The following is a 72,089-nucleotide window of genomic DNA, read 5'->3' as shown; positions in this document are numbered from 1 at the left end:
GGAGCAGGTTGCATCCTCTTGGGCTTAGTCACCAATAGCTCCAGCGCATTCCTGCTCACTTTCTCCAATTTTTGTGAGCTTTGGTGAGTGTTCATAGGTTGAAAAACATTTTGGGTAAACCCGTAGAGCTTGGTCTGCTTAGATTTTTGATTCGGGCTCATTTTGGCCTTTGTTTCCACTACAAGCAGTATTGTGCAGACTATTAGAATTTTTGTCAGTGTTGTTTTTTGCATAACAAGTCCTTAAAGTCTTCTACAATTTTTGCTATACTGCACGTGTTGTTCCCACTCTGTTAGGCTTCTCTTTTCGAGCAGTTTTCACATGAGGTGCAGCATTCACCATGGCTGACAAAAACACACATGTGTTGAAGATGTTTGCTGCTGAGGATAGATTGGATCGGGACAATTACCCTACGTGGGCTTACATGATGCAACATGTCCTTGTGTCAAAGGGAGTTTGGAACATTGTGTAGGGCATTGATGTACATCGTGGTTCTGAGGATGTAGGCAATGTTGTGGATGTGGCAGGTTTTGGTGGCATGGATGCTGCTACCAGAGCTGGTTTGCCTATGGATGAGCAAGCTCATTGGGATGTAAAAGATGTGCAGGCTCATGCATTGATTGTGTTGTGTATGAAGCGCACTATTACTCCTCACATTCCTTTAGCAAAATCTGCAAAAAAGGCTTGGGATATTTTGATCTTTTTGCAAGTCGCAATGAGGCAAAAACTGCATTGCTGTTGCGTAAAGAGCTGGAGTCGAAGATTATGCATGAGGAAGATGGCATGGACACTTTCCTTGTTGGTGTGGATATCAATTAGAAACTTATTGCTGCAGGTAACGTCATTTCAAATAGTTTCCTTGTGCAGACTATTCTTGATGCCTTGCCAGATTCTTACCAGACTTTTGCTAGTACTTGGAGACTTATGACCCAAGGAAACCATGAAGTTGTCAAGTTTGATGCATTATGCACATTGTTGTTGCAAGAGTCACTTTCCAAAAAAAATAGGACTAGATGGCATGCAGTTGAATATGCCTTTATTGCTGCTAACAAAAAGGTGGTAACAGTAATGTAGCCACTTCTCATGGTTCTTCTATGAGTGGTAAATCACATGTTCCTAATGTTTCCGATTGGAGCAATTTGTCTGAAAATTTTGGTGATGAGGGAAAGAAGAAAATGCGTTGCCATTATTGTAAAGCTAATGATTACTTGATCAAACAATGTCCTAAGTTGAAGGCCAAAGAGACTGGTTCCACTACGAATGCTGGTTGCACTACAAATGCAACTATTGTTGAGTCTTTTGTGAAAGGAGAATGTGATGGCGATGCTGATGCAGAATGGGATTTTAGTGTAGAGTGTACTTATGATCCTCATGTCCATGATGCATGTTTGTCAGTTGCTGCAAAAGCTCATGTGTGGTACTTTGAAAGTGGTGCTACAAAGCACATTACCTCTCATCGTGACTTGTTTACCTCTCTCGAGGATGTCCCTCAGGTATGTCACTCATGACAACAATGCCTCATATCTTGTTAAGGGAGTTGGAAAGATTGTGCTTACTGCTGCAAATGGAAGTTCTTCCACACTTGTTGATGCACTTTATGTACTTGGGATCAAGTAAAATCTTTTGTCTGTATCTGCACTTGCTAGACATGGACTTGTAGTCAAATTTGTGGATGATAGATGTACAATACATGATCTCAATCTCGGTGATAAAATTGTTGCACCTATCAAACATGTTTGTGAAGGCTGTATTTTAGGTAAGATGCAGCGTTCGAAGTTTCCAAAGCATGGTTCAGTTAGGGGCCACATGGAGGTTGCAGCTTGTACATAGTGATGTTTGTGGGCCCATGTAAACTCCATCCTTAGGAAATTACCTTGACTTCATGACTTTCATTAATGATTACTCCAGGCATGGATGGGTGTATTCGCTTAAAGTGAAGTCCGAAACGTTTATGTGCTTTAAACAATCTTTGGCTATGGCTGAAAATGTCTCGAAATGTATTATGGGCACCCTCCGTTCATATGGAGGGGTGGAGTATATGTCTCATGAATTTAATGCATTTCTGGCTAGTCGTGGGATAAAACACCAATGTACAATGCCTTATACACCTCAACAAAATGGTGTGCCTCAGAGGAAAAACAGTGACTTACGGAAATGGCACGATGTATGGTCAAAAGTCAAGCTTTGCCGCATTCGTTTTGGTTTGAGGTCATCATGTGTCCCACTTATGTACTAAACAGGTGTCCTACAAAAGCTTCCTAGTCTATCACTCCATATGAAGCATGTCATGATAGAAAGCCTTCTATTGAGCACATGTGTGTTTTTGGCTGTTTGGCATATGCTTTGGTGCCACAAACATAGTGCAGAAAATTGGATGATAAGGCTATCAAATGTATTTTTGTTGGTTATAGTGTTGAAAGAAAAGGTTACACATTGTATCATCCACAAAAAAGTGTATCTTGGTCTCATGGGATGTTGTGTTTGTGGAAGATTGTGTTCATCCCTTGCTGTCATGTACTAGAGACAGTAATGTAAGCTCACAGGACATTTATGAAACTTTGCTGCCTCTTTTCAATGGTGGAAGTTCAAATGTAAATTCTAATGAGGCAAATGTACAGACTATGGGGGTTTCTGAAAATGTTACAGATCAACCTATTATTGATGCATATGTACATGATGTGCTTGATGAGGAAAGGGCTGAGAATGAGTAGACTAGAGGTATGCCAAAATGGCTGGTGCATACTTTGCGTGACAATAAATTGGATGCACCTTTGTCTAGTCGCACTTGTTCAGGTTCTCGCCATGCATCTTATGCACCCGATTGTTATGCTTTGGATGTGTCTAGCTTAGATGATGTTGATGAACCTTTGTCTTTTGATGAAGCAAAGAATTCAAGAAATTGAATGGCTGCCATACAATCTAAACTTTGATGTACTTCTAGAAAACGACACATGGACTTCATGTGATATGCCGCCTAACAAAAAGGCCATTGGTACTGAGTGGGTTTACAAGTTGAAACGCAAGCTGGATGGTAAGATTGATCGCTATAAGGCTCGACTTGTTGCAAGGGTTATGCAAAGAAAAATGGCATAGATTATGAAGAGACTTTTGCTCCCACTTGTTGTATGACTACTGTGCGTTTTCTATGTGCATTGGTAGCTCATTTTGGTTGGGATGTACATCAGTCAGACATTGTTACTTCTTTCTTGAATGATGACATATTCAACACCATGCCACCTAGACCCGCCCACAAAAAACTAACCTAGAGCGAAAGAATTTGAACCAGATGCCATTTAAAAAAAATTCATCATCAAACAGACATCATGTCCTATCCTGCATCTACTTGCAGCAATGCACCAAGCAGCAAAAACCATCAACCACATCTTGGGCTTGAACTCATGTGCATGAGAAGTGCTCTGCGCTAACCACCTCATCTGAGTGTCTGTCTTGCTGCTAACCATGCCCCTGGATTTAAAAAAAGTGTGTGCAACCCCCCTTCCCCCCAACTCCCAAGCCATCGTCTTGCTCTCGTTGTTGACAAACGGGGACCTTCGACCTGTTGCTCATCACACCCCCCACACCCCCCTCTTTCGTCTATAAAGACCACGAGAGGAGAGTGAAGGGATCGACAGCAGAGGCACGTGATCGACGGCGTGCATGTTTTGGGATGTCGGATCTCCGTAGTAGAGGGGCAGGTTTTTATACATGCACGGATGCATATTGTGCACCGACGCGTGTCAATGTAGGTGGTTAGAACACGGGATTATGGAGGGGGAGGTCATAGGTACAACGAGATTCCGCAACGCAAGGAACTGTATATAGATCAACGGTCGATTAATCTCCAACCATCAATCCCTCGACTTTTCCCGTGATGAGATTATGCTCAGCTTCTACAAAACTATACTAGTACTTATCTAACCTTTTCTATATGTTTCTTTGCAATGCACACCAGAACAAACATCCATCTTCCATTTCTACCCAATTACAACACTCATAGGATTGAGATCAAGCACCTGGTACATAGTTTTTTCCCGCTAGAATAGATCAACGGTCAATTAATCTTTAACCATCAATCCCTCGACTTTTCCCGTGATGATATTATGTTCAACTTCTACAAACTATACTAGTACTTATCTAACCTTTTCTATATGTTTCTTTGCAATGCACACCAAAACAAACATCCATCTTCCATTTCTACCAGTTACAACACTCTTAGGATTGAGATCAAGCACCTGGTACATAGTTGTCTCACATGCTTCCGCTATTTGCTGCTTGCACATGACTAGTATTTGAATGTCACAATATTCTGATCATAGTGAAGCTAGACATATACAGATTGAGTCTAAAACAAGAGTTCAATGGACAAACATAAAAAAATTCAAATATATCTTAATAGAGCAAAGGGGAGAGATTGCACTTCAATGAGGAATAAGCTCAAATGATTGTCGTTTGCACAATCATGGGTTGATATCTTCAACATAGCCTACCAATGGAGTTTAGATGTTGTAGGAATATTCATGCCTTTAAGCATATGCCATGTTTGTGGTATAGTTTTCATCCACAAAAGCACAACCATTAGTTGTACTCAAGCTCCAATTGAGACATTGATTGCAATGTTTTCTAGTAGTCTATTGCTATCTAGCTTAGAGAGTGCCCATATATAGGTGCAATGGGTGCAATGTTCCACTTGTGAGAGCTTCAATACACGTCAAATTTATTGTGTGCCCTTATTTCCAGGCTACACGAGAAGTATACTAAATGGAAACTAGCTTCATGTACAACTACTGAGCATGATTGATATATCTGCCAATGCGGTCTCAACAGTGACATCAACTTCCAGGCTACACGAGAAGAGTACTAAATGGAAACTAGCTTCATGTACAACTACTGAGCATGATTGATATATCTGCCAATGATGTCTCAACACTGACATCAACTACTCGGGGTATGCTAGACAAGCATTCAATATTGGATAGTCCTTCATGGAGTGCAGAGCATAGAACAAGCTTCACAGAGTAAGAACTAGCGGCATCATAACTGGCAAACATACTTGCATTTAATCTTGAGAACAACTTTGTATTGCAGAAGTACTTATTGATGGTTGAACAACTGAATAAGAAACTTGGAATTTTCATCTCGAGTCAGGACAGTGTGGAGAAGATTGTTAAACATCAGCGAGACAATGCATTGTTTGCACTAATGGCACAACTCAATACAAGTTTGATGTTTTGAGTTACTGAAAACATTGTCGAACCAGCTAGGCCAAGAGCATACAATGCTAACAATACTTATGAGTTTGCTTCTTTGCAACTCCATAACAGTAAACAATTTTTTGAGAGAACAACCACTTGCAAGCCTGGCAGCATGCCCCCCTCATCGACCTCCGCAAAGGACATCACAATAGAGACAACAACCTTTCCATTTTTGTTCCCTTTTGGGAAAGACCAAGATGATGACAAAATCAACATGTAAAAATGTGTGCATTGACTTTATTCTTTGTGTATACTCTATACAAGCCATACCTGCTCATCATGTACTGGTTAAAGCAGTCACTTACATTAGCAAACAATACACACACGAGCTTTTTGTAGAACAAATACAAGAGGACCAATCGTAGAGCAACCGATGAAGACACTATTGAGCATGTGCTTTGATAAAATACCCCTTCTATGATGTCACGCTCTTGATCGTGGCACCGTAAGAACCTAAAAGACTTGATAACAATGGTGGATGAATGGGGAATGCCTCATTCTTCTTGACTTTTTAAAAAAAAATTGTTGATGAGGTCACAGAAACAAGATGGCCTAAAATCAACAACATTGAGCTAATTGCACACCAATTAAATGCCTCCTTCACTTGGACAGACTGCCCGGTTGGGTGAGCTCTCACATTCCGCCTTAAGTTCCAAATGCTTCTATGGAAGTACATAGTCACAAAAGATGTAGTGGCCCGTGTGCAACACCACTTTGCTATATATGAGGTCCAAAATAGAGGATCGCTGCATGCTCACATGATACTATGGGTGCATGAAGAAGACAAAAAATCAATTATCTAGTGAAACACCAGCCTACATCCCCACAAGAACAGAATCCTTGAATTAAAAAAAAATTACATCGGCTTCAAGACCTTGTACTCAAGAAGCAACTGTATCAGTGCCATCCGAGCTGTTACCAAGGTCAAAGAGATGGAGTTTGCAAGCACAGGTTCACATTTCATGTACAACTCAACCCAAACCCAATCTTCAATGAGAACAACCACAAATGGCACTACTTTAGGCCAAGATATGAAGATAAAAATGTTGTACCTTACCACCCTACATAACTCTTGCTATGGATTGTACATATGAATATACAACAGGTAACCGAATCATCACTATCCTACTACCTCTTGAAGTACGCACTCAAAATAGAACCAATGGACCACCTCAATATTTGATCAGAAGATGCAAAGCGCTTAGGCGTGGATGGCCTTAACACTGTGAAGTTGAAGATGATTTCAACTTCTCTATTGTTAAAGACAATCTCAACAACATAGGTGGAATTAAATTGTTTGCAAATCCCAATCATTTCAAATGCGTTCACTATATTGACTCCTCACCCCTGGCACAAATACAACGAATCATCTCTCACAACAACAATGTTATACTGCACCCTGTTGATGTGTAGTATGTACGGCCACATTCTCTGGAGGAGCTTACATTCTATGGCTTCCACAAGAACTATATAGTTGAAAAAAAAAATGTAAATAAGGAAACGCTTTTAGAGGAGAGCATAGATGGTCAAACTCTAAAGAAGCAACATCGACTAGTTCGATTCACAGAGTATCACCCTGGCCACCACATAGAGATGTTCTTGTACAATCTGTTGCTAAAGAGCATCACATCCAAAAATGAATCCCAACTACTTTCACTTGAGAACACCTCAATGGCATACTATCTTGAGTGCCAACTAAGGCATTTGATATTGACAGACGAGGACCTTGAGATGTATATCACAGAGTACACGCAGTGAAATATGCTCACAACAAATCATACTCATCAATTCAAGAACATGATCATGTAGAAGACTTCTTCAAAAATTTCTACACCATTTCAATATCCAAATGTGAAAACAAACTATGAGCAACAAGACACGTCATCTCGTGTCCTTACACTCTTGAATGAACTTCAACATGTTAAAGAATATGATGTTAAAGAATATGTCCATTTTGCTATGGGCGGCTAGACACTGACTACACTATGTTGTAAATATACTTTGGATAATAGTTCAAAAGAGAAGAAGAAGAGAAGAGCAGCACGTTGAATGGCTGATGCAGGGTAACGATTGTGTGTGTGTGTCTCAATGTGTGTTGGTGTGTATGCGTAGTCTTCTTTTCTACCTTCTCCATCACTTGCACACTCTACAAAGTGGTATCAGAGCTCAGTTTGAGGAGCTACAGTCAATACACAGGTTTCCGTAGCTCTGGAAAACAGCAAAAAAAAGAGGTTTTTTGGTCATAACTCTCTCACCCGAACTCAGAATACAGTGATCCAGGAGTCTATCTTTATGTTTTTGGGCATTTCGGACGCATTGGCATACTCAGATTTGCCAAAATCTGCAATTTTCTGCAGCAAACAACCAGTTCACACAAGCATAGGAGATGTCCAGTTTTGCACTCGGCAGTAGATTTACAGGTCACATGTAAAGAATTCAGCATTTACACAGGTTTTGGAGAGCGACATAGAGCTTTTGCATAATGATATTGTGTTATCGAAGATTATGTTTGGTTATTGTGGGTCTGTTATGGACAACCGCCTATGTAAGAAAGGTTGTGGGAAGAAGTTGAGGCGGTTATATTGTCAGATTGAGTACTTTGTGGTTATGTATGGATATGCGGTCAATGCATCTTGGAAAACTGCAGCCTTTGTGAGGGTCGAGTGAGGTTTTTTGAAGCCTTGCCTTGGGAGCTTTGGTACCTTGGCAAGGTGGATTAGGTACTGGAGCGAACCCCCGACTGGCCCCGCAAAAGACCTCATATGTCGTTTACGACTATGGGAAGAAGGTGGATGTATGGATATGTGGTACAGGACAGTGTATGGATTGCATTTGCATACAGGTCCATGTGGACATTGTTTTAGAGTATTTATGCATAGTACTGAGTCAGTCTCTGGCAAAGTGAGTCAGTGGATTTTCCCTTGGTAGTGAGAGATTTTCTGTCAGTGTTTATGAGCACTTTGGTTGAGATTGTCACTTGAGATATTGTCCAAATACAAACAAAACTCTGCCGAAATTTTATCAAAATCCTTTGGAAGAAATTGAGAGAGGGAAGATGGTAGAAAGTTCAACTCAAGTCACACTGATTGTTGGAGAGAAGCTGACAAGAGAGAACTACAGTATATGGTCTTACAGGATGGAGAGCTTTATCATGGGCAAAGGTTTATGGGATTACATTACAGGTGAACAAGAGTGTCCCGAGGTTGGTTTGGAACCAAATAGAGAGAATGTTGAAGCACATAAAACATGGCAAGCAGGAGTAGAAGCTTACAAGAAGTGGATCGAGAATTCAAGGAAAGTGATGCATTGGATTTCACTATGCATTAGTGACTTCTTTATACCACATGTGAAGAAGGCTCAATCTCCAAAGGAAGCATGGGAGATACTAGCAAGAATGAACAACTCCAATACAGAACCACGAAAAGTTCACTTGAAGCAAAGGTTACATTGTGTATGGCGAGGAAATAGATCCATATCAGATTATGTGACAGAGATAAAGCAAATACAGGAAGATCTTGCGAGCATTAATGTTGAAGTTCCAGATGATGACTTAGTTTCAGTGACATTGAATGGTTTGGGATCGGAATACAAGTCATTGGATACATCTATATCTGTTCGAGGACACATGCCTGATTTTGAAGAGTTAGTAAACCTTTGTTTGCAAGAAGAGGTGAAGTTAGGCAAGTCAGGTCCTTCTACATCAAATAACAATTCCAGAGATCAGGTTTTTTACTATAGAGGTCGTGGAAACAATAGAGGTGGAAGAGGTAACTATGGTCGTGGAAACAATGTTGGAAGAGGTCAATGGCAAAACCAACAAAGTCAAAGTTACAATGATTATAGCCAAAGAGGCAGGGGGAGAGCCCGAACTCGTGGACGTGGAGGTGGAGGATTTGTACATCCTCAAAGAGATGGATATTGTAACAGATGTGGCATTTATGGTCACTTTGAAAGAGAATGTTACACAAGTATAAATCAAAATCGTGATCGTGGTAGAAGAGGCCGAGGTTATGGCAGACATGGAGGAAACTTTGTTGGATACAATCCTCATGATCAAAATATATATGACAATAGGTCGAGTGGACATTTATTTCCTATGGAGCATGTTGTTGGAAGCATGGTGGAGCCACATCATACAGATGATTGGTATTTAGATAGTGGTGCCACAAATCATATGACATATCATGGTGAATGGTTTGACAGAAAAGAGAAGTTAGAAGAGGATGAGTTTGTCGCTACAGGTGATGATACTATACATCGGATTACAGATGTTGGTTCAGTTCCATTGCTAGAAAAAGACGGGACATACAACACATTGGGAGATGTTCTATATGTGCCTTCAATCACAAAGAATTTAGCATCAGTTGGACAAATGACAGATCAAGGGTTGCAAGTCCGTTTTAATCGTTATGGCTGCTTCATAGAGGAGTTTCACAAAGGCAGACCAGGCAAGATATTGGCACGTGGAAGAAAGAAAGGTCGCCTGTTCTCATTAGAAGCTGGAGATCCATGTTTACACAGTGGTATGTATGCAAATAAATCAACCACTCAAGATAATTGGGCAGAGTTATGGCATAAGAGAATTGGTCATGTCAATTTTAGAATACTAAAGCATATGCAATCAAATCAAATTGTACGTAAATTACCAAAGTTTGGTAGATTAAATTTTGATCATGTTTGTGAAGCTTGTCAATTTGGAAAGCAATCTCGTTTACCATTTCCAAAGAGGGGGAGAATTAGCCAAAGTCCTTTGGAAATTGTTCATTCAGATATTTGGGGACCTTGTGATCATGCTACACCAAATGGTTGTCGATATTTTATCACATTCACGGATGATTATAGCAGAATGACATGGGTTTACTTTCTAAAGGCAAAGTCAGAGGCATTTGAAGTATTTTTGGAGTTCAAAGTTATGGTTGAGAAAGAGAATGGTTGTCAAATTAAATGCCTCCGTACAGATGGAGGGGGAGAGTACATGTCACACAGTTTTGTTGATTACTTACGTGAACAAGGCATAAGAAGACAGATTACTTGCAGATACACACCACAACAAAATTTAGTTGCTGAGAGAAAGAATAGAGTCATAGCAGAGATTGCAAGAGCCATGATGAATGAGATGAATATGCCATTAACATATTGGGCTGAAGAAGTTCATACAGCTATACACATTATGAATCGAACACCAACAGCTGCCATTCATGAAATTTCACCTTATGAGAGACTTTATGGGATCAAGCCAACAGTTTCCTACATGAAAGTTTTTGGATGTGTTTGCTATGTTCATGTGCCAAATGAAGCAAGAAAGAAGATGGAGCCAAAGGCAGTGAAGTGTATATTCTTGGGCCACCCAGTTGAAAAGAAAGGTTACAAGTGCTATGATCCTACGACAAGACAAGTTTATGTCAGTAGAGATGTCAGATTTTGTGAGCATGAACCATGTTATAAACCAAAGCCAGTGATGATAGAAGATGAGTATGAAGAGCAAGAGAATGTGCGTCATGTTGTTGATAAGCCAGGACCATCAACAAGAACTATTTCAGGACCACATATGGCAGAGGAGAGTACAGGAAGTGTCAACCCATGGAGTGGTCGTTTGCGAGATAAGAAGCAAGACGAGAAAGGCAAGAAGAAAGTGGTTGAAGAGAGTTCTGGAGATGAAAGCCTCGATGAAGAGCATGGTTTACCAATTTTGAGGACACCTGGCAGTAAGCATATTGAGAAATATGTACCCCCATATGCAAGAGTTGAAGAGAAGAGTGCACCACAGTTGAGAAGATCAGAGAGGGTGCGTTATCCAGTTGATAGATTGACATACAACGGTTACATGTGTACACATTATGCATACATGGTTTCACGTGTGCAACATAAAGAGCCTACATGTTTTCAAGAGGCAATTGGAAAATCAGAATGGGAGTCAGCTATGGATGATGAGATGGATGCTCTTGTGAAGAATGACACTTGGGATTTGGTTCGCTTGACAAGTGGAAAGAAAGCAATTGGTTCAAAATGGGTATACAAAGTCAAGTGCAAGTCAGATGGCAGTGTGGAAAGATACAAAGCGAGGCTTGTTGCTAAAGGTTATGCACAAACAAAAGGTCTTGATTATGATGAGACATTTAGTCCAGTTGCAAAGATGACAACAGTCAGATTGGTGATAGCAATGGCAAGTATGTTCGGTTGGAAGTTATGGAAAATGGATGTGGATACGGCATTCTTGAATGGTGACTTGGAAGAAGAATTTTATATGATACAGCCAGAGGGTTATCAACATCCAGAGTTTCCATATTATGTGTGTAAGTTGAAGAAAGCATTGTATGGTTTGAAGCAAGCATCTAGAGCTTGGTGTGAAAAGATAACCAGATTCTTGAAGAAGATTGGATTTAAACAATCTACTGCTGATCACTCATTATTTTTGAAGCATGTTGATGGAGAGATCGTCGTTATTGTTATCTATGTTGATGACTTGATTCTCACTGGAAGTCATGCTGAGCAAATTTTGCATGTCAAGAAGAGTTTGTTGAGAGAATTCAACATGAAGGACCTTGGTGAGTTGAGATATTTCTTGGGAATTGAAATTGTCAATACTTTATCAGGAATTTGGATGATACAAAGACAATACGCGTTGGATATGCTTGAGAAGTATGGAATGACAACGTGCAAACCGGTTGATACACCTCTTGATCAAAATGTGAAGTTGTTTGATGATGGACATTACATTGAGGATGTCACTATGTATCGCAAGATGGTTGGAAGCCTTATTTACTTGACAATAACAAGGCCAGATTTGAGTTATGCAGTGGGTGTTGTGAGTCAATTCATGCAAAATCCATGTAAAAGTCATCTTGATGCAGTGAGACGGATTATGAGATATGTGAAAGCCACTGTCAATTATGGAATGTTTTATGAAAAGAATGGGAAGCTTTGTCTTTATGGTTACACAGATGCAGATTGGGCAGGTAATTTTATGGATAGAAGATCTACAAGTGGTTATGCATTTTCCATTGGCAATGGTATGAAAAGTTGGAGTAGCAAGAAGCAATCAACTGTGGCATTATCAAGTACAGAAGCTGAATATCGTGGAGCAGCTTTGGCAGCATGTGAAGAGTCATGGTTGAGAGTACGTATGGTAGACTTTGGTTTTGACTATCTTGACAGTGTCATTATATATTGTGACAATATTAGCAGCATCATGTTGGCAAAGAATCCAGTCTACCATGCTCGCACTAAACACATTGAGGTACATTATCACTTCATTAGAGAAAAAGTTTTGGCAAATGAGATTGATTTGGTGTATGTGAAGACAAATGATCAAGTTGCGGATATATTCACAAAAGCTCTTGAAAAGGAGAAGTTTTGCTACTTTCATGAAGCATTGGGAATCCATCATATGCAAGCTCACTCTGAGCTTGAGGGGGAGTGTTAAAGAATATGATGTTAAAGAATATGTCCATTGTGCTATGGGGGGCTGGACACTGACTACACTATGTTGTAAATATACTTTGGATAATAGTTCAAAAGAGAAGAAGAAGAGAAGAGCAGCACGTTGAATGGCTGCTGCAGGGTAACGATTGTGTGTGTGTGTCTCGATGTGTGTTGGTGTGTGTGCGTAGTCTTCTTTTCTACCTTCTCCATCACCTGCGCACTCTACAGAACAAACATCCGAGCAAGCAGAGATCTATAACAAGGTCACAACATCAAATGGTGGCCTACATGTGATAAAAAATACTCTTGGGAGTGGAAAAAGGTTTCTCATAAGGTACATCACAAGCTAAATCAAAAAGAAAGGAAGGTTGTGATCCTCACAATTTTGACCGAAGTAGCACGTAATGGAATTTTCCTATTCAATTTGAGAGTAGCGGAATTTAATGAGAGTACTTTCAAGAAATGATTTTGTGAGCATAGCGGGTAGACATAATTGAAGATAGCAACATAATCATGGCAATTAGTTAACTTGGCATAGACAATACTTTTGCAAGAGAGAGAATTTAGAGAACATGACAACAGTTGAGGACCGGATTTATGTGGAGCCGGTCCCCCCTCCAATAGGCATTTGTATTATGATTTCTCCCATAAAGAGAGACTTGTGACAATACATTCTTTGTGTTCCTTGTGACCTAGGTGAAGCAATGAAGATGGAAAGCTTCATGCATCATCATCATAGCATAACCTAAACTTGAAGAAAGCTTTAACTATACCAAGCCTCAGTCCCAAGACCTCAAACACCTTCGAAGGTGGAGAGAGCTAGCTGGGAATGAGGGTAGGGAAGAGGAAGAAGAAACATTTCATACGAGAAAGAGCTAGTTCCTCACTTATCATAACTCTTGTGCTAGCATACATAATAGCATAGTAATGAAGAAGAAATAGATGGCAAGCTGAAGCATTGAAGCATGGCTCTTGGATGGATTTGCACTCCATAGCCAAGAGTGTTGGTGTAGGCTCTCAACCTCTACTTGCTTGGAGAAAGAGAGGGAGCTCTTGCACTTTGCATAGTACACAATGAGAGTGTTTGTGAGTGTGTGTGGGTGAGTATACCCCCTAAGCACCCCCCTAGCTTGCTTGGGTCGGCCCCCCCTTGTAGCTCATGCTTGAAGCTCATTGGACCCCTCTAGGCCTAGCCAATCACAAGCAGGATCCATTACAAGCAACAAGGATAGCCTTGGGACAAGTGTCCCCCTTTCCCCTTTGAGAGAGAGGACTTGATAAATGCAAAATCAATTAATTAAATATCCTTTATTATCATTGGACCCCTTGGGTGGCCAACCAATAGGTTTCAGGCACACCATGAGGGCAACATGAGGAGGAACTTGACAAGTGTCCTTGCTGCCTCTTCAAGCTGGGGCTTCCCTTGTGTGTGTGTGTGTGTGTGTGTTCTCTCTCATCCCCCCCCCTTGTAGGCTCGCCCCCCTCCTTGTAGGGATCTTTTTGACTTTGGATGAGCAAGCCCCTTAGTCATCAAGCATGACTAAGCACTTGAAGTAGGGGGTGTTCCCACAAGCATCTCAGGCAAGCTTCTCAAGGCACCTCAAGCACCTTAATCATGCACCAAGTCAAGCACCTCAAGCATGGAGCCAGTCAAGCACCTCAAGCATCTTAATCAAGCACCTCAAGCACGACAAGCACCTCGAGTTTGGTCCGGGTTCCCACCTCAAGCTCAGCCCTAGTTTACCTAAGGTCAAAGGACTTTTACACACATTATTGGAGGTCTTCAATGAAGCTAACCCTAAGGTCTTATGCTCCATTGGTTAGCCTTTCTCTTGATAGACCATCTCCCATTTGGGCCCCTTTACTATTGGCCCCGTGTTGAGATAGATCTATAAGCACATATCTATATCTTAACACTTGTTCCCGTTTATTCTCCCACATTAAGTGATCAATTTAATATGAGAAAATCATTTGGGTTGGTTAGATATTAGATTTTATGACATTACCTCTCTCTTGAAATCATAGTCGTCCTTGACTATGAGGTAGAAGAGATAAAGCCTTAGTCATTAGTCAATCGTACTTAGCGGGTAGAGGATCCCTTTTTTACCCTACGACATCTTTCCAAGATGGATGACTAATCCATTTGGTGCTTGGGAGACATAGCTGCCGCAAGCATGTCTGCTCTTTAGTCCATTTCATTCTCCCAAAGTAGAGTGACAAATTCTACTTGGTGTTTGAGAGACGTCGTCATCACAAACATGATTCTAAGCATGCATACTAGTTAAATTTGTGCACAATTAAAAAGAGGACTAGTCTTATAAGACAAAAACATGAGTCATTTAAAAGAAATTTGTACATTTGCTTACTCTTATTAGCATTGTAAGCATTGACAAGGTTCATACTATCCTTAAGTTGTACTCCTTGCATCCATCTAGCATCTTCAAAAGGATAATTTTTGAACTTAATAAGATACCGTCGGATTATCTTACCATGTCGTAGTACCTTGTCTTCATGCCGAAGGACAGCTTCGGGTTGTAGCACCTCTTCTTGGTCTTCAACTTCGGGAGGGTCTTCAATAATTGGTTCAGTTGGTGGCTCTCCTTTGTAGGGCTTAAGTAGGCTTACATGAAAGGCATTGTGTATAAGCCAATGGTTGGGAAACTTGAGTTGATAATCCGTCTCATTGATGGGCTTCAAGATTTGGAAAGGACCATAGTATCTTTTTGCTAGTTTAGCATAATACTTTTGATGGCCCGTAGGATTTTTTCCCGTCGTTTGCCTTAATCGAGCCTTAGGAAACTTGAGTAAGACCCAATCATTTTCTTTGAACATTAAGGCTCTTCTGTGCTTATCAGCAGCAGCTTTTTGCCTTTGTTGAGAGATGGCTATAGCCTCCCTAATCTTTTGAAAAGATTCTTGTAGGTCACGGCTATACTCATTGGCGGCGAAGATCTTCCCATGTACTTTGAGTAGCAAGGGACTTTTAGGTCTTCCCTCTATGATCTCGAAAGGTGCTTTCCCCGTAGAAGTATGGACAGTATTATTGTAGGCATACTCTACTAGAGGTAAATACTTTTCCCATTGTGAGCGTTGATCTACTTCGGTAACATAAGTCTTGAGTAGACCGAGTATCGTAAGATTGGCTACCTCACTTTGGCCATCCGTTTGTGGGTGATAGGCCGAAGAGAAATTCAATCTTGTTCCTAGATTTTCAAAGAGACCTTTCCAGAAATTACTGGTCATTCTAGGATCTCTATCTGACACGATGGATGTGGGTAATCCATGGTGCTTGAAAATCTGAGATATGAAGAGAGTTGCCATTTGATGTGCCTTAATAGTCTTTTTGACAGGAATAAAATGTGCTTGCTTGCTAAACCTGTCGACTATTGTCCATATTCCTGTATTCCCATGGATAGACTTGGGTAATCCAAAGATGAAATCCATGGATATACTCTCCCATGGTGAATTTGGAATAGGCAATGGCTGGAGTAATCCAGGTTGCTTCCCTCTATCATACTTGGTCTTTTGGCATACTACACATTTTGAAACATACTCTTGTATGTCCACTTTCATGGTAAACCAATAGAAATACGTCTCTACTCCTCGGAGAGTAGGTTGAATACCTCTATGCCCTGCATATGGAGGAGCATGGGATTCATACATAACCTTCTCACGAAGGGAATGGGTAACACATAGCCTATTTCCGTGGAGAAGATAACCATCCTGCAAGGTGAATGGTTCCTCTTTCTTCCCCAAAGCAAGGGCTGACATTATGTCTCTAAAGTCAGGGTCAGTAGCATACTCATCTATCATAGAGGATAGATCATTGTGAGTAGCTATAGACACCGCATTAACTTTTGGTCGTCGTGAAAGTGCATCGGCAACTTGATTGTGCTTACCAGCTATGTGAGCAATATGGAAATTAAATTGCGAAAGAAAATTTGCCCACCTCATTTGTTTGTCAGAAAGCTTGGTTTGCGTCATGAAATACTTGAGACTTTGGTGGTCGGTTCGTAGGATAAATGGAGTCCCCAATAGGTAGTGCTTCCATGTGTCTAGGGCATGTAGAATAGCTAAAAGCTCTTTCTCATAAATTCCCAAGACTCATTCATCACTATTGAGCCTTCGGCTCTCATATGCTATGGCATGCCCTTCTTGAAGCAAAACCGCTCCAAGGCAATCACCACACGCATCACATTGGACCTCAAATGGCTTTGAGAGATCCGGAAGCACGAGGACTGGTTGGGAAGTAAGCTTCTCTTTGAGTTTTTCAAAAGCATTTTGCTCCTTAGCAGTCCATACAAACTTAACGTTCTTCTTTGTTAAGTCGTGTAGTGGTCCTGCTACTTGAGAGAATTTTGCTATGAAGCGTCTATAGTATGCACACATACCAATAAAGCATCTTAGCTCATGTAGATTCCTTGGGTTAGGCCATGATTTTATTACCTCTAACTTTGATGGATCCATACGAATACCATCGTTAGAGATAATATGACCTAGATATTGAATCTCTTGAAGGAAGAATTCACTTTTCTTTTGGTTGAGAAAAAGTTTGTTTTCCCTCAAGGCTTGAAAAATCACTTGGAGATGTTGCTTATGTTCCTCCAAAGACTTGGAGTAGATGATGATATCATCAAAGAACACTCCAGTGAATTTACGATATGGTCTAAAAATTTTCTCCATGAGACGATTGAAAGTAGCTGGTGCATTAGTCAAGCCAAAAAGCATGACTAGATATTCATAAAGACCAAATGTTGTGCGAAACGCGGTCTTTAGGATATCTTCATCCACTATCCTTATTTGATGATACCCACTCTTAAGGTCAATCCTACTGAAGTAGGTAGAGCCTTGTAGCTTATCAAACAGATCTTCTACGCGAGGCACGGGAAATCTGTTTTTGATAGTGATATGGTTTAGTGCTCGATAGTCCACACACATACGGTATGTACCATCTTTCTTTTGCACTAAAAGGACTGGAGAACAAAAGGGAGAGGAACTAGGCCTCACCATCCCTTTGTCTACCAATTCCTGTACTTGCCTCATAATCTCCTCTTGTTGAGCTTGTGAGACTCGATAAGGAGGTTTGTTAGGCGGTGAGCTTCCTGGAAGGAGCTCAATAGGATGGTAATCATCCCCTCATTTTGGAGGTAGGTCCATAGGGATATCATCGATGAACACATCTTGGAATCCTTTTAAAAAGTAGTCAAGTCTAACTCTTCTTGATTCCTATCATTTTCATTTGATGAAACATTATTAGCTTTTAGAGACTCTTTGACATAAATCATGTACGCAGAAACTGAGCTCTTCATTGATTTATCAAAAGAAAGAGGATTTACAAGTGGAATAGTGCGACCACGCTCACTAGCATCTATATACATGTTCTTTCCCCTGTAGGTGAAGTAAATTCTCCTTTCAGGGAACTTCATGTTGGCAGCCATGCGATCAAACCATGGTGCCCCTAGGATAACATCCTGATGTTGGAGAGGAGAGATGAAGAAGTCTTCTTTGTCGACATAGCTTTGGACATGAAGCCTCAACTTCCCAATCAAGGGAGTAACGGAGGCTTGTTGTCCCTTGAAAGCTGCATCAGCTGTTACTATATCGCCCAGCTCAAAAGCTTGAATGCCCAACTTGGTGGCCAACTCTATTGATATGAAGTTGAGAGTAGAGCCTGGGTCAAACAAGATGAAGGCATCATGCTCTCTTACCTTTCCCCACGCATAGGAAAGTGATGATCCTTTGCAATGAGCATCCTCTTTTGGAGCTTCGATGGTGGAAGCCCTAGGAGTCTCATTGCGAGTATTCTTCTTGGGGCAAGAACGATAGCCATGTCCTTGCTCCCCACACTTGAAACACTTATGGTCCTTGCGAAAATCTTCAAGCTCTTCAGGAGAGAGTTTGTTTTTACCTTTGTAAACTCCCTTCTCCTTGGACCGATTGTTGTTGTTGTTATTGTTGTTGTTGGAAGTGCCTTGGGAATTATTTTGAGCATTGGATTTCCCCTTTGCATCATTTTTATCTTTGTTTTCCATGGGCTTGACATTACGTCTAGCCCCTTGATGGAAATTTATGCGTGAAGCAACCATGGTGTGGTGGATTACTTCGATAATAGTACCGGGCCGTTGAGAGTTGATGTATTCGGCCATCTCTTCAGGTAATCCCGCACAGAATTTCTTTCTTTGCTCGGCAAAGTCTATCTTTTGAAAGACAGTAGCTTTGAGATGTAAATCCCAAAACTTGTCTACATACCTGTTGATAGACTCATGAGAGAGAAGCTTCAAGCCGCGCCATTCGGTAAGAACTTTATCTTTAGTATCACTTGGAAGAAATTGCTTCATGATGGAAACTCATAGAGTTTTCCATGTCTTTGGGGCTTCTCCATTGCCACGAAGGCTAGCCCACCATTGACGAGCTGATTTTTGGAAGTGCATAGCTACATGGCGTAGCTTGGTGGACTCTGTGAAGCCCTCGTCTCCAAAGGCCGCATCAAATTGCTGGATGAAGGCCAACACTTTGTCGGTAGCACCAAAGGTGCCATCATAGGTGAGAAAAGAGATACTCTTTCCTCCCTCCTTGAACTTCTTTATCTTTTGTGACCTTCGCCATGCAGGAAATGATTTGCGATGTCCTCCCCTCTTGTATTCTCTAGGAGAATAGCCATAACTTTCATCGGAAGAGGAGGAAGGTGAAGAAGAAGGAGAAGAGGGTGACCTCTTCCTAGCCCTTTTCTTCCTTTGTTTGCTTTCTTGCCTTTCAAAGTGATGAGGAGAAGGACTATGGGTTGCCCTTTTCCTCTTGGGAGGAGTAGGCGATCGTCTAGACCGCCGTCTTCATGGAGCCACATCTTCAGAAGAACTTAGACTGTCATTGCTTTCTTTCTCTTTGGATTCCTCCTCTCGAATGGGAGAGAGTCTTCTTTTGGGGGTCGCTTCAAGAGGCCTCCTAAGCTCTCTCTCCTCTAGGAGAGGAAGGGAAATTCCATAAGCACGAAGTTGTTGAGTAACTTCGGCTTGCAAAACAGGGTTGTCCATAGCTTGTTGCAACCTAGTGACGAGATAATTCACAAACATTGGAGCATCATCATTAGCACCTTCATGTGCAAAATCAAAGCTATCAATGTTCATTCTACTCTCTTGATTATTGTCAGCCATGTTAACAAAATTTATGTTTATACTTAGTGTATGCTTTGGCAATACAAAACCTTAGTTGCCACTCCTCTTAGCCTTTGAAAATCGGCTCTTAAGTATCTACACCCACGGCTCAAAGTGGTTAATTATAGAGAGTAGAGGAGTAGGTCTAACATAGCAGAGTTGCCAAGGGCTAGCTCCTTTCGGACTTCTTATGGCTCAATAATGGTAAAGCCGTAGGCAAGTCTAAAATGACTCCATTATTAAGTCCAAAGCTCCCGAGGTGTGCACCATCCCCCACATAGTGGGCTTAACAAAACTGATATTAGATCCCAGTTCCAATTACTCTATTATAATTAACAACATCAACCATTTATAGGCTACTTAAGGACCTCTCTTCTTAAGCAAACTATTGTGCTGAATCAAGCTCCTTGCTTGAGTATCCCATACCCACGGCATCATAGACGTTCATCATCCCTACCTTGTTATGATGGAAACTTGGAGTTTGGGGCAACTTGAGCCGTTTCACTAACCCGTAAATAATGAATTGTGAGTAGCACCATCATCTACCAAGATGTGCACCTTGTGCCCTTGAATAGATCCCTGTATATGCACTAGCGCATGTGGATTGAAGGTCTACTGCCACATGGAATCTACTATACAACAATGATGCCCCACCTCAGTGTGTGTTACCTCCACCTTGGAGAAACGTAAGGAAGACTCAAGAGGCAACATCTACACTAAACATTGAAAACATAATTTTTCTTTTTTTGCCTTCTCAAATTCTTCTATGTAGAGAGAGGCCCTCGAGACCCGTTGGGTTTCTTGGCCTCCTCTAAGTTGGCTACTAAAAATTTTCTTTTATTTTGTCCATGTTGTGTGCATGTAGTACTATGTGTATTTTCAGGAATGTGAATATTGTGTAGTTTCTTATCATTTGGATCGTTGTGAATGTGAGCTTGCACTATGGCCTCCTCAAGTGTTTTGGGGTCTTGAGTCTTGGCGTGCTTCTTAAGCTCTGGCGTCAGACCACATATGAACCCACATACTTTTTAAAAGGTGTCTAACCCTTCCAACTTGAGGATAACATCTTGATAGTGCAAGATATATTCATGCAATGATTTATGTTGGCGTATGGAACACGTGTCCCAAGCCTTCCAATTTCTATCTACCTCATTCGTGGGTAGAAATTATTTTCTAAAGATAGCCTCAAAGTCTTTCCAAGTTTGAGGTATAATGTTCTTATCCTTGAGAGACATCCGCCATTTATAAGCCTTGCCTTCTAGAGTCAGACTTGTCTACAGTGCCCTGACTGCATCCGGAGTATGCCGTAAGTCGTGAATCCCTTCCTACTTGATGACAAAGATGTTCATTTCATGCTTATTGCGCTCTCACTCCTCTCCCTTAAAAGTTGGTGGCTTTGTGTTTATTAACAAATTATCCACCTCCTTTGGAATGAGAGAGTGTAGAAAATCTGGAGGGGGACCTTGTCCCTGACCAGGAGGACCGTGCCCCTGGTCGGCTATGTGCTCATGCACATGTGTGCCAACAGGGCCCTTGGCTTTGCTGTTGCATAAACTACACTAGTAAAGTGGATAATTTACTAACATTTTCATTTAGTGATGCAAAATTCTTTTTCATCACCGACATGCATGCTTGAAGTGCTCAAAAGTCTTGAATATCAAGCAATTTTTAAGCGTCATCTCCTCCTGTAGCTTCGTGGGTGCCCTCCGTGAGAGTATCCATCTGCGAGCCATCATTGGGAGGATCGGGCATATGGTGCTCAAAATCAAAAGTCATATCGATATCGGAATCCATGGCGACACTGTGCAATGCAAGTAAGAGAAAGAAGAATACCTTGATTCCAAAAAAGTTTGTAGTCGTAGTATGCGCTGTAGATATTGATAATTAGACATGCTAATTACACCTTCAAATTGTAAACATCTATTGAAAGAAACCTTCCCTTGATCTTCCATTGGTTGGATAGATCCAAAACATGTGGTGCTTGATGCCAAAGCTTGCAAAAAATAAGCTGACCGGTTTTCCCCGGGATGCCTTGAATCCATGTTTGTGATTTCTTGCACCCCGATCGGAGCTCAATTGAATACAATCAACTAATATAGAGTAGTTGGGGGGCTTGCTGTGGGCACCCTCCCTTGTTTTTTTTTTTTAAATTGATACCCTAAAGGGTCTTCTCCTCCCACAACTTCGGTGGTGGGACGAGGCCTTTATTGTAGAGAAAGCAAGCGAGGGAGATGCCATAGGGATGCTCCACGACCCTTGGCCATGTGACAAAGAGTTGGCCTCCACCGGAGTGAGATCTTAGTTGTGCCCTCAACACGCCCCAATTTTTTTCTTGACTCGCGCTCCTTCCTTGGCCTAGGGTATCTTGAATTGGCAGTGAACTGTTGTTCCAATGCTACTCAACCTTGTAGCTGCTATGTCATAAAATCTAATATCTAACCAACCCAAATGATTTTCTCATATTAAATTGATCACTTAATGTGGAAGAATAAACGGGAACAAGTATTAAGATATAGATATGTGCTTATAGATCTATCTCAACACGGGGCCAATAATAAAGGGGCCCAAATGGGAGATGGTCTATCAAGAGCAAGGCTAACCAATGGATCATAAGACCTTAGGGTTAGCTTCGTTGAAGACCTCCAATAATGTGTGTAAAAGTCCTTTGACCTTAGGTAAGCTAGGGCTGAGCTTGAGGTGGGAACCCGGCCCAAACTCGAGGTGCTTGTCGTGCTTGAGGTGCTTGTCCTGCTTGAGGTGCTTGATTAAGATGCTTGAGGTGCTTGACTGGCTCCATGCTTGAGGTGCTTGACTTGGTGCATGATTAAGGTGCTTGAGGTGCCTTGAGAAGCTTGCCTGAGATGCTTGTGGGAACACCCCCTACTTCAAGTGCTTAGTCATGCTTGATGACTAAGGGGCTTGCTCATCCAAAGTCAAAAAGATCCCTACAAGGAGGGGGGCGAGCCTACAAGGGGGGGGGGGGGGGGAGAGAGAGAACACACACACACACACACACACACACACACACACACACACACACACACACACACACACACACACACACACACCCCAACTTGAAGAGGCAGCAAGGACACTTGTCTAGTTCCTCCTCATGTTGCCCTCATGGTGTGCCTGAAACCTATTGGTTGGACACCCAAGGGGTCCAATGATAATAAAGGATATTTAATTAATTGATTTTTTATTTATCAAGTCCTCTCTCTCAAAGGGGAAAGGGGGACACTTGTCCCAAGGCTATCCCTGTTGCTTGTAATGGATCCTGCTTGTGATTGGCTAGGCCTAGAGGGGTCCAATGAGCTTCAAGCATGAGCTACAAGGGGGGGTCGACCCAAGCAAGCTAGGGGGGTGCTTAGGGGGTTCACCCACACACACTCACAAACACTCTCATTGTGTACTATGCAAAGTGCAAGAGCTCCCTCTCTTTCTCCAAGCAAGTAGAGGTTGAGAGCCTACACTAACACTCTTGGCTATGGAGTGCAAATCCATCCAAGAGCCATGCTTCAATGCTTCAGCTTGCCATCTATTTCTTCTTCATTACTATGCTATTATGTATGCTAGCACAAGAGTTATGATAAGTGAGGAACTAGCTCTTTCTCGTATGAAATGTTTCTTCTTCCTCTTCCCTACCCTCATTCCCTACTAGCTCTCTCCACCTTCGAAGGTGTTTGAGGTCTTGGGACTGAGGCTTGGTATAGTTAAAGCTTTCTTCAAGTTTGGGTTATGCTATGATGATGATGCATGAAGCTTTCCATCTTCATTGCTTCACCTAGGTCACAAGGAACACAAAGAATGTATTGTAACAAGTCTCTCTTTATGGGAGAAATCATAATACAAATTCCTATTGGAGGGGGGACCGGCTCCACATAAATCCGGTCCTCAACTGTTGTCATGTTCTCTAAATTCTCTCTCTTGCAAAAGTATTGTCTATGCCAAATTAACTAATTGCTATGATTATGTTGCTATCTTCAATTATGTCTACCCGCTATGCTCACAAAATCATTTCTTGAAAGTACTCTCATTAAATTCCGCTACTCTCAAATTGAATAGGCAAATTCCATTACATTGATATCAAAGCATTTGGTTTCTCTTTGTTCAAGATTATGTTTTGATTGCCAAAAATGTCAAGTTAACAAAGCAAAGCACCTGAAGGCAGGAGGGCTCTTACATCCTTTGGATATTCCTAATAATAAATGGAAAAGTATCTCTATGGATTTCATTGTAGTTTTACCCCAACTGTACGAGGTCATGACTCGGTATGGGTGGCCGTAGATCGGTTGACTAAACTATACAAGTTTATTACAACCAAGTCAACAATAAAGACTCCCAAATTGACTAAGTTATTTGTCGATCATTTATACAAGTTGTATGGATTGCCAAGTACCATTCTAAGTGAACATGATCCCAAGTTTAACAGTAATTTTTGGAGGGTTTGACTTTAAACAATTGGGTACACAACTCAACCTCAGTACAACAGATCATCTTGAAATGGATGTTCAAACTGAACGAGTTAACCTAGTGCTAGAGGATATACTACGAGAATACATTAGCAAGAAACAAACAGACTGGGAAGAGTATCTACCTCTTCTTGAGTTTTCTCACAGCATTGCTAAGCATGTCACGACTTCTTTTAGTCCTCTCATGCTAATGTACATGTTTCAACCTAGGTTGCTAGCTATGGTAGGGTTGGCAACTGAAAAACTGTCATTAAATATCTATCTAACCAATCCAAATGATTTTATCATATTAAAATGATCATTTAATGTGGGATAATAAACGGAAACGAGGGTTAGAATATAGACATGTGCTTACGGATCTATCTCAACAAGGGGCCAATGGTAAAGGGGGCCAAATAAGAGATGGTATGTCAAAGAGCAAGGTTAACTAATGGAGCTTAAAAGACCTTAGGGATAGCTTCATTAAAGACCTCCAATGGTTAGTGTTAAAAGTCCTTTGACCTTAAGCAAGCTAGGACTGAGCGTGAGGTGGGAACCCGACCTAAACTTGTCTTTGACGTTAAGCAAGCTAGGGCTGTCCTTGAGGTGGGAACCCGACCTAAACTTGACTTTGACCTTAGGCAAGCTAGGGCTGAGCTTGAGGTGGGAACTCCACCTAAGGTGCTTGTCATGCTTGATGACTAAGGTACTTGAGGTACTTGTCACTTAATGAGGAAGTTTCTTGAGAAGCTTCCTATGCATGGGGGGTAAGATGCTTGAGTCAAAAAAGAGACCCTACACATTTAATGAGGAAGTTGCTTGAGAAACTTCCTATGCATGGGGGGTAAGATTCTTGAGTCAAAAAGAGACCCTACACACTTAATGAGGAAGTTGCTTGAGAAGCTTCCTATGCATGAGGGGTAAGATGCTTGAGTCAAAAAGAGACCCTACACACTTAATGAGGAATTTTCTTGAGAAGCTTTCTATGCATGGGGGGTAAGATGCTTGAGTAAAAAAGAGACCCTACACACTTAATGAGGAAGTTGCTAGAGAAACTTCCTATGCATAAAAGTCCCAAAGTTAGGGGAATCTTTGACCTAACTTTCCACTCAACCAAGGGGCACCCCTTTTCTAAAAGGGCACATGGGACACATGTCAGACTCTCACTAAGCTTAACCACATGGGGTGCTTGAATGCTATTGGTTGGGCTAAAGAGGGTCCAATGAGCTTCTACTAAATATCTAGATATTTTCAAGCTCTCTCTCTCTCTAAGGGATAAGGAGGACACTTGTCAAAAGACTACCCATGTACTTGACTGCATGCTGCATGTGATTGGCTAGGGGGAGAGGGGTCCAATGAGATTCAAGCATGTGGAAAAGCTACCACTCGCCCAAAGCAAGGAGGGGGGGTGCTAGGGGGATATACTCCACCACACACACACACACTCATTTGGAGGGGCATTCTCACTTGGTGAAAGTTGAGGAACACCACCTCCTTCTCCAAGCTTGTGAGAAGTGAGAGCCTACATCAACACTCTTGGCTATGGAATGCAAATCCAACCAAGAGCCATGCTTCAATGATTAAGCTTTCCATCTTCTCCATCTCCATTACTATGCTACTATGTATGCTAGCAAGAAGAGTAATGATAAGTGAGGAACTATTTCTTTCTCCTATGGAATGTTTCTTCTTCCTCTTCCCTACCCTCATTCCCCGCTAGCTCTCTCCACCTTTGAAGGTGTTTGAGGCCTTGGGATTGAGGCTTGGGATAGTTAATGCATTCTACAAGTTTATGTTATGCTTGTGATGCATGAAGCTTTCCATCTTTATTGCATCACGTAGGTCACAAGGAACACAAAGATTGTATTGTACCAAGTCTCTCTTGATGGGAGAAACCATAATACAAATTCCTATTAGAGGGGGGACCGTGTCCATATGAATCCGGTACTCAACTATTGTCATGTTCTCTAAACTCTCTCTCTTGCAAAAGTATTGTTCATGCCAACTTAACTAAGTACCATGTTTATGTTGCTACCAATTAAGTTCACCTGCTATGCTCACAAAGTAATCTTTCAAAAATACTTCACCTAATTTCCTAATTCCGCTACTCTCAAAGTTCATAGGCCATTTACATTAAATTGGTATCAGAGCATTTAAATTCTCTTTTCTTGCTTAAGAAGAGAGGTCCTTAAGTAGCCTATTAATGGTTGATTTTGTTATTTATATTAGGGTAAGTGGGATTGGGATCTATTATCGGTTTTGTTGAGCCTACTATTTGGGATATGGTGCACACCTCGGGAGCTTTGGTCTTAATAATGAAGTCGTTTTAGAATTGCCTACGGCTTTACCATTATTGAGCCATAAGAAGTCCGAAAGGAGCTATCCCTCGGCAATGTCACTATGTTAGACTCACTCCACTACTCTCTATAATTAACCAATTTGAGCCGTGGGTATTGTTACCATATAGTGATGTGTGTGAACACACTAGGATAGCCGGGGCATTTTTTCCCTCTTTAGGAGGTTTTTCCCTCGAGCATTGCATATACACCCATCACTCTAGGGCTATCTATCTTTCCATTGCACACTAAGTAACACACTCTCTATTGTGTGCCTTGAGCTTCCTTCGTCTTCTCCAAGCTGTGTGTGTTTCTTTGCAACCCTAATTCCAACAATTGGTATCAGAGCAGGTCACGTCCTCCCGAGCTTAGTCGCCAGCTACTCCAGCACACGCATGCTCACTTACTCCGATTTCAGTGAGCTTTGGCAAGCGCAGGTCGACAAATATTTTGGGAAAGCTCGCAGAGCTTGGTCTGCTCAAAATTTTGATTTGGGCTCATTTCGGCCTCCGTTTCCACTAAAGGCAGTACTGCACAGGCTATTTCATCATTTTGTGCAGAATTTTTTTCAGTGCCGTTTTCTACATAATAGGTGCCTTATAGTCTTCTACGGTTTGTGCTATATAGCACAGGTTGTTCCCACTCCGTTTCTCCTATTTTCGGGCAGTTTTCACATCAGGTGCAACATTTACCATGGCTGACAACAACAACACAGATGTGTTCAAGATGTTTGCTACTGAGGACAGGTTGGATGGGGACAACTACCCTATGTGGGCTTATATGATGCAACATGTTCTTGTGTCAAAGGGTGTGTAGAACATTGTGCAGGGCATTGATGTATGTCCTGGTTCTGAGGATGTAGGCTATGTTGAGGATGTTGCAGGTCTTGCCGCAAGGATTGCTGCTGATAGAGTTGTTTTCCCTATGGCAGAACAAGCTCGTTGGGATGTTAAGAATGCGCAGGCTCATGCATTGATTGCGTTGTCTGTGAAGCGCACCATTGTTACATCCGTTTAGCAAAATCTGCAAAACAGGCTTGGGGTATTTTGGTTGGTCTTTATGCAAGTCGCAATGAGGCTAAAATTGCTTTGCTGCATAAATAGCTAGAGTCGAAGATTATGCATGAGGAAGATGATATGGACACTTTCGTTGCTAGTGTCAAGCATATCAATGAGCAACTCATTTCTGCAGGTGAAGTCATTTCAGAAAGTTCCTTAGTGCATACTGTTCTTGATGCCTTACCAGATTCTTACAAGACTTTTGCTAGTACTTTGAGACTTATGACCCAAGGAAACCTGAAGTTGTCAAGTTTGATGCATTATGCACATTGTTGTTGCAATAGTCACTTTCCAGAAAAAACAGGACTAGGTAGCGTGCAGTTGAACAGGCTTTTATTGCTTCTCAAAGAAAGGGTGGTAACAGTAATGCAGCCACTTCTTATGGTTCTGCTGCGAGTGGCAAAACTTTTGTTCCTAATGCTTCTGCTGGCAGCACCTCGTCTGGCAATTCTGGTGATAAGGGCAAAAAGAAGATGCGTTGCCATTATTCTAAAGCTAATGATCACTTGATCAAGTCGTGTCCTAAGTTGAAGGCCAAAGAGGCTAAGAAGAAAGAGGGTGGTTCCACTGCAAATGATGGTTCCACTACAAATGCAGCCATTGTTGAGTCTTCTGTGAAAGGAGACTGTGATGCTGATGTCGATGCAAAATGGGCTTTTAGTGTAGAGTGCACTTACAATCCTGCTGTCCATGATGCATGCTTGTCAGTTGCTTGCAGATTCACATGTGTAGTATTTCGACAGTGGTGCTATAAAGCACATTACCTCACATCGTGAATTGTTTACCTCTCTCGAGTCTGTCCCTCATGGAAATTCAGTCACTTGTGCCACACTTGTTCTTTCACACTTGTTTATGCACTTTATGTACCTGGGATCAAGAAGAATCTCTTGTCTGTATCCTCACTTGCTAGACTTGGACTTGTAGTCAAATTTGTGGATGACAGATGTACAGTTCATGATCTCAGTTTTGGTGATGAAATTGTTGCATCTGGCCTTTTGTGTCGTGGGCTGTATAAGCTCACTTTGTATGACAAGTGTGGACAAAATTTTGCAAATGCTGTTGGTTGCAGATTCAAGGGCTATTTCAGTGCAAAACTTTGGCAAGCACGTTTGGTCATCTCAATTTTACCAGTTTGCTGTGTTTGCAGAAATCTGTTATGGTTGCTTCTTTGCCGCCTCTTGAAGCACCTATCAAACATGTTTGTGAAGGCTGTATTTTGGGTAAAATGCAGCGTTCTAAATTTCCAAAGGATGGTTCAGTTCAGGCCACGTGCAGGTTGCAGCTTGTGCATAGTGATGTTTAAGGGCCCATGCAAACTCCGTCCTTCGGCAATTACCTGTACTTCGTGACTTTCATTGATGATTACTCCAGGCATGCATGGGTATTTCCACTTAAAGCAAAGTCCAAAGTTCTTATGCTTCAAACAATTTCTGGCTATGGCTGAAAATGTCTCGAAATGTACTATGGGCACCCTCCATTCCGATCGAGGGGGGGAGTATATGTCTCATGACTTCAATGCATTTCTGGCTAGTCGTGGGATAAAACACCAATGTACAGTGCCTTATACACCTCAGCAAAATGGTGTTGCTGAGAGGAAAAATAGGTCACTGACGGAAATGGCACGATGTATGGTCAAGAGTCAAGCTTTGCCGCATTCTTTTTGGCTTGAGGCCATCATGTGTGCCACTTATGTACTTAACAGGTGTCCTACGAAAGCTTTGCAGTCTATTACTCCATATGAAGCGTGGCATAATAGAAAGCCTTCTATTGAGCACATGCTTGTTTTTGGCTGTTTGGCATATGCTTTGGTGCCACAAGTGCAGCGTAGAAAATTGGATGATAAGGCTGTCCAATGTATTTTTGTTGGTTATAGTGCTGAAAGCAAAGGTTACAGGTTGTATCATCCGCAAACAAAACGTATTCTGTTTTCTCGGGATGTAGTGTTTGTGGAAGATTCTGTTCAGCCCTTGCTGTCATGTACTAGAGATAGTAATGTAAGCTTACAGGACATTTATGACACTTTATTGCCTCTTTTTAGTGGTGGAAATACGAATGTAAGTTCCAATGAGGCAATGTACAGCTTATGGGGTTTTTTGAAAATGTTCTAGATCAGCCTATTACTGATGCAGATGTACATGATGTACTTGATGAGGAAAGGGCTGAAAATGAGCAGGCGAGAGGTATTGCAAAATGGTTGGTGCACACTTTGCGTGACAGTAAATTGGATGCACCTTTGTCTAGTCGTACTCGTTCAGGCTCTCGCCATGCATCTTATGCATCAGATTGTTATGCTTTGGCTGTGTCTAGCTTACATAATGTTGAGGAGCCTCTGTCTTTTGATGAAGCACAGAATTCAAAAAATTGGATGGTTTCCATGCAATCAGAATATGATGCACTCATAGAAAATGACACATGGACTTTATGTGATTTTCCTCTTGGCAAAAAGGCCATTGGTACGAAGTGGGTTTACAAGTTGAAACGCAAGCCGAATGGTGAGATTGATCGCCATAAGGCTCGACTTGTTGCAAAGGGTTATGCACAGCAAAAAGGCATAGATTATGAAGAGACTTTTGCTCCCACTTGTCATATGACTACTGTGCGTTTTCTATGTGCATTGGCAGCTCATTTTGGTTGGGATGTACATCAATCAGACATGTTAATGCTTTCTTCAATGGTGACATATTTGAGGAAGTTTATGTAACGCAACCTCGCGGTTTTGTCATAAAAGGACAAGAGGACAAAGTGGGCAATTGTAACAAGGCTTTGTATGGGTTGAAGCAATCTCCTCGTGCTTGGTATGAGAAAGCTGACACTCATTTGGTCAAACAAGGCTTTCGTAACAGTCCAACACAAAGCACATTGTATGTAAAGTGTGAGGGTGATGTACTTCTCATTGTGGTTCTTTATGTTGATGATTTGCTGATCACTGGACCAAATGAGAGACATATTGCTAAATTTAAGGTTGATTTGAATGCTACTTTCAAGATGAAAGATTTGGGGTTGTTGCATCATTACTTGGGTATACAGTTTAAGCAGTGTGATGGTGGTATTGCCTTGTGTCAGAAAAGTTACATAGAGACATTGTTATGTAAGTTTGGACTTGAGGATTGCAAACCTGTTGCCACTCCCATGGAAACAGGTTTGAATTTGAGTCTACATGATGCTGGCGATCCTGCTGATGTCACTCTTTACCAAACTGCTGTTGGCTGCCTCATTTATGTATGCAACACGAGGCCAGATATTCAGTTTGCAGTCTCACACGTCAGCAGATTTATGCATAGCCCATGGTCTAAGCATTGGCAGGCTGTCAAGAGGATTTTCCGCTAACTTAGTGGCACTTTACATCTTGGCTTGTTTTATCCCAAGGGGGGATCATTGCCGGCAGACTTACATGCTTTTTTGGACTCAGATTGGGCTGGTTATTTTGACACACGAGTGTCCACAAGTGGTTTTTGTTTCATGCTTGGCAGTTCATGTATATATATCATGGTTGAGCAAGAAGCAACCTACTGTGGCCACTTCGAGTTGTGAGACTGAGTAGAGGGCAGTCTTCACAGCTACGGTTGAGTGTGTATGGCTCAGACGCCTTATGGATGATTTGGGTGTTGGACATGACACTGCCAACACTATCTACACTGACAGTCAGAGCGCATTGGTAGTTGTGAGGAACTGAGTTTTTCATGCTCGCACAAAGCACATTGAGGTGCATTACCACTATGTTAGGGAGAGGCTCTCAGCAGGAGAGATCAGCTTGGCTTATGTGCCAACACATGACAACCTTGCAGATATTTTCATAAAGGCATTGTCTCGTGAGAAGCTTGAAGCTTTCCGCAAAGCTTTGGACTTACTCCCCTTTGTGGACTGATCATGTCCTCAAGGCATGGCACCTCCCTTTACTCATGTGCTAGCTCTCGTTCACTGCATCACTCCAGGGGGGATTTGTTACCATATACATGTGGTAGTGATGTGTGTGAACACACTAGGACCGCTAGGGCATTTTTTCCCTCTTTAGGAGGTTTCCCCCCCTGAGAATTGTATATACGCCCATCACTCTAGGGATATCTATGTTTCCATTGCACAGTAAGTAATACACTCTCTATTGTGTGCCTTGAGCTTCCTTCGTCTTCTCCAAGCTGTGTGCATTTCTCTGCAACCCTAATTCCAAGAGGTGTAGATACTTAAGTGCCTATTTTCAAAGGCTAAGAGGAGTAGCAACTAAGGTTTTGAATTGCCAAAGCATATACTAAGTAAACATATAAGTTTAATCAACATGGCTGACAATAACCAAGAGAGTAGAATGAACATTGATAACTCTGATTTTGCACATGAAGGTGCCAATGATGATGCCCCCATGTTTGTTAATTATCTTGTTACTAGGTTGCAACAAGCTATGGGCAACCCCTCTTTGCAACTCGAAGTTACTCAACAACTTCGTGCTTATGGGATTTACTTTCCTCTCAAAGAGGAGAGAGAGCTTAGGAGGCCTCTTGGTGAGACCCCCAAAAGAAGACTCTCTCCATAGGAGAGGAGGAATCCAAAGAACGAGAAATTAATGACTCCCTAAGTTCCTCAAAAGACTTGGCTCCATGAAGATGGTGGTCTAGACGATCGCCAACTCCTCCCAAGAGGAAACGGTTAACCCATAGTCATTGTCTTCGTCACTCCAAAAGGGAAGAGAGGAAACAAAGGAAGAAAAGGGCAAGAAAGAGGTCACCCTCTTCTCCTCCTTCTTCACCTTCCTCCTCTACCGATGAAAGCTATGGCTATTCTCCTAAAGAATACAAGAGGGGAGGACATCGCAAATCTTACCTTGCATGGCGAACGTCACAAAAGCTAAATAAGTTCAAAGAGGGAGGAAAGAGTATCTCTTTTCTCACCTATGATGGCACCTTTGGTGCTACCAAAAAAGTATTGACCTTCATCCACCAATTCAATGCGGCCCTTGAAGACGAGGGCTTCACGGAGTCCTCCAAGCTACACCATGTAGCTATGCACTTCCAAAAATCGGCTCATCAATGGTGGGCTAGCCTTCATGGCAACGGTGAAGCCCCGAAGACATGGAAAACTCTACGAGTTTCTATTTTAAGGCAATTCCTTGCAAGTAATGCAACGGACAAAGTGCTTACCAAATGGTGAAGTTTAAAGCTTCTCTCTCACGAGTCTATCCACAAATATGTGGACAAGTTTTGGGATTTACATCTCAAGACTACTATCTTTGAAAAGATAGACTTTGCCATGCAAAAGAAACAATTATGTGCGGGATTACCCAAAGAGATGGCCGAGTATGTCAACTCTCAACGGCCTGGTCCTAACACCAAACTAATCCACCACACCATGGTTGCTTCACGCATCAATTTCCAACAAGGGGCTAGATGGAATGTCATGCCCATGGAAAATAAAGACAAAAGTAATGCCAAGGGGAAATCCAATGCCAAAATTCTTACCAAGGCCATTCCAACAACAACAACAACAATCGGTCCGAGGAGAAGGGAGTTTACAAAGGTTGCGTCAAGAAGGGCATGCCATAGCATATGAGAGTCAAAGACTTAACTTCAATAAGTGAGTATTGGGCAAATGCGAAAAAAAGCTACTAGCTATTCTACATGCCCTAAACACGTGGAAACACTATCTCATGGGGACTCCATTCATCCTACGAATGGATCACAAAGCCTCAAGAACTTCATGACGCAAACCAAGATCTCCGACAAACAAATGAGGTAGGAAAATTTTCTTTTTCAATTTAAATTTCATATTGCTCACATTGCTAACAAGCACAATCAAGTGGTCGATGCACTTTCACAACGATCAAGGGTAAATGTGGTGTCTATAGCAACTCATAATGATCTATCTTTTATGATAGATGAATATGCTACTAACCGAGACTTTAAGTACGTAATTATAACCTTTGCAATAGGGAAGAAAAAAAGAACCATTCGCCTTGAAGGATGGTTATCTTCCAAATGGCAATAGGCTATGTGTTAATCACCCATACAATACAAAAGTCATGGATGAATCCCATCCTTCTCCTTATGCGGGGCAAAGAGGGATTCCATAATCTACTCTTCGAGGAGTAGAAATGTATTTCTGTTGACCTACCATGAAAAGGAAACATACAAGAGTATGGTTCAAAATGTGTGGTATACCAAAAGTTAAAATTTGATCGATGGAAGCAACTTGGATTGTTTCAGTCGACATGCTTAACAAGAAAACACACTCTATGCGTGTCAAAAAGACTATTAAGGCACATCAAATGGAAACTCTCTTCAGATCTCAAATTTTCAAGCATCATGGCATTCCAACATCCATAGTGTCGGACAAAGATCCTAGAATGACCAGTAATTTCAATAAGGGTCTCTTTGAGAATCTAGGAAGTAGATTAAATTTCTCTTTCAGCCTATCATCCACAAACGGATGACCAAAGTGAAATAACTAATCTAACGATTCTTGATCTACTAAAAGCATATGTCATGGAAGTAGATCAATGTTCTCAATGATAGAAGTACCTACCTCTTATAGAGTATGTGTACAATGATATTGTACATACTTCTATGGGGAAAGTACCTTTTGAGGTTAAAGAAGGAAGATCCAAAAGTCCCTTACTACTTAAAGTACATGGGAAGATCTTCGCTGCTGATGAATATAGCCGAGACCTACAAGAATCTTTTCCAAAGATTAAAGGGGTTATATCCATCTCACAGGAAAGGCAAAAAGGGCTGCTGCTAATAAGCATAGAAGAGCCTTAGCCTTTAAGGAAAATGATTGGGTCTTGCTAAAGTTTCTCAAGGCACATATGAGGCATACTACGGGCAAGAGTCCTACGGACTACCAAGAGTATGATGCTAAACTAGCAAAAAGATACTATGGTCCTTCAAATTCTTAAGCCAGTCAATGAGATGGCTTATCAGTTGAAGTTGCCCAACCATTGGCTCATGCACAATGTTTTCCATGAGAACCTACATAAGCCTTACAAAGGAGCGCCACCAAAAGAAGCAATAGTTGTAGACCCTCCAACAATCGAAGATCAAGAAGAAGTACTTTAATCTAAGTCCATCCTATGACATGAAGACAAGGTATTAAGAAATGGTAAGATTATTTGACGATATCTTATTAAGTTGAAAAATTATCCTTTTAAAGATGCTAAATGGATGCAAGGAACCTAGCTTAAGGATAATATGAACCTTGTCAATGCTCACAATGTTGCACTAGAGTAAGCATATGAAAATCCATTTTAAATGAAAAATGTTTTTGTCTTATAAGACTAGTTCTCTTTCTATTGTGCATAAATTTAAATAATATGCATACTAAGAATCATGTTTGGGATGACGACGTCTCTCAAACACCATGTAGAATTTGTCACTCTACTTGGGAAGATGAAATGGACTAAAGAGAAGACATGCTTGCAACAGCTATATCTCCCAATCACCAAATGGATTAGTCATCCATCTTGGAATGATGTCGTAGGGTAAAAAGGAATCCTCTACACGCTAAGACATATTGACTAATGACTATGACTTTATCTCTTTTACCTCATAGTCAAGGACGACTATGATTTTAAGAGAGAGGTAATGCCATTAATTATCTAATATCTAACCAACCCAAATGATTTTCTCATATTAAACTGATCATTAATGTGGGATAATAAACGGAAAAAAGGGTTAGAATATAAACATGTGCTTACGGATCTATCTCAACACGGGGCCAATGGTAAAGGGGGTCCAAATGAGAGATGGTCTGTCAAAGAGCAAGGTTAACTAATGGAGCTTAAAAGACCTTAGGGATAGCTTCATTAAAGACCTCCAATGGTTATTGTTAAAAGTCCTTTGACCTTAAGCAAGCTAGGACTGAGCTTGAGGTGGGAACGCGACCTAAACTTGTCTTTGACCTTAAGCAAGCTTGGGTTGTGCTTGAGGTGGGAACCCGACCTAAACTTGCCTTTCACCTTAGGCAAGCTCGGGCTGAGCTTGAGGTGGGAACTCCACCTAAGGTGCTTGTCATGCTCGATGACTAAGGTACTTGAGGTACTTGTCACTTAATGACGAAGTTTCTTGAGAAGCTTCCTATCCATGGGGGGTAAGATGCTTGAGTAAAAAAAGAGACCCTACACACTTAATGATAAAGTTGCTTGAGAAGCTTCGTATGCATGGGGGGTAAGATGCTTGAGTCAAAAAGAGACCCTACACACTTAATGAGGAAGTTTCTTGAGAAGCTTCCTATGCATGGGGGGTAAGATGCTTGAGTCAAAAAGAGACTCTACACACTTAATGAGGAAGTTTCTTGAGAAGCTTCCTATGCATGGGGAGTAAGATGCTTGAGTCAAAAAGAGACCCTACACACTTAATGAGGAAGTTGCTAGAGAAGCTTCCTATGCATAAATGTCCCAAAGTTAGGGGAATCTTTGACCTAACCTTCCACTCACCCAAGGGGCACCCCTTATCGATGCTCCAAAAACAAAATTATATTCTTGAGGAAAGAGACACGGGATCAATTGCCCAATCTCAGAAAAAGAAGAAAACACGAAGAAAGAGATCGCAAAAAGCAGCGAAGTCAGACCCCAGTTCAAAGACCAACATAGGGACTGGTGACGACCCCGTATATATGAATGACGCTGAAGAGGATTCTGATTCAGGTGAAACCATGGAGACCAAAACAACCACTAAGATAGAAACCAACAAGGAAGATCTTCATGAGCCACAATGGCCAGGATCCAAGAAGAAGATAGGAACTTATCCAAACCCTACAGAGGAGATTGAACGAGTCAAGCAATTAAGGAGTTTGGTAGAAGATACCCAAAGGGATCTAGAACCAGCACCTAGGAAGATCCAGATTACAGACACCGTGTTCCCTACGCAACAACAACCTCACAAAGTCCATAGACCCTTAGCCATACCTAGTGTCATCCAAGAAGAAAGTGACTTAAAGTCATGGGAAAGTGTGCGTACTCACTTCTTGATGGAAAGAATGTTTACAGAGGGACTACTTGATCCTATCGAAGAAATGGAGAACCCATCTTCCCCACGTCAAGGGACTCAAGGCCAAAAGGTGCCGATAAACATTGCCAAATTGATGGATTTCATGTCTTCAGAAGTTAGAACCACCATCATGTCCAAACTATATAAAGACCCTGAGCTAGTCTCAACTCTTCGAGCCTTCCTCAATGGAGAACTAAATTTTGGGCTACCACAATTTGCACAGATGGATGGAGCTGGGGAGATGCCAATAGAGGAGGAACACTTAGATCCACAACCCAACCTAGATGAGAACCTTGTTATAGAAATACCTGTTAACAAGTTGGGACAATACTTTGAGGGTGATGAATCCAATGCGACCATACCAATCGCTACTAAGGGATTAACTGTGAAGGGAATTTTTGATGGTGGTGTTGGGGTTAGCATTGTGACTAAAAATTGCTGGGAAACTATGGGAAGACCTCACCTTGCGACCACAACCATAGTAGAAGATGGCCAATGGGTCTATTGTTAAACCTATTGGGATGCTAGAAGATCTCAAGATCAAGGTCTTTGGACATAAAATAAGTATTACCTTCATTGTTATGGATTTCTCCAAACAGACTATGGCATCGGAGATGATCTGAGGACGTCCTTTCATGAGGGAAGAAAAAATGGTACATGACTGATCTAAAAACCATGTCTACTTGTAGTTCTAAGATTCTATCATTCGAGTGGATCTTGTAACATGTCTAGCGCATCCCCTAGGAAACAAGTTTATAATTGATCATAGATCTGACACCACAATTCACTCAGCCCCGCTGCAGTATTGTTACACGTGTAAAGCGGACACTGATGCTGGGGAAGATTCTCCTTATATGGACGTACTACTTGGAATGACTGAGTCGGACAATGTGGATTGGGTCCACCTAGAACCAACCATAGACACTTGGAGAAACAGGGGGACGACCTGGGTAACACCTGAGGGGTATGAAATGCCCGTACCCTTAAATATGCTACAAGCAATGCATATAGATTCTGACAAGACTCATCCTAATATAACAAAGAAAACATACAAGTGGGTCCCTAAAGCTTCTTTAGCGACCATAGCTAGTGCTAAAAGATAGGAGCTTGGTAAGAGACGTTCCATTTGCCCCAAGAAATGTAAAGAAACGTGGTGTTGGATCCCTAAACGACTATTGGAAGCCCAAGGCTACTATCAAGGAAATGATCAAATCTGGGTGCCAAAACGTAGATTGTGTTCTTACCTGTCACCTGACCCATTTGCACCCAACCCCGTATCTCCAAAACGAATTGACAATCGCGGAAAGAAAAAAATCACAGAACGCTATACACCCGCTCCAGAGTTAGTTTGGGTACCAAAGAAAGAACGATTTGTTCCACCTAGCTCAGGAAGAGGGGAGTCCCATGAAGCTCCTAGCTCCTCATGTAATGCATCCATAGAGGTAAAAGCTTCTCCACAGCCCCCACCTACAATAGTGGACCTCCATAAAGCTACAAAGGAATCCACACCTCCCAGTGTTCAAGAATCACCTGATGAACCACTTCAAGTTCGATCCTGGGAGAGTGCCTTACCACCCTTGCAACTCCATGAAGCACCAAAGGTAATAGAAAACTACTGGCAAAAATCCTCATCTATTACCAATTGGAACAATTGGTTTCAAAGGGTGACGAGCACATTTCAAATGGTATGATCTACCCAAGGAAGGGGGGAGTGTTTGCTGACAATCATCATTCACTCACTCCCCTCTCAACCTTCCTCCCTGACCTCTTAATCTCCAATCTTAGGGAATGTATATATATAGCCTTATACTCACAAAAAACAAAAATAATAAAGAGCAAGAGCAATTAGCAAATGAGTATGCACAATAAAAGTCAAAACATTGACCCAAACCTACACATTCACATCCGGTACACTGAAACAGAAACCTATGTTATCAAACACATTTGATCCTCATCACTCGAGTGATGGACGGTAGGTAAGATTAGTACGATAGAAGTGTTTTTGTTTTAGAGTTTGGTGATTAGCAAAGTTCTTTCTTCCCACTGATGTGCCTCCTAGAGGTATTCTTTGTGTTTCCTCGTGTGTACAGGAACGTGTTGCTGTGGTTAGGGTTTGGACCTTCATGGAATCTTTCTCTCATCCAATTTTCAAATCAAGCGCGATCATCAACACAAACAGGTGTTTCTTGTCCATTAGCATGGATCCTTATATTTTTTGCATCCATGTTTGTCTGCTTTAATTGTGATTCGTAGCATAATATTCAACGCATTTGCTTGGTATCAAACATTAAGTTCAATGTAATTTTTTGTCATAAGCACTTGTTTAGGTTTAAAAAGCAAGCAGTCCGACTAAGCTAGTTTGACCAAGCTAGGTGTTAGAGATCTTCTCTTAATACCATGGGGAATGCCTTCCTAATTTTCCATGGTTACTTAGGTTCTTAATCTGATCTAGGCAGCGTTGTGTGAAATGTACTAGGGATTTCTAGTGGGCTTAGTCCCTATTGACCTTTAGCTTAAGTATTATAAAGGGTGTTTACTAGTGTGATGAGCCTGGGGAGGGTAACAATGTTATATGACCCCCCAAAATTAGCGACCCCAAACTTGTTTAATTTTTTATCTTTACATCTATTTATGCATTTGATTATATTGCAATTTAATGTTTATTGCTGACAAATGGTTTAAAATTTTGTTACCAATCACATTGTCTGCCTACAAGTGCATATGCTTTTTAATTCTATATGAGAATGCAATTACTGTGCCAATGTTGTTTGATTTTGTAGTGACTGAAGAAGGCTAAGGACATTCATCTCAAATTCTCTTCCACCTCGACGAACGAGCTTCAACTCAATAGCTTCCAAGGATGGAATCTACATCAGGAAGGGGGGCATGTTAACCCTCACGGCTCACGGACACCATATCACCTACGACGGACGTTGTATTATTTACTTGGTAGAGTCAGGAATCGGGCTTGTCGGTCCAATAGGAAAAGGGTAAGAGTGATGTCGATGAGAGGCCCAAGTGTGAATGGGGCGAGCTCATATAAAAGTCAACTAAACCTAAAATTCACTCATTCTCTCATTTGTACAATTGAAGAGTGTGTGAGAGAGAGAGAGAGAGAGAGAGAGAGAGAGAGAGAGAGTGCGATTGAGCATTGCGGCGGCAGACGGAGGCGAGGTGGTTGAGTGTGGCGTAGCGGCGTCTCCCTCTTCTTCGTGGCGAGGAATCCTCCACGACAGGAAGCGTAGAGCGGTGAGTGACACACCAACGCCATCTTTGAGCTTGCTAGTTTAGGCTTGTTGTGTGCTTGGAGCCATTTGTGGCTCGCACGCGGTGTATTGGCAAGTTCCTTGCATTGACACGTGCGACATACGCGCACAAAAATGAATATCCAAAATAAAAGGTTCTTGAGAGGAGATCGTAACGGAAATTTTGATATGTTCTTGGAGAGGGTGTCCATCTTTTTTGGAGGAGTTTGCTTAAGCTAGAGAGAGGACCATCCCAAATTCCAAAGGCATCGTCTACAAATCTCTTGAAGTAGAGAAGGGAAAGGGAAGATAGAACATTCATGCCTTCCTCTAAAAAGCAAAGGAAAAGGCAATCATACACAACTGCAAAGTTAGACACCATTGCGGTGCCCTTAATTTGGTGCCAAAATTCTCCATTGAAAGATAGATAATGGACATGGTTGAGGATAAGAGAGGCTAAGGATAAAATGAAGTGGACCTTAGGAGAGGGGAAGAAACCTTTGATGGAATGTTTAAGGGCAAAAAGGCCGCGGATGGGGATACTAGGGTAGAGAGATTATACATCAAAGGTGAAGAGGATAATGTTGGGAGGAAAAGAAGTAGAACCTAAATCTAAAACAAGAGAGTGAGAGTCTTTTAGGTGTTGTGTTTTGGACAAAAGAATAGGGTAGAATTGTGCATGGAGCCACATAGAGGCGTTCTCCAAAATGTAACCTTTATAAGAGCAAGTGGGACGGCCAACGAGGATGGGTTTGTGGATCTTAGGTAAAAGGAAGAAGGAGCAAGGCTTAGGGTTTTCAAGCGAGGAGGAGAGGATAAAAGCTATTTCATTGCAGGGGAAGAAGAGGATAATTGGTGACAATAGAGGAAAGGAGGGAGTGTACAAAGGGTAAGGGAGGTGTGAAAATTTTAATGTAGGTGAGGGGGCCCATGAGGTGACGAAACGCTTCCTTATAATACCAAGACTTAGAGAGGATAACTGATCCTAAATTCTTATCTGCTGGTTTGATAATTATGCTACGATCATGGTTTGATGATGATGCTACGATCATTTCTTAAGGATGAGATGGAACTCATTAAAAGATATTTAGAGTGAAAAGGAGGAAGACATGAGAGAAGAGATAAGCCCAAAGATTTGGCTAAGAGTTGTGGAGGGAGAGGGAGGGTTTCAAAGAGGATTCGGGATAGAAAAAGAAGAGGGAGGAAGAGAGGGTTCATTTAAAAAAAAACATTTTAAGTTGTAAACCCCTTCCTAAATTAGAGTAAGCTTGAAGAATAGACGAGGGGGGGGGGGGGGGGGGGGGGGGGAGGGAGGAAGGAAGGAATATAGCTGAGTCCAAGGCCTACAAACCACCCTTGTTCTACCTCTCCCTCTTGAAAGCCTCCCCCTTTGAATAAAACCTCCCATAAACCCATCAACCTTTTAAAAAGCCCAAACCCCCCCCCCCCCCCCTCTCGTCTATTCTTCAAGAGGGGGAGTTTGGGCTTTTTAAAAGGTTGATGGGTTTATGGGAGGTTTTATTCAAAGGGGGAGGCTTGTTGAAGGGTTTTCGAGTGTTATTTCCATGCGAGACAACCTTCGGAGGAGAGGGCTTATACAAGAGGTTGAGCGGTGGGAGTTGTTAGAGGGCTTGCTTCTTTTGGGGGGGGGTGGGGGGGGGGGGGGGGGTGAAAGAAGCTTTCTCATTTGGGTGGTGACTTCATGAAGCACCAATTCGCTTGTTGGATTTGGTTGGTTGATTGCTATAGAATCGTGAGCTCAAGAATCCCCAAGCTTTGCTGCTCATGGTCCTATTGCACTCCAACGGCTATGTGTGTGTGTGTGTGTGTGTGTGTGTGTGTGTGTGTGTGTGTGTGTGTGTGTGTGTGTGTGTGTGTGTGTGTGTGTGTGTGTGTGAACACAACACACACACTCCCCTTTGCTACCCGTTAACTACTGCAATCGATTGTTCCATTGTTTGGTTTGGGCTTGTTCGGGAGCTTCCCTTATTGCAACACTGCTCAGTGATTGACATAGGCATCACATAACTTGTCCAAGAGTGCGAATGGCGACAACCAATGCCATCACAAACGAGATGCAACTATTCTTCTCTCAACTCCCAATCAATAGTTCTTAATATCTACTACTCCTCGAGCCTTAGCATGCAATGCACAGATTCCCTTTGCAAAGAGTTGCCAATTAAAGAGGGATGGAACTTACATAACTCACCCAAGATGTCATCTACTTGAGCATTGGTGCCATCGGCTTCCTTTACCACCACATTACTCCTCTCACTCAAGATGAAAATCCCTCTGCTTTGATACCAATTGTAAAGCTCGCAAAGTGAAGCACATAGAGTCACAAATCGACATGGCAATGGAGAGGGGAGTGAGCACAGAGAAGAGAGGAAGATTTGGCACATGATTCACACATAAAAAAATGGGGATTTTGTTAGATCTTTTAAGCCTTTTAAATATGCATTACATGGTGTTCACACAATGTGACTACCCAAGTTGGGTCTAACCCATGGCTAACCCCAACACGATGAATGTGATCTAGCACTCATGTAAAGTAAAGTGACAGGCCCTATGGGATCAGTCCACAAAGGGGAGTAGCCCAAAGCTTTGCGAAAAGCTTCAAAATTCTCACAAGGTAAGGCCTTTGCAAAAAGATTCGTCGGGTTGTCTTCTGTAGCCACATAGGCCAAGTTGATCTCTTCTATAGAGAGTCTCTTAATGATAATGTATCTCAATGTTCTTTGGGCGAGCATAAAAAACTAGATTCCTCGAAATTGCAAAGTACTATGACTATCAATGAAGATAGTGGTGGCAACAAATTGTTGTCCCTCACACCCAAGTGAGTTATAAGGCATCTAAACCAAACACATTCAATCATAGCTATGAAAGCTGCTATGTTCTAAACCTCAAAGTTGAGAATCCGACAGGGAGAACACTTGTTAGTCCAATCATACCACTTGAAATATCAAATCAAACCTTTCTCTTTCACCTACTATTATTGAAAACTAGAGTTTGTACCAATCAAAAAACACACACACACACACACTCAAAATCAATCAACTAACTCTTGCACAAGATGACAAGATAGAGACATAATGAAAACATACACCCATAGCATAAAATAGGAGAATAGAGTAATTAAGGAGTCTGCAAATCAATGGCTTAAGTATAGCCATCAAGTGCACGGCACACACTTTACACTTAAGTACTTAATTTTTTTTGAAAAGTAAAGTGTGCCAAAAATAGGCCCCTCTTTTACAAAAATAGAATCTATCATGCAATTTTCTACTAGAGTTGGCTCGCATGGCTAAGTCTCCTTGTTTAAGCTATGTATAATACATCAATTAGATTGCAAAAATATGTCGGCTATATACAAGGTGTTATTAAAAAAATTTCAAGATGACATAGACAAAAATATTATGGCTATAAATAAATTGACTACTCTACAAGCATTGTCTACTGACTCCAGTTTACAATTCATCCCACAGGGTGTGAGCTACATTCTTGAATAAGTGCATGGGATCCAAGAGGTGTTGTTCTTTTAAGTAACTCCAATATAGAAGCCTTAAAAATATGGAATACCTTGACATACCTCTTGGTGGAGTAGTTGGGGTTGGTTCACTATTGTAGTGCTCTTCTCAAATAGTTGCCCAATCCTACCATCGTGGCATATTTTGTAACGGCATATGGCTATAATAGTGATTGTAGTGGAATTAAAGTAACAATTGTGAGAATTTTCTTAAGAGAATGCTTAAAGAGCATAAGGAGAGTACTTGATTAAAGGTAGCAAAATGAACATTATACCTAGTTAGCTAGGCATGAAAAATACTTGTAAAAGAGAGAGAGAGAATTTGAGAAATTGACAATAATTGAGGACCAGATTTACTTGGATCCGGTTCGCCCTCCAAAAAGCTTTTGTATTATAGATTCTTCCATGAAGAGAGACTTGGTACGATACATGCTTTGTGTTCCTTGAGGCCTGGTTGATGCAAGGAAGATGTAAACTTCATGCACCAAAATTATGCCCCTAACTACCTTGCAAAACCATTAACTTGTCCCCAGCCTCAATCCCAAGACCTCAAACGCCTTCAAAGGTGAAGAGAGTTATCAGGGAGTGACGGAAAGGAAGAGGAAGAAGAAGTAGCATACAAGAAATAAGTACTTTCCTCACCATTGATTTCTCGTGGATCTTAGCGTAGCATATTAATATAGATGGTAGAGACGATGAACATGCCATTGAAGCTTAACTCTTGGTTGGATTTGCATTCCATAGTCAAGAGCTACTGGTGTAGGCTCTCTACTTCTCAAGCTTGGAGAAGGAGATGGAGTTCTTGCTCAACGTATGTGTGTGTATGAGGTTGAGTATACAAAAAATGAGAGCCTCCTCTTGCTTGGTCACCCCCCCTCATGCAATTACTTATGCTTGCATCCTATTAGTCCATCCAAGGCTTAGCCAATGTGAGATAACAAGCAAGGTGTGTATCCTTGTGACAAGTGTCCTTATTTCCTCTTTAGAGAGGTCTTAGATAATTGTTTAAAATGAAGCTAAATTCTTATTGAAGCTCTAAATCAACTGGCCAATAGGAATTAAGCTAGCTTATGGGCTGCTTAGTTCTCATTGGACCTCTTAGTAGACTGTCCAATAGGAATTAGAGGGTCTCATTTTTTATTGGTTCTTTAGCAAGCTTTTCTAAAAAATTTAAACTCAATTTACTCAAGATTAATTCTCATTGGTCCTTCCCATAGACCATCCAATAGGAATTAGGTTATATTGGGGGGGCAACCTATCTAGGGACCTAACATGTGTCCTATATGCCTTATATGAAAATGGGGAGCTCTAGAAGTGTATGTGTGTGTTCTCTCTCATCCCCTACAAAGAGGGCTCGCCCCATGCAAGTGGGAGTGGTCACCACTTGCATCCACTTGGTGACCATAGTCCAAATTTACAAAGGTTTAAAGTACCTACCCATGGCAATAGTCACCCCTAGGCCTAAAGGCCTTTAACATTAACCTTTAGAGGCTTTAATGAAGCTAACCCTAAGGTCTTTTAAGATCCATTACTTGCTCATTGCTCTTTGGTAGAATATCTCCCTTTTGGACCCTTAATGAGAGGCATGTTGAATCTCTCCCTTTTGGTTGCGTGCTGCGATAGATCTAAAAGCACATTTCTATATTCTAACTCTTGTTTCCATTTATTTTCCACGTTAAATGATCAGTTCAATACGACAAAATCATTTAAACAGTTAGATATTAGATTTTATGACATCCTCCCATTTGTTAGAGCCTTGTATTTTCTTTGAGTTCGGGGTAAGAAATGATGGTTGGTTGGATAGATTACCTTGCGTAAGACATCTGGCATCTCCAATGATTGTCCACAAGTAGGACATGCATTGCAACCCGACGTGGACAAGCTTGCAGTCATATCACATCTTTAGAGAAAAGCTTCGAACTTCAAATGGTAACAAGCGATAAGAACGAACACAAATCGTTAGGTGTATATTCAAAACTTTATTATTTGCTAACTTTATGGCTTTCTAAAAGAAGCCTTAGAGGAGAGCTAAGTTAGGCATACTTTCAATGTTTTCACTTTTCAATGATGATTGAGACTTACCTTAAATGTTATTTCAATTTTCAAATAGTAAATGGATCTTTTTATTTCACCTTTCATTTCACCTGTGGACATGTCTTGAATTTTCTCGCATTCTATTGTTTTAGAATGTTAAAGTGAAGCTTCACCTTGCATAATTTTAGTAAATTCCACACATATGCACACACACATATAGATGACTTCTTTTTATTTCACATTTAATTTCACAGCCTCACACGGCTTGACCTTTTTTGCATTCTATAAATTAATTCTAGTCAATATTCGAGAAAGTCTCTTTTATTAAGCGATCGTTGACCAATTTTCTTCCTCACAAAGAAGCAAATCGGAAATACTAGCATAAATTTAAAATTTGTAAGATTTTTGAGCTATTTTCTCACATATTTCACCATTTTTCTTTCCTTTACTATGGTTTGCAACCGGCTTTCTTGATTTTCAACCAGCTCAAGGCTAAGCTGAGGTAATCCTACTCCCAAACATTAATTCCAGCTAAGTCAACCTAATGATTTTATCACTTTCTTATTTTTCTAAAAAGCCACCTTGACCTTTTCACTTGTTTTTTGTAGTTTTTAGACTACACAAGGAGTCCTTAGTAAGGCGTTGGAGTTTTGGTGCAACTGTGGACCATTGGATAAAGCTTGCATATTAGTGTCACATGGCAAAAAAAACTTTCTTTTTTAATGTTTCTTTTAGGTCTTTGTGAGATGTGTTGACATTTGTGTGCATCTCTCTTTAAAGAGGACCATTGAATATTGGTTTAGTCTTTATTTTCTATGCTTTTGAAATATATTGTAATATGAATAAGTCATTGTTATACTTGTTTCCAAAAAGATGTAATACTCTATTGTGACCCAAAAAAATTTGTAATGTCACTTTCTCACGTTTACTCTCACAAAGAACCCTCTTATTATAAAATTCCTCTCAATAGCATTATGTAGGTCATAGTAAACTTTCACCTTGTTTCAATCCGTCCCTTCTTTTCACGTCCCTTCTTTTCACATCCTTACATAGGTACATCACTTGATTTGTAAAATGCCAAAGTGAGCCTTCACCTTGTTTGAAAAGATTTGCAATGTTCAACCGCAATTGAGGACTGATAAATGGCTTATAGTACCTTCTACCCTGATAAATGGCTCATAGTACCTCCTACCCTATTTTACTAGATTCCCTTTCATGAGCTAATCCATTGATTGTTCACAATTTGAGTGATCAAAAGCTTGAATATTCATTCGAGACCTGTAACGCAAGCCTTGCTCTCAAAACCAGATACAAAATATAAGAAAAAATAGGAGAACAAGAAAAGAGCCCTACAAAAGAGAAGACAATTGCAAGATCTTGAAGTAGCATGTAAGCTTGTTGTGACTTCTTTGGTGTGTTCCATTACCACACACATCTAAGTGTGTAAGCTTGTTGTGGCTTCTTTGGTGTGTTCCATCAGCACACACATCCAAGGTCGCCAAAAGCAAGAATAGAGAAAGAGTTGTCAAATATAACTACCATACAACCTTTACCAATTCATGTCCAAAACTATCCACTTTTCCTATTTTTGAATCTAACCTCCATTTCTAGGACTGAATGTGCATGGTAATGAACTTTCTATATCCTGCCTCTTTATCTCTAGCCTTATAACCTAGGCATGCACTTTTGTGGAATTCTCATATTTCTCATGAAACACTTATTAAATCAACTTTTAATTGTTTCTATCTCCAAAGAATGCACCAAGATCCTTGAAAGAATTGCTATTTTGTAGTAAAAATTCCTAATGCTTTTGATAACTTCTAGTTGGTACTTCATGAGCCATAAATAGCATTTTAGATCTTTTCAGAGAATTTTTGACCATAAATAGTTGTAGATGATTTTTGGATTGGGTGGTATGGCTTGGTTGTTACTGTTCCAATCCTATATGGTGTATTTTGATTGATTTATTATTCAAAGATATGGATATGTTATTATGATGTTGGATGTGGGTGATAGATTGTTTGGGTTGATATCCAATACTGATGTCTTATGATTTAAAACACCTTTTCTCTTTGAGACAAGTTATGATTATCGGGCAACAGTGATATGGTGTATTATCTTGCTTTGAGAAGTTGAGATTCACCTCATCCATAGGATTAATAGAGGCTCCGCCACGCTTGTAGATACAATTTTATACAGCTTATGAGTCATATAGGGGTTCGTGTTCTCATTTTCCTTGTGACATACATACTCTCTCTCTCTCTCTCTCTCTCTCTCTCTCTCAAATGTAGCGCGATATGCTAAGTATTCTTGAGTCACCCCAATTTAAGATTAGCCATCTAGATAGCTTTGGGTGGGAGCAGATGTCCTCCTCTATCAAAGAGAATTTCTAAGCTAAGTGAAAGTGCAAATCTTTGATTTTGATAGTTGTGAAGATATAAGTTTTGGGAGGTATCTATGATAGCCCTCTCATGACTTAGCTCTTACAATAAGAGAATCTACACACAATGAGAGTCTCTTGGTTATGTGTGTTTTTACATGTTGTTTTATATACCTAGATTTTTACTTATGCATTATATTCTAGGTTCTCCATACCTTTCGGGTTGTCATTGTATATGCTACCTAAGCATATTAAACCTAACATCCTACTTTGAGCTTGGAACACCTTAGGAGCTGATGTATAACCATACAAGACTACATTGGGACAAAATAAAGGACTTTATAATAAATGACATGATTTTACTAAAGTTCATCCATTACTTAACTCATCCTTGCATCCTCACTTTTTTTTATCCATACTCACAATTGTGAGCTAAGAGAATTTATATTAACTCGACAAGAACACAATTGCCCTCAAGCACTACATGTACCTTGAAGGGGCTAGGGTTCCATCATAAACTTGTACACAGAGAAAGAGGATATCAACCAGAGATGTTACTCTTACTCTCTTGAGTGTTCTAAGCAGCTCAATGCATGCACCCATCCTTCATCTTTGTCAATTGCCTCTCTTCTTGCTCCTACAACATACAACATATATGAGCTCATAAACTTGTACACAGAGAAAGAGGATATCAACCTGAGATGTTACTCCTACTCTCTTGAGTGTTCTAAGCATCTCAATGCATGCACCCATCCTTCATCTTTGTCAATTGCCTCTCTTCTTGCTCCTACACATATGAGCTCATAAACTTGTACACAGAGATAGAGGATATCAACCAGAGATGTTACTCCTACTCTCTTGAGTGTTCTAAGCAGTTGAATGCATGCACCCATCCTTCATCTTTGTCAATTACCTCTCTTCTTGCTCCTACAACATACTCACAACATATATGAGCTCATAAACTTGTACACAGAGAAAAAGGATATCAACCATAGATGTTACTCCTACTCTCTTAAGTGTTCTAAGCAGCTCAATGCATGCACCCATCCTTCATCTTTTTCAATTGCCTCTCTTCTTGCTCCTACAACATACTCACAACATATATGAGCTCAGTGCTCATACGCACAATATCATCAAAGAGAGCTATATACAGTTTGTCCTCAAAAACTCACAGGTTCGTGGACTTCGAAACTTGGTTCAGGTCATAGAATCTGACAATTTGAGTGCACACCAAAATAGCCTAGCTTTGGATGCCATGCCCTCCCAAGATCAAGTCATCCATAAAGAAGATGATCTTCCAAGTCCTTTGCACCCGCTTGCACAACCTAGCGGCTAGTCCCTGTGAAGTAGGGCACTTGCCAAATAGATGAAGGGGCTCATCCTTACATCTTCCCTTCATTTGCTATAGCCCATAATGAGAAAATTTGGAGAAAATTCTATAGGTACATTGACACCATTTATAATTCCCTCCTTTCATTGATAGTGCCCAGCCTTAGCACTATCAATTGGTTTCCATGGAGGCTAGAAGGTTCCTTAGCACTATCAATTGGTTTCCATGGAGGCTAGAAGGTTGTTTGGGAGCTTGGTCTCTGGTTGCAAGTTGATGTTCTCCTTGTGTATTCTTGAAGCTTGAAATGAGAAAGGTTATTGCTAATGTAGATTTCTAAAAGCTACAATACGGGATGTTGTTGACCTTCATGGTGGCTTTCAAAGAGTTGTCCATGGTAGCAATGCAATGGCTAGTATGATCTTTATTTTTATTATGGGGTATGTACAGGAATAAATGCAAAGAAATTAATTTAATCTCGGTTCTAAATACCTATATGACCAAAGGGAAAAGTCCCTATGGGAAAAAAGGGCCTTTGGTATACATGCATGGATGTAGCACCATAACAACTGAAAATATTTGGGTAAATAAATAATTAAAGAATTAATTAGGAAAATAATTTATTTGCTAGAGTTCAAAGTTTGGAAACCCAATAATTTTGTACTTTGGAGATGAGTACAATAATAATAAAAAATAGGTGGCCAACAAATAATGATGAAAATTATGTTTTCCTATTGCACTCAACCATGGGTGCATGGTGGAAGCATAAAAGTGTGAGGGACATCCTATATGCCTACACAAAAATGGACGAAGAAACATCTGCCGAGCAAGAGAGATTTTTGATCAATTCTTAAGAAAGAAGGTGACTCAACAATAAAAGCATATGGTGTAGCTTTACAAGCTAGCACCTCTTTGATGACTGGTAGTTTTTTTTGTCAAGGCTCAGTGCTCTTGTCCACCTGCGTATCCCTGAGCAACTTAACGTCTAACTCTTATGCTCATCTCTGGGAGCATAAGGAACACAACATAAATATACTTAACTCTTTTAGCTTGAGTGTGTGATTATTAGCTACAGCTCTTAGCACAATGTTTCTTGAGACATAAAGCTTTGGGGCTAACACTTTTATCATTTATGGGTCCATTGCCTAGCTTTAACTATGCAGAAGCGGATTGTTTAAACCTTGAGGACTTGACTTATATTATGAAGCTTAATCTCATTTTACTACAAACATAGCATTAAAAAAAATGTAAGCTTGAATCCTCAAATATAGACAAGAGAGGCTTCTTTTGCCATACTGCTTGACCGTCTTTAAATCTATCCTTGATGCAATGTCATGGTCCATCTTGGAATCTAAAGATTCTTCTATTTGGTTTATTTTCTAGGTAAGCCTTTAGGTTGCTGACATGATCTAGTGTGGTATCTTTAAAAAATAATTGACAATATGGTAAGATCCTTCTAGAAGAACCCTATCTTCCATGTTCTAAGTTTTGAAGTCTTGTACTCGTACTATTTCTTTCGCGATATTTGGAAGGTGAGGAACGAATGTATATTCAATGGTAACCTCTTTGTGGCTAGCTTCCCTGAGATTGTGCGGGGAGGTAATGAGATGAAACTTGTATTGGGTAAGAGACAAAACTCGGACGGTTGGCTTAGAGCGAGGCTCTGTTGTAACAATTTGTCCCTCAAGGCCTGGCATGAGCTTGAGGCAAATTTGTTTATCTTTTGGTGTCGTTATAATACGTTTTTCAACCAAAAAAGAAAAAAAGAAAAAAGGTAGATAATATCGTCTTCACCAAAGATATTATCCGTATGATCGTGACTTAGAGCTCCCAATGATGTGGGGGTTTAAATATGAGGATCACTATTTAGGTTTCGCGTTATTTTTTGGACCACATAAATAATGCTTCTGCATCTAGCTCTTACCACAATTTCCTTTCAGCCTTCTTGATTTTGGATAGGTAAGTAATATGGTTTAATATTTAGACCTTAGCTCTTCCTACAATTTCCTTGCAGCCTTCTTGATGCATAAATCCTCTAATAACTGGTGGTTAAGGTCTTCCTACAATTTCCTTGCAGCCTTCTTGATGCATAAATCCTCTAATAACTGGTGGTTAAGGTCTAAATATTATACCATATTACTTACATATCCAAAAACATAGTGTAAGATTTTTAATTAAACAAAAAAAAACTTCATCACATTGTGACCTAAAATCTTGGTTGTTGGAGTTGTTTCTCTAGTTAAAAGTGAAGGCTAACATTTTTTCCCCCTCAAGTAGTATTCGTTTCATTATACAGGAATAAGCAGCACACATTATATGGACTAGTATGGCCGGCGGGCCTCTCTCTCTCTCTCTCTCTCTCTCTCTCTCTCTCTCTCTCTCTTGTTGTCTACCCGGAGGCGTAGGGAACGCTATTGGATCAAGATGCTTCCGCCACATGTCACGCGGGCGGCAAGGGGGGGGGGGGGGGGGGGGGGGGGATCCCTCTCCCTTTTATAATTGTATAGATACCAAAAAATAAAAAGGCAACTCTCTTCATTGTTGATATTATTCATGCGTTATAAATTAATGCAATATATTTCACTTTTAAGAGCTCTTGTAGTTACAAAAACAACACAGATTCATGTTTTTCATTTTAACAACAAGAAGAGCAATAAATTAGACAGAAAAAATTCGAAGGACATCCACCGTGTCAAAGTAGTAAATGTAATGGGGGTTGTGTCTTGAATTGAACTGTGGGATTTGTATGGCTATGGAGATATATCAAGCAAAATATTTTAAAGCAAATCGGGCTTGAGAGGACATGCAACATTTATGAAGCAACTGCTTAATTGTACATCACACCACTACAAACTTCTCGTTTAGTCCTTCGAATTTGGCTCTTAGATCCAACTCATTCCTCCATTGAAGCAGAGAGTTTTCATGGTCAATTTGGTTACAGATGGGGATCAAGGCTACCAATCTTGTAGCCCATCATGTCCAATTTTAGTACAAACAAACTCCCCCAACTTTCATAGCCCAAATCTCTTCTTATAGTGAAGTTTATCTCAATTTTCTAGCTTACGATGGAAGTACCTCTGGGGGTGGGGGAAAGGCATAGTTCTTGTAAAAAGCATAGACTCCCAATTGAGCCGCACCAAGAGTTACACCGATAGCGTTGGGCACCTGTAGTTGGAACCAACATCAAAGGCCTCATTTTCCTTTTTTTTATAGCATACTTCCATTAAGATGAACACAATGCTATTATTTGAGCATCAATAAAGTTTAAATCACAATTTTTATATACATAAAAAATTGCCCTTACCAGTAGAAAAATATCTTTCAAGATCAAGGCATAAGCAAGCCAAGCGCTTCCATTAAGAAATAAGCACAATGATAATGCAAAGGGCATGTACTCCACACTCCGAGTTTTGATAACCTTGTGCTGCATGGACATGAATCAATGAGTTTTCATCACCACTAAACAAAATTAGAAGGATGAACTCCTTTTGTAACAATTATTCTTTTGCACATTTGAAATTCCAAAAATGCTTAAGTAGAGGCACTAACCATGATGGTCAATGGGGCAGCATTTGAGAGGACCCCGGCGACTATGCACACAATTCCCACAGTCACTATCGGTTCTACTTGCTCTCCAAAGCGCATGCTCACAAGCACAATTGAGGCAAATGCTCCCGATAGCGAAATGAAGATGCCGATGGTCTTAATCTGTACAAAACCAAACCATGTAAAGAGAGGCTTATTTTGAGCATAAAATAAATGCATAGTAAGCAACAATCAACTGGCTAACTAGATATCAATTGAAACTAAGCGTGCTACATGTTTTTCTACTTTTTAAATCAAATTTTGTATGTGTGGAGCTTGAAAAGTGGTTGTATTAGATGGCATCTCTGGAGATGCTAATATGCCATAGACTTGTGTATGATCAAGCTAAAACTCACCATCTTCATGTATGCAAGTGTGCACACTATACTCTACCCTTCCTTTGCCTTCCCTCCCCCTCCTAAGGTTTTGTCTAGGTGCACATTTACATTTACATAAAGCTTCACAAGACAAAAGAGGAGCAATTTGTGTCTGTGTGTGTGTGTGTGTGTGTGTGTGTGTGTGAGAGAGAGAGAGAGAGAGAGAGGTGCCAAGAGATTGAGGTTGTTCGACAATTGTTTTTATCAATGTTGACCAAGAAGATGTTTACAAGAAGGGAAAATTACCAAAATACCCCTCTATTTTGTGAAATTTCCCAAAATACACCTCAAATTTCAAAATTTCCCAAAATACCCCCATATTTTGGTAATTTTCCATTTTAAGAATGTGAAAAACAGCTCTTATTTACTTTTCTGTCATTGAAGGATTATCCAATTTTAACACCAAAGTATGTAAATTTGTTTCCGATTTGCTTGAAGGCATCCTAAAAACAGCTAACAAAATACAGACAAAGGTCCGTTTTTATGAACAAGTTTGATTTTCTAGCTTTCACCCATCAACACATATCAAGTGTAGGCAGTCTTGTCTAAAAACCAAGAATCGTGCCAAGAGAATACATGGCCTTGCCAATCCCTTAAAGTGCCCTAGAGAAGAAGGCAGAAAGGTCTACTTACCTCTTTTGTGCCTTTGTTTTGATAGTCAATGGGTTCCTCCATTTAAAGGGCCACATTGAATTCCTGTAAATTTTGTTTTAAAGTGCCTACATGAGGCTTGACCTTGTTTTTGCTATTGCAAGAGAAACAAGGTGAAAATTCACCTAGGTTTGCTAGTAACAAAGGGGTATAAGCAAAATGATTGCCCAAAAATATTGTGTGTGTGTGGTAGCCTTTCTCAATTAACAACCTCTTTCTTCTGTTACAATTGGGATTGGTTTTGCAAATGAACCATCCGATGGAAAGAACTTTTATTATCTTTCATGGGATTGTAAAGGTTTCTTGTAAATAGATTTACTACGATGGTCCTTCTTTTTGGAATTGTGGTTGCATGGCGACCTCCTCCTGTTGGGAGGGAATTTTTGCACATCTAACGGCGGACAAGTGTGATATGAGTTGGGCGGTCTCCTTCTCGTGGGAAGAGGAGATGGAGATGGTGCAAGCACTTGCCATGGGGAAGTAGGGCTCTTCTCCATCGACTCTTCTCATTGGGTGGTACACTCCACAAGGTGTAGGGTCTGTCAAATCTAGTAGAAAGGCACGTGTGGTTGTGTGCCTTTGTTTTGAGGTTCTTTGGAAGTTTTAGGTGTTGCATGAGAGTTCTATGGCAGGTGATGGGCTGGTTGTTGGTCCCTTGTATGCTCTCTAGGTAAGTCTGCATGTTCTCAGGGTTTGGCTTCTTATCGGGGACCCTTGGTGAATCTCTCTGCTTCGATGGTTTCGGACATGGAATGATGGTGGATGTTATGCTACTTCTTGTCTGTCTTCCTAAAGGTTGATGCCCTGGCTCGACTTGAGCAGAGCTTATCTTGTCATTTTTTTTAGGCTTTTAATTTACTACTCACTTTACGTCTCCCCAATCTTTGAAAAGTAAAAAGCCTTTCAGTGCATAAATGAAAGGTGAGTTTAGGAAATAAATGAAAGGTGAGTTTAGGAAATGAAAAGACCTATGAAGGTGGAAAGTCAAAAGACTTTTTGTGTTCATATAAAGAGGTGGTCCACTTCACATTGGTCCATTTGTGGTTTTTTCCTCCTTCATTTTTCCTTTGGTGTTTTCTTCTCTTTAAAGTGTCGTTATAGTTGCACTATGTAGGTAGTGAATATTTTTCTTTTGAACCATTAGGAATTGTATATCAATTTTATCACAATTGTGAGTTTTACCAAAAAAAAAAAACATATAACCCTCTCATTTTCTTTTCTGCCCTAAAAACGAAGTCCAAAAACTCTAGATATGAGCAAAGGCAGAAGGAAAAAAGTTTAAAGATCCAAGAAAATCGATAACCAAGTGGTATAATCATGATCTCAATGCAACATAGAAAAATCAAGGCTGATTTCTTTGATAGAAAGGTGATAACTTTGATGCTGCAAGTTGGACTGGTGAAGTTATAAAGAGAGGCATCATCTTTCGCCACCTTGGGATGCCCTTAGGGGAAGGAATTACTCACAAGACTGCCTTTGACTGGGTTCAAGAGAAAATAAAAAAGAAGATGAAGCGTTGGGAATTCATTGTGATCCCCTTTCACTGTAGAGCTACTTCTTCATCCCGTATATAACCTTCACATCGCCGCTCCTGCAATTATCCAAGAAAATTTGGAATTCCTTTTTGAAACCGATTAAGGAATTCTTATGGAGAAATAAGATGACCAGTTGTTCATTCTAGCAATGGGGTGAATGGGCGACGATCGCCAAACCGAAGGCGTATAAAGGATTGGGTATTTATAACCCTGTCACACACGACCTTGCGTTATGTGCTAAGTTTTTCTGCACCCTCGCCAATTCTGATGAGAGTTGGGCTGTCATGGCAAGGGGAATCTTAATGGAAGCCCGCATGAAATCTTAAGGTGGGGTATGGTCCAATCTCAACCTACATAATAGACTTCTTCCCCCTTCCAACGTGAAGGCTCAAATAGAGGGGTTTATCGAAAAGTTTATTGAAAAATGTTGTAAAGCAGTTGTGGCACTCAAGTGGAAAGATACTAGAAAGGTACGACTAGGCATTGGTCTCCGTGGGGTCCCATTGTGGAAGGGGCTTGAAACTGCCAGGAGCTTGAACAAGAAGGGCCTTGACACCTTGGGTGCTCTGTGGAATGATCAAAAGGGGATTGGAAACCCTTTGTGCATCTGAAGGTTTATTGTAACCTCTCGCTCTAGGAGGAAGTCCTCGTCGGGAGCTACTAGAAAAGGCTCATAACCCTCCCTCCCTGCTCCACACCACTTGATTGGAGATCTTGGAAGTGGCCTGGAGAGAGACTCTTTAGCTCACCCAAGACTAAGATTATCTACAAAAGTCTATGCTCTGTGGAGGAGTGGTATATTCACCTCAATAAGATCTGGTCCAAACAGTGGACTACAAGCAAATGGGGTCAAGTTCTTGGGAACACCTAGAGGACCAAACGTGAAGAAAGGGGCAAACTCTTTCTCTGGAGAGTTCTGTTTGGCATCATCCCGAGCGGAGACAAAGCTAAAGCTAGGGGTCTTGCCGATGGTTCATGCGTCAGGTGCAAGCACTCGAATGAATCTCTTTCACACACTTGTTTTGTGGATGCCCAAAAATTAGAGATTTCACGGGCATGATTTGCAGAAAGGTGCATTCGCATCTGGAAATTCCCTTCTTTAGGTGCAACCTTGCTACGGGCTCTAGGTTCATTGAGGATTTTGATCTTCTGACAAACATTTGCATAGTAAGAGCCACGGTGTTAAGAGCCATTTGGCAGTCCAGAAATGCGCTATTGTTTCAAGGGAAGTGTGAGCCCTTGGACTCAAAGGTTGTTCTAAAAACATGCTAGTGGCAAAGGCATTGTAGCAAGATGTAAGATTTGATCGCCCTCTGATGTATTCTTTCTTAGTTATCCCTGCGCAAAGGATATGCCATGGCTCTTTGTAATTGTATGAGTTTTAAGCAATTCAAGCTCAACTGAGTACTCTTTAAAAAAATAATGAGAAGCTATAAAGCTTAACATGAAGGGAAACCCTAGGCAGCATGCTGCTTGCCAGCCTAATCTATGAACGAGGCAGCAGCGCTCAAGGGCCAAGTTGCATGAAGGCATAGGGAAGATGGTGTCTTTTGGCTATAAGCTCATCTCGACTACTGAGAAGAAGCAGGTAAAGGCCACAAGGGTAGGGGATGCTCCCGCGGAGGGGAACCTAGCTATTCTTGGTTCTGATTGATGGCTCCACCTTGCAAACAACACTCTATTTTGGCCTGGTGCGGCTGTGGCCCCTTCTTCAACTTTGACACCGCCCCTTCTTCAACTTTGAATATATTTTTGTGCGCCTTGCCTAATCTTTGGTGCTATTCAGAAGTAAGGTAGAGGGTGGCAACCTTTGCCTTGTTGGTGGCAACATGCAGCGTCTCCTTGTGGTGATAAGGCAGATCCTCCTTCGTTGCGTGTGGATATGATGGGCCCTGCGACATTGTGAGGCGTCCTATTGGTTCGGTTTGCTATGGTGTCTTGGGTGGCGATTCTTTTGCATCCCATCCTTGTAGTGACAAAGCACTTGGGCTCCCCCCATATGCGGCCATATCTCTTTTCTGTATCTCTCTAGTGTTCTTTTTTTTGTTGCTCTCATCATATAGTTTTCGTGTCTATGGATACTGCTTTGGAGGGTGGCACCCTATTTAACGGATGTAATGTTTTCAAGTTCATTTTTTTTTTTTTAAATTGCTTAGCTAAGCTTGAATTGCATAAAAACCAAAAAGTTACAAAGAGCCCTGGCATATCCTGGTATTTTGTTTTGGACAACCCTGTGTTTTGAGGTTCATCTTGAGGGGACTATCATCTAGGGGTGGCAATCCTTTTTATGTATGTGTCAACCTCTTGATATTATGGTCGGTTGTGCAAGTCTAGTATGATATTCTTGTAATTCTTTTTGGCTTCATGGCTCTTTTCAAGCATGGAGGTGTATGGTTTTTAGTTTCTAATTTATTCACGTGGGTTTTCAAAGACTCTTCGCCTGATCTCGCGCACTGTCTCCATCCTCACCTCTCCTGCTCGTTGGGTTGACCTTGCTCGTCATCATTCCTACACGGAACGCAGACGCACCCTCAGCCCTCTGCCATATCTAAGTCTCCCGTCTATACTCCCCTCCCTGTCCTCAACCTCACGCTTCTGCTCGTCTCCTTATCGTCGCAGTCAGGACACAAAGCCAAAGAGAGAAGTCTCCATGCCAGAGACCTGCGCGCATCGCTAAGAGTGCACCCACCCAAAAAGCCCCGCGCCTACCGGTCCTTGCACTATCCCCCTAGAAAAAAATCCCGCGTGGACACAGCTGCCGCCATCTGCAATGCTCTCTGCAGGAGCTACGTGCAAAAAATACGCTCGCCTCAGGCACATACTCACACGTGGGCTCTCTCCCTTTGTTCCTCTCTCTCTCTCTCTCTCTCTCTCTCTCTCTCTCCCCCCATGTCACTTTCAGTCTCGTTTTGCTTCAGTTTTTTGAGGGTATCTCATGAGATACCCTATAATTTGTCCTGCTTGCAAGATCGTACCGACATACTGGTTGTCTATCTAGTTTCTCTTTAAAAATAACAGCCAAGAAGTTTTTTTTTTTAATAGCAAAACTCACAATTGTGACTAAATTATATTGAATAGCCCAAAAAATTACAAGGTCTTGTCATGCTCTTGTTGAGCCATAACATTATCCAAGGACTATAATTACATCAGCTATCAGAGCAGTCACCCCTACCAACCTGCCCCCTCCTCCTTGACATACAAGGTCCATAATCTTGCCCTTCTTCTGAGATCTTTTATTTATCGATGGCCAAGATTTTCCCCCGTCCTAGGCATTCCATCTGCTGACAACAAGGAACAAGTAGTCCTAGACCAATCCTCTGGGTGTTGCTTGCGCCCAAGCGTCCATATTAGCACTTTGCTTTCTTGAATAATTTTTGTGAAGCTTGCCACCTCAAAACATCCTTCAAACACGCGGCGGTTCCTTGTCTGCCATACATTATGTAAGAAGAAGTATCTAACAATTTGAGTGCTAACAAGGAGGGCAGGACTACCCGAATTCTTACCTCCAAGGAATAGGTCAGTCTTGAAAGAACTAATTTTCCATGTTCTTTGGACCCACTTGCATATTTTCCATGCAAGGCCTTTGATAGTTGGGCAGTCTATGAATAGGTGGGCGAGATCTTCACTAGCCATCCTGCACCCCAAGCATCGATCTGACCCAATCCCTCTCTCCTGAATCTTCACCCCCGTCAGTAGAGCACCCCTAATTACCTTCCATAAAAAAACCTTCATGTGCGTGGAACCTTTGGCTTCCATATGTTCTCCATTACTTGCTCCCACCTTTCCTCCGACCATTGCTTTTTCCATATCTTGTTAAGGGGGCTAGACCAATTCTTCTTATGCATCATTGTCTGATAAATGCTTTTAGGATGGGGTTTCCAAAAGATACTGCTTCCGAGCCATTTCCAAGCATTCCAGTCAAACTCCAAATCGCAGATTGGCAACACTAAATGGTCAAGCTTTTTCATCACTTTGTGGACAAGCAAGACCTCCAAGCTATTAAGTTGGTACTGGGTAACCAGAAGGTCAATGGTTTTCCAACTCTTGTTGCCACTGTCCCAAAAGTGCCCAAGTCGCTTTAGACCCTTATTATTCAGTTTCCTGGTTGTCTCAATCCAATTGGCCGTTTGTGGCGGATCTACAACTTTGGAAAGCCAGGGGGACCAATGCAAAATGGAGTTCTTGAAGTATCTGGTTTCTTCCCCCCACTTTAAGACTCCTACTGCTCTATTGCATTTTCTTATCAATTCTGTTGAGCTGCCCCCCAGTCTTAAGGTAGACCACGCCGGGGCTAACAATTTGTCATGAACCTCCACCCCTCTCCACTTTCCACCATTCCAGCCAAGTTTAGCTGCTTCTATCATATCTCTTACCGTGAAAGCCCAAACTTGATCCTGTTTAGCCAAGGAAACAACAAACTTGGCGCAACAAGCTTCTGCATGGGCCACAGGGTTGAGGATTCCGAGGCCTCCTTGATTCACTGGCCGAGCAACTGATTCCCAATGGGCCCATTGTCATGCTCTGAAGGATTTTGTGTTTTTTTTCCATAAGAACCTTTTTATTGGTTTTAAGAACTCTTTCCAGTGACACTTAGCTATCTTGAGAAGCGGGCTAGTGAAGGCAATATAAGGAATCATAAAGGCATTCATCACTTTTATCCGACTTGGGAATGGGAGAAGAGAATACTCCCACCTACTCATTTTTGTTTTGATTTTTTCAAGCACCCACTCAAATCTTTTCTTGTGAGTTGCCTCCATCCCCAAGGGGGCTCCTAGATGTCTGAAGATATTCCCTTTTGTGACAATCTCCCCCGACTAGACAGAGGGGTCAAATGAGTCATTTTCCGATAGGGAGATCAGCCTTGACTTCTCTATATTACATTGGGACCCCGAAGCTACTGAGAATATTTGTACAATCTCCTGAGCTTTTTTGATGACCTGGGGGCAGGCCTTCAAGAAGAGGAGAGAATCGTCTGCAAAAAGTTTTGCTAGGAGTTGGCTATTTTGTGGCAAAGCAAGGCCTTGCAACGCCCCTCGTTCTACACTAGCTTCGAGCACCTTGATAAAAGGATGTGATCCTATGGCAAAAAGTAGGGGGGCCAGAGGGCATCCATGCTTAATATAGACCTTTTGACCTCAAATGAGCCCACAATGCTATCGTGGAATAGGAGCTCTGACTGGCTTCTAGCCCCTAGTACACGTACCAACCGACATAGGCGGGCCCCAAAGCCCATAGCTTCCATGACAGCTTCTATATATGTCCATGTTATTCTCTCATAAGCCTTCTCCAGGTCCAATTGCAGCAGAATGCACTCCTGCTTTGTGACAGTTGCGTATTCGATGCCCACCATTGCCACCAAAATGTTATCATAAATGGACATTCCTTTGATGAACCCATGTTGATGGGGAGAGATGATCTTGGTTAGTAAGGGGGCTAGTCTGAAGGCTACTGCTTTAGCTATAATTTTGTAGGCCACCGACATCATCGTTATAGGGCACCAATGGTTGAGTTGAGAACAGTAGATCTGTTTTGGGATGGGTTTAATAAGTCCTCTCTTTACACTTACCTCCAACGACCCTTCGACCATGGCTTTATTGGCCAATCTTGTGATTGGTGCCTTGAGATCATCCCAAAATTCTCTATAGAATTCCACTGCATCCCATCCCAACCAGGGGACTTTTCCTTGCCAAGGGCTTGCAATGCTAGTGAACATTCATCTTCAGAGAATGCCCGTTCCAAGAAATTAGCTTCTGAGTGGGGAATTTCCTTCTTGACACTCTACAGTAAGGTCCCTCTGGCTTCTTCCACTTCTTGGGACTAGATCTCTGGCCGTCCAATGATTTGACTAAGATAGCTCAACATCAGACCAACCATCTCATCCTGGTTATGAACTGCTGGTTTTTCTAAGTAGTGGAGCTTAGCAGTAGAGTGTGTCGCAAAACACATCACCTTAATACCTTGTAGTTTTGCATTTTATGCCATGCCTTTGATACATGGAGTACAGGTAGGGCATCTAAATATTGGAAACTCACATTCTCTTTCTATACTATCTTCTTTTGGATGCGTTACTCCCTTCTTGGCAACTGTCCTACATTGAGAAAGGATGCAAACTCACTTTGTATGCTTGTATGGCTTATGCCCTTCTTGGAAATTGCTGTTATGGCCCTTCCCCCTCCTCAGGACTAAATAATACGGAGTCTTGAATGAAGACCCCGTCATGGGATCCATGGCAAGAGAGTCTGCGCACAAAAGGCGAGAGAAGCTCGGTCGTCCGATTTTAAACGAACGTGTTCGGGTTTACATTTTTCGTCTTAGTTTACTTTTTTCTACAGAACTTTATTATAGAGGAGTTATCTTGTGCCTTGAGGGCAACGAAATGCACATGCCCACGTGGTTAGCTCATTGTATTGCCATGGTTCAGGTTATGGGTTCAAATCATGGGGGAGGGGCATTGACTTCGTTTTTTTGTTGGCCATCGATTGTCCTCAAGATGCCCGCATGTCCTACCTATCATCGATCCCATGATGGGGTCTTCATTGAAGACCCCATGCCCGTTAGTCATGTGGCTTCCCCCTTCCTTCCACTTCGATCAAAGTACACCATGTATATGACTCAAGAGGATAATTTTCCCTATGATATGCATTGATATTTTGTAGTTTTAGCTTTCTAGTTTAATCTTGCATGTTGTTATGTCACCTACAAGTATGCCAAAGTCTTGCCAAGCTTGGTCCTTAGATATGAAACCTTGATTATCTTTGCCATCAAAATAATGTTGCCTTCTAAATTTTCAAGAATTTCCATTGTCATGACTTAATAGTATTTACTAGAACGACTGTCCACAAAATTATTCATATATTATTATAAAGTTCTCAAGGATAAAATTGCTTACCCGTTGTGGTTTACTTCCAAACCACAAGTAGAGGGCGATGTAGTTGACTTGAAAGATAGCACTGATGGAGCTAATGGTAATTATTGGAATGCCTCCGTGCTTTAGATTTAGAATTCCATAATATGTCCACAACATGCCAGATAGGAGACTAAAAAGGTATGGTTGTGGGGAATAAGACCCTGTTGTCTTCTTCCTCATTATGATCCAAAATGTAGGTCTGCATTATTATGAAAAATAATAAGAGCATCACTATGCATGCTTTGTCGATGTGCTATGTGCACGCATGTGTTTGTATGTGCATGTGATAGGATTTTGTTGTGGGTATGCGTGTGTATGAGAGTGCTTGTACATGAATATGTGTGTGCCGACAATACATGGCAGACGTCATTTTAAGCAATTTCCTATATTCATCTTACCTTTTATGAAATAAATGCAACAACTAATTGCACATTAAAGAATGTAATAGTTTACATTTTCCAAGATAGCTAAGAATTGAAAAATGTACCATATTGTTGCAATTTACTAGCATGATTTTGTATGGAGGCGCAATTTTCAATGGCCATTTTTTTGTTCCAATTTTTTCAATTATGTGTATATTTTTTGTTCAATTTTTTTCAATTATTTGAGCTCAAAGTGTGCACAGAAAGTAGGCATTACTATCTTGATAATGCAAGAAAAAAAATGTAATATTTTTAAGGTTCATTCATGAAGGTTTGGACATTTCTTCATGAAATCAAATAATTATTGCACTATGGATTTGCATTGCCATCATGCAATGCAAAGAATGATCACCTTATTCAGAGAGAATTTAATGACCACTATAAAGGAGGCAAAGCCAATTGACGCAGGCAATTATGAATGTTTTATGTTTCGTGGTTAATGGCCATACAATGAGAATGTGCAAAATGGAAAAGCCAAGAATGTACCCAAACAAAGCACCATGGGATTTTGATTTTGTAAATGGGTGTATAAAGGTGGTGCATGGCCAAAATTTTGGTGAGCTTAACATGTAAGATAGCTTGAGTAGCTTAAATAAATGGATAGACTCTATATCGTATTACTATGGATGTAGTTATGTCCCGTTATAGTTGGCATGGCTCGTCACGAGCATGATAGAAAATTGTAAATTTTTTTGGTTGTGTTAATATAATCCACTCACAATTGTGGGTTTTTTCCCCCCCCCCCACCCCCCCCAACCCCCCAAAAAAAAACAAAAAAATTTGTATCACTATGGATACTCCTCTTTCTCAATTTCATTATAAATAAAAATGAAGCTAAAAGTATTAATGTTTGGGTAAATTAATATTGAGGACCTTATGGTGAACAAGAATAAGAGAAAGGTCCTACACTTAGTGCTTTATTAGTGAAGTATTCTAGTATGCTAAAGCTCATCAAATTGTCATTATCTGTCTTATGAGTGCTTTTCACAATGTGAAATGGTGTCCATAGGCCTTAAATATCCAAATTTGAAAAGCCAAAGAATAATACCATGGTGAGCAAAGTCATTGCTTTGCCAGAGGATGATGCACACTCCCTCACTTCTAATATTGCAATAAATTTTCTCTTAATGAAAAACTATTAACAATTTTTTCAATAATCCATCCTTGTATTGTGAATTTCACCAACATACATGCTACATGGTAACATCAAGGAGCTCAAAAAGTAGGGAGGTTAGAAATGCATGAGCCTCACCTTTAACTTCACACATCTTGTTATCAACAACTATGAGTAAAGCATGGGCATCAGAGAAGAAGATATCAATGAAGGAAGGTTAGCATGAAGTGCGCCACAAAGAAGGTTCAAACAAACACTCCTCGATACCTATAACAAAAACCATGGTGATGCATTTCATCATAGAATCAAAAGGGGAGCTAGAGGCACTCACAATGGAGAAAGTTGAACCAGAATTGCAGTGACATTGCCTACAAAAAGGAAAAAAAGTAGTGAGAGAGAGAGAGAGAAACAAAGAAGAAAATGAAAGTTTTTTAAGGTCTTGAGCGGTGGTGGTGGATGTCAAGAGTGAGTGGTTAGGTGGTGGGATGTGTGGACATGATGATGGAGGCATTGGGAAGGGGCATAGGTAGTGGTGTATGAGCATGGTGGTGGAGGTGGTTAGCGGAGTATTGTTGTGTAAGGGTGATGGTGGAGGGCAATACAGAGTGGTGGTGTATGAGGAAGGTGGTGGAGGTGGTTAGTAGAGTACTGTTGTGTAAGGGTGATGGTGGAGGGCAATAGAAAGTGGTGATGTACGAGGAAGGCGGTGGAAAGAAGGAAAGAAGCCCACTTGTGAAGGTGGTGTTGTGCATGCATACCCACAATGCCCACAATGAAAGGGAGGAGAAGCATCTTGCTAGCACGAGCTTGGAGTGGCGCTGCTGGCCTCCTCTCAATCGCTCCTCTCTATCTTTCTCTTTGATTCTGTCACAACAAGGAGAGGGCATGCACAACTGCATTGAGTTCCATTTTGAAAGAGGAGGTGTTGCTATGCTTGCCTCTCTACCTCCTCTCTCTTCTTCCCCTTTCTTTTCTTTCTCTCTCTCTCTCCCCAAGGCAAGCAAGCTTAAGGAGGTAAAATATGACAAATTATGGTGGGGGCATTTGAGAGAAACACCCCTCTCTTTGTTAGGCTCTACCTATAGTTCCCCATGCATGTTTCTCTCTTGCTTGTCATGACACATAACATCATCCACCCCTCCTCAACTAGCCCCATGACTGACTCTCTCTCTCTCTCTCTCTCTCTCTCTCTCTCTCTCTCTCTCTCTCTCTCTCTCTCTCTCTAAAGTAACACATGATATCATTCACCCCTCCTCGACTAGTCTAATGACCCCCCCCCCCCCCCCCCCCCCCCCCCAAAAAAAAAAAAACCCAAACATGCGCTAAGGAGACAAGCCTCTTTCACCCTAAAATCTACCCAACTTTTCATTTTTGCAAACCTAACCAAGCTTGACATTGCAATGAAAACATATGTGCTCGCGTATTGCCTTGTGACACTTAGATGTCCTCCACGTGCAACTTTATGTCCCCTAACTCCCTGACAATGCGGAAAAATTTGTGCCTTTGCACCTTCATTATGATTTTTATGTAACTCAAAATGCCTTACAAGCGCATGGAAATAAATTGGTAGTTTAACAAGAAAGTAATTTTGACATTTAAACCCTAAAATCTGCATGGTACTAAGCTTCGTGTGGGGAACCCTCTAATCTACACACGGTTGTCTCTCTAAAGTTCTTTCATTTGCATGAGAAGGTTCCACTCATGCAAGTTGTGTGGTAATTTTCTGCAAGTCATCCACCCGGAAACAAGTGAGATTAAACCACACAAAGATTGTGTGATGTGTAAAACTTCTTTTTTTTTTTTTTTTGGGGGCAAAAACTCACAATTTGTGAGTGGACTGTATTAAACACAACATAGAATTTACAAAACAGCCTCAAGATCAGGCCGAGCCTTGAGGTGCTGGAGATTACATCTATTGCCTCTTATCTAGGCTAATACTTCTCGCTTGTTGACAACATGGCATGGGTAACCCTAGATCAGTCTCCCGAATCTTGCTTGCTTTCGAGCATATATATCGTGATGTGTAAAACGTTAACCAAGTTTTGATCAATTCTCTAATTGATTACTTCAAGAACTTTAATAAGTGCAATTTTGGAAAATTAAAAATTCCATGAAACTCTCGCATGTCGTTTAAACCTTACAAGGCAAAAAAACTAATGTCTTAATCTTGGAAGGTAAAATTTGTTCATCTTATCACGCTATATATTTCTATATATTAAGAGAACCTTTTGTATGTATTATATTTACTCCTTGATTATTAAATTTGTGTATACTTTATTTTAGTGTGAGCCATTACACGTAGCACCTTTATCTTTTTTTTTTTTTTTAATAGCAAAACTCACTATTGTGAGTGAATTATATTGAATATCCCAAAAAATTACAAGGTTCTGTCATGCTCTTGTTAAGCCATGACATCATCGAGGGACCATACTTACATCGGCTATCAGGGCAACCACCCCTACCAACCCGCTCCCTCCTCCTTGATACACAAGGTCCATAATCTTGTCATTCTGAGATCTTTTATTTATCGATGACCAAGATTTGTCCCCATTCTAGGCATTCCATCTGCTGACAACAAGGCACAAGTAGTCCTAGACCAATCCTCCGAGTGTTCCTTGCGCCCAAGTGTCCATATTAGCACTTTGCTTTCTTGTATAATTTCTGCAAAGCTTGCCACCTCAAAACCTCCTTCAAACACACGGCGGTTCCTTGTCTGCCATACATTATATAAGAAGAAGTATTTGACAATCTAAGTGTCATAAAATCTAATATCTAACCAACCCAAATGATTTTCTCATATTAAATTGATCACTTAATGTGGGAGAATAAACGGGAACAAGTGTTAAGATATAGATATGTGCTTATAGATCTATCTCAACACGGGGCCAATAGTAAAGGGGCCCAAATGGGAGATGGTCTATCAAGAGCAAGGCTAACCAATGGAGCATAAGACCTTAGGGTTAGCTTCATTGAAGACCTCCAATAATGTGTGTAAAAGTCCTTTGACCTTAGGTAAGCTAGGGCTGAGCTTGAGGTGGGAACCCGCCGGTCCAAGCTCGAAGTGCTTGACCTGCTTGAGGTGCTTGTCATGCTTGAGGTGTTTGTCTTCCTTGAGGTTCTTGAGGTGCTTGACTTACTCCATGCTTGAGGTGCTTGACTTGCCGCTTGATTAAGGTGCTTGAGGTGCCTTGACATGCTTGCCTGAGATGCTTGTGGGAATACCCCCTAGTCCAAGTGCTTTGTCATGCTTGATGACTAAGGTGCTTGAGCTCCTAAAGTCAAAAGCATCCCTACAAGAGGGGGGGCGAGCCCTTTTCCTAGGGATTAGAGAGAGAACACACACTCACACTCACAAGGGAAGCCCCAACTTGAAGAGGCAGCAAGGACACATGTCAGGTCCCTACCCATGTTACCTTCATGTGTTGCTTGAAGCCTGTTGGCTAGACTTCAAAGGGGTCCAATGATAAATTACTTGAATTATCTAATTGTTTTTGCATTTATCAAGTCCTCTCTCTCAAAGGGGAAAGGGGGACACTTGTCCCAAGGCTATCCATGTTGCTTGTAATGGCTCCTGCTTGTGATTGGCTAGGCCTGGAGGGGTCCAATGAGCTTCAAGCATGAGCTACAAGGGGGGGTCGACCCAAGCAAGCTAGGGGGGTGCTTAGGGGGTATACTCACCCACACACACTCACAAGCACTCTCATTGTGTACTATGCAAAGTGCAAGAGCTCCCTCTCCTTCTCCAAGCAAGTAGAGGTTGAGAGCTTACACCAACACTCTTGGCTATGGAGTGCAAATCCATCCAAGAGCCATGCTTCAATGCTTGAGCTTGCCATCTATTTCTTCTTCATTACTATGCTATTATGTATGCTAGCACAAGAGTTATGATAAGTGAGGAATTAGCTCTTTCTCGTATGAAATGTTTCTTCTTCCTCTTCCCTACCCTCATTCCTTGCTAGCTCTCTCCACCTTCGAAGGTGTTTGAGGTCTTGGGACTGAGGCTTGGTATAGTTAAAGCTTTCTTCAAGTTTAGTTTATGCTATGATGGTGATGCATGAAGCTTTCCATCTTCATTGCTTCACCTAGGTCACAAGGAACACAAAGAATGTATTGTAACAAATCTCTCTTTATGGGAGAAATCATAATACAAATGCCTATTGGAGGGGGGACCGGCTCCACATAAATCCGGTCCTCAACTGTTGTCATGTTCTCTAAATTCTCTCTCTTGCAAAAGCATTGTCCATGCCAAGTTAACTAATTGCTATAATTATGTTGCTATCTTCAATTATGTCTACCCGCTATGCTCACAAAATCATTTCTTGAAAGTACTCTCATTAAATTCCGCTACTCTCAAATTGAATAGGCAAATTCCATTACACTAAGTGTTGACGAGGAGTGCAAGACTACTTGAATTCTTACACGTAGCACCTTTATCTTAGAAAATACGTGTATTTTGCAATGTTGGTATATCACATTGGCTTCATGATGTCATTGGACAATTTTTTTTTTTACCGTTCATTTTTATGGAAAAGGCATTTGTATAACCAGGGTTTGCATGAAAAGTAAGTTTCTTTTTTTAATTCCTACCTATAATGCTCATTTTTAACCTTGAATATCGTAGAATGAAACTAAAATTGGAATTTTAAACAAACATGTTTTTCTTAATGCCTATCTAGTCTTTATTTGGCTAAATTTAGTAAAAATATACTTGGTCGGAGATATCATACATGTTGCTACTTCAAGTTTTTCAGTTATGGAGAATAAAGTTTTCCTTTGGGGTTAGCAAGAAGATTCACTATGCTTTTTTGTGAAAAAGATTGATTTTTTTCTAAATAACCTCATCTCCTTTCAATTTATTTGCCAGGGTGTTATTATGAAATTACTATTTATATGAGATAATTTTTTTCTAATGACTTTTTCTTTACCAAAATAAGAATATTATAAAACTATTTCTATGAGATAAATTTTTTCTAATGGCTTTAAAGAAAATTAAACTCCGCTAGTTTCTCTTAGAGATGCCTTTGAGATGTTCACTCCACAACCCATTGTCATGACCAATCCACTCATCCGCCACTTGATTATCTTCTGTCCTACAACCACTACCCTTGTGCAACCCTGCTCTATCTACAAGGATCACTGATGTTGGATGAAGGTCCCTACGTTTGCAGCCCCAGCCCCAAATCACCAATTCAGGTGCTCAACTATGTCGACATAAACCTAGGTTATTAAGAAGCCATGAATGAGGTGCGATGACAAGGCAAAAAAAATCAGGAGGAAAAGGAAGAAAAAATATAATCAAGGACCTTTTCTTTGATGGAGGACCAAACCAAATTTTTCGGTGGCGCTCCGCAAGCCCCCATGCATCAAAGATAACGAGGGCGCCTTGCAAAGCACAACCATCCCCATTCCATGCCACCTACCTTGTGATGTAGCAAAGCATAACCATCCACATTCTGTTTCCCCTTATGATGCAACAGCGACACCTACCAAGGTTCAGGGACGTGGAGGGCATTGGCAGATCACGTGAAGTGACCGATGAACGCGCTGCTAAGGTTAAATGCCTCAGATCCGACAATGGAGGCGAATATTGCAGCCAAGGTTTTGTGCTAGCAATGGCATTCGGAAGCAAAGAATAACCCCAAGGACACCTCAACAAAATAGTATTTTTTAAAGGATGAACAGAACAATCATGGAGCGAGCACGAAGCATGTGGCTACATGCAGGCCTACCGCTTGAGCTTTGTGCGAAATCTGTAAGTACGTCTGTGTACTTAATCAACCGGTCACCCTCAACGGCATTGGATGGGGGAGTTCCAGAAGAGGCATGGACAGGTAACCGGTGAATTATGCATTTCTCAAAGTGTTTGGATGTGAGGTTTTCATGCATATAGATAGAAGCTTAAGATCAAAGCTAGCTGCAAAGTCCAAAAAGTGTTTCTTCATTGGCTATGGAGAAGGTGACTTTGGGTATCGCCTATGGAATCCTGAAGATGGTAAAATCTTTAGGAGTAGGGATGCAATTTTTAACGAACAAAATATGTACAAAGATTACTTGGAAAGAAAACAACAAAAGAAGCAGGTGACGAGTATGTTACCATATACATGTGGTAGTGATGTTTGTGAACACACTAGGACCGCCGGGGCATTTTTTCCCTCTTTAGGAGGTTTTTTCCCCCGTGCATTGTATATACGCCCATCACTCTAGGGCTATCTATCTTTCTATTGCACACTAAGTAACACACTCTCTATTGTGTGCCTTGAGCTTCCTTCGTCTTCTCCAAGTTGTGTGTGTTTCTCTGCAACCCTAATTCCAACAATTGGTATCAGAGCAGGTCACGTCCTCCCGGGCTTAGTCGCCAGCCGCTCTAGCACACGCCTGCTCACTTTCTCCGATTTCAGTGAGCTTTGGCGAGCGTTCGCAGGTCGACAAAAATTTTGGGAAAGCTAAAAGAGCTTGGTATGCTCATAATTCTGATTTGGGCTCATTTCGGCCTCCGTTTCCACTACAGGCAGTACTGCACGGGCTATTTCGTCATTTTGTGCAGAATTTCTGTCAGTGCCGTTTTCTGCATAACAAGTGCCTTATAGTCTTCTACGGTTTGTGCTATATAGCACAGGTTGTTCCCGCTCCGTTTCTCCTATTTTCGGACAGTTTTCACATCAGGTGCAGCATTTGTTTGCTGCTGAGGATAGGTTGGATGGGGACAACTACCCTATGTGGGTTTATATGATGCAACATGTTCTTGTGTCAAAGGGTGTCTAGAACATTGTGCAGGGCATTGATGTACGTCCTGGTTCTGAGGATGTAGGCGATGTTGACGATGTTGCAGGTCTTGCTCCAAGGATTACAGCTATTAGAGTTGTTTTGCCTACGGCAGAACAAGCTCGTTGGGATGTTAAGGATGTGCAGGCTCATGCATTGATTGCATTGTCTGTGAAGCGCACCATTGTTCCTCACATCCGTTGAGCAAAATCTGCAAAACAGGCTTGGGATATTTTAGCAGGTCTTTATGCAAGCCGCAATGAGGCTAAAATTTCTTTGCTGCGTAAAGAGCTGGAGTCGAAGATTATGCATGAGGAAGATGATATGGACACTTTCCTTGCTAGTGTCACGGATATCAATGAGCAGCTTATTTCTGCAGGTGAAGTCATTTCAGACAGTTCCCTTGTGCAGGCTGTTCTTGATGCCTTACCAGATTCCTACCAGACTTTTGCTAGTACTTGGAGACTGATGACCCAAGGAAATCCTGAAGTTGTCAAGTTTGATGCATTATGCACATTGCTGTTGCAAGAGTCACTTTCCAGAAAAAACATGACTAGGCAGCGTGCAGTTGAACAGGCTTTTATTGCTTCTCAAAGAAAGGGTGGTAACAGCAATGCAGCCACTTCTTATGGTTCTGCTGCGAGTGGCAAAAATTATGTTCCTAATGCTTCTGCTGGGAGTACTTCGTCTGGTAATTCTGGTGATAAGGGCAAAAAGAAGATGCGTTGCCATTATTGTAAATCCAATGATCACTTGATCAAGTCGTGTCCTAAGTTGAAGGCCAAAGAGGCTAAGAAGAAAGAGGGTGGTTCCACTGCAAATGCTGGTTCCACTACAAATGCAGCCATTGTTGAGTCTTCTGTGAAAGGAGACTGTGTTTGCTGATGTGGATGCAGAATGGGCTTTTAGCGCAGAGTGCACTTACAATCCTGCTGTCCATGATGCATGCTTGTCAGTTGCTGCAGATTCACATGTGTGGTATTTCGACAATGGTGCTACAAAGCACATTACCTCACATCGTGAATTGTTTACCTCTCTCGAGTCTGTCCCTCATGGGAATTCAGTCACTTGTGCCAACAACGCCTCTTATCTAGTTCAGCGAGTTGGAAAGATTGTGCTCACTACTGCTAATGGCAGTTCCTTCACACTTGTTGATGCACTTTATGTACCTGGGATCAAGAAGAATCTCTTCTCTGTATCCGCACTTGCTAGACTTGGACTTGTAGTCAAATTTGTGGATGACAGATGTACAGTTCATGATCTCAGTTTTGGTGATGAAATTGTTGCATCTGGCCTTTTGTGCCGTGGGATGTATAAGCTCACTTTGTATGACAAGTGTGGACAAAATTTTGCAAATGCTGTTGCAGATTCAAGGGCTATTTCAGATGCAAAACTTTGGCATGAACGTTTTGGTCATCTGAATTTTGCCAGTTTGCTGCGTTTGCAGAAATCTGATATGGTTGCTTCTTTGCCACCTCTTGAAGCACCTGTCAAACATGTTTGTGAAGGCTGTATTTTGGGTAAGATGCAGCGTTCTAAGTTTCCAAAGGATGGTTCAGTTCGGGCCACATGCAGGTTGCAGCTTGTG

General features: G+C 41.2%; 1 protein-coding gene across 7 annotated transcripts; it reads right to left on the bottom strand.

Moving 5' to 3' along the window:
* Positions 1–43,671: 43,671 nt before the first annotated feature.
* LOC147431007 (bidirectional sugar transporter SWEET16-like) lies at positions 43,672–64,926 on the bottom strand. Of its 7 annotated transcripts, none has more exons than XM_086493515.1 (7): positions 64,498–64,926; positions 64,071–64,107; positions 62,186–62,402; positions 52,698–52,856; positions 52,453–52,572; positions 52,224–52,313; positions 43,672–43,857 (listed from the first exon to the last, which is right to left on the bottom strand). In XM_086493515.1, the coding sequence occupies exons 1-7, from the start codon at positions 64,529–64,531 to the stop codon at positions 43,687–43,689; spliced, it is 828 nt and encodes a 275-aa protein (XP_086349641.1). In that variant the 5' UTR covers positions 64,532–64,926; the 3' UTR covers positions 43,672–43,686. The 7 variants fall into 7 exon arrangements, with proteins under 7 accessions (XP_086349641.1, XP_086349646.1, XP_086349645.1 ...); XM_086493520.1 differs by lacking the exon at positions 43,672–43,857 and adding an exon at positions 45,295–45,327 and having other exon boundaries at positions 64,498–64,920; XM_086493519.1 differs by lacking the exon at positions 43,672–43,857 and adding an exon at positions 46,678–46,719 and having other exon boundaries at positions 64,498–64,920.
* Positions 64,927–72,089: the final 7,163 nt, after the last annotated feature.

This window comes from Adiantum capillus-veneris, chromosome 21 (assembly GCF_014529385.1).
Source record: "Adiantum capillus-veneris isolate H3 chromosome 21, ASM1452938v2, whole genome shotgun sequence".
Classification (NCBI taxonomy): domain Eukaryota; kingdom Viridiplantae; phylum Streptophyta; class Polypodiopsida; order Polypodiales; family Pteridaceae; genus Adiantum; species Adiantum capillus-veneris.
The sequence above is the reverse complement of the archived record's forward strand: the minus strand, read 5'-3'. Positions and strand labels throughout refer to the sequence as shown.

What these genes read in the sequence shown, in the direction of transcription:
- LOC147431007 (XM_086493515.1), bottom strand. Translation starts at nt 64,531, where the DNA reads ATGCTTCTCCTCCCTTTCATTGTGGGCATTGTGG. An exon ending in TTTCATTGTGGGCATTGTGG is followed by an intron (nt 64,108 to 64,497) that starts GTATGCATGCAC and finishes TCCTTTTTGTAG; the next exon opens with GCAATGTCACTGCAATTCTG. An exon ending in TGAAAGATATTTTTCTACTG is followed by an intron (nt 52,314 to 52,452) that starts GTAAGGGCAATT and finishes TTCCAACTACAG; the next exon opens with GTGCCCAACGCTATCGGTGT.